At 39.5% G+C, this 65,897-nt stretch overlaps 1 protein-coding gene across 2 annotated transcripts; it reads right to left on the reverse strand.

Moving 5' to 3' along the window:
* Positions 1–7,923: 7,923 nt before the first annotated feature.
* plekhm3 (pleckstrin homology domain containing, family M, member 3) lies at positions 7,924–58,098 on the reverse strand. Of its 2 annotated transcripts, none has more exons than XM_054615886.1 (8): positions 58,033–58,098; positions 53,642–54,682; positions 44,311–45,420; positions 34,536–34,681; positions 33,157–33,350; positions 28,056–28,119; positions 15,811–15,968; positions 7,924–11,947 (listed from the first exon to the last, which is right to left on the reverse strand). In XM_054615886.1, exons 2-8 carry the CDS (start codon positions 54,162–54,164, stop codon positions 11,785–11,787), a joined length of 2,358 nt encoding a protein of 785 aa, XP_054471861.1. In that variant the 5' UTR covers positions 54,165–54,682; positions 58,033–58,098; the 3' UTR covers positions 7,924–11,784. The 2 variants fall into 2 exon arrangements, with proteins under 2 accessions (XP_054471861.1, XP_054471862.1); XM_054615887.1 differs by lacking the exon at positions 58,033–58,098 and adding an exon at positions 55,388–55,456.
* Between the last annotated feature and the right edge of the window lie 7,799 nt (positions 58,099–65,897).

The raw sequence follows: 65,897 nt of genomic DNA on the forward strand, positions 1-65,897 counted from the left end.
CTTTGTCATTTCCTGTTGGCTCTGATTACACTGAAGGCAACGATAGGACATGAAGGACTGACACATCTAATGCACACTCATAGCAGACTAGTAATAACTAATCATTAGCTATTTAATACCTACGTAACTTATTCCAACCCTCATGTTTGTTTTGCCGAGGTTAAAGAGGGACCCAGTTCTTCCTCCTCAAAAGATTTTACAATCTGGCAGTGTCTGATTTAATAAATTTGTCACAGCAATTGTAAAAATCTGTGGTGCTCAATAACTGAATGTATGGCTCTACTCTCTACGCTGCACACACACACACACACACACACACACACACACACACACACACACACACACACACACACACACACAGCCATATCCCACGTCGGACAAAGGTCACAAAGCTCTCTGGGGGACAAAGGTCTCAAAGGGTGTGTTTGTGTGTGTTGCTGTGTTTGTGTGTGTGTGTGTGTGTGTGTGTGTGTGTGTTTATGTGTGTGTGTGCTCAACACATTCAGCCAAGACAAGTATTTCTCAGTCTGATTTCCCTTCACTCAGGTTACTATGACAAATAAAAGCAAATAGCGAGGAGTTCATGTTTAAAGCCTGGACGGGATCAATCTCTCATGTGTACACACACAACACACACACACACACACACACACACACACACACACACACACACACACACACACACACACACACACACACACACACACACACACACACACACACACACACACACATACGTGATGACTTGTGGTGATTTTCCCAGCTTTAGGTTAGAACACAAGGAGAACTGCATCAATTGCTGACCAGGTAACTACAAGATACACACAAACACACATATTTGTGCTTATCTACCTGTTAGGAACCGTGCTGACATAACGTATTACCTTTCCTGTTAACCTACTCATTTGATCCTGAACAAACATTTGAAGAAGACTAAAACACCAGATATAAACCACATGAAAATGTCCTCACAATCAAAGTCTAAAACTGCAACTGGTCCTCACCAAGATAGAATTATAGGAGCACACACACACGGTACTTTGTTGATCGATCGATGATGAAGATACGGTTAAAATGATTTAGGACACTGACGACAGATCAGCTGATGCTGATTTTCTGAATTTTTACACTTGAAAATAAAGATGAAAACAGATTAAAGTGATCAAATTAATGCAAATTATGCCAGTACAAATGTTAGCTGTTAGTTGGATAGTAATATTCTTTTTTCTCACGTTATAATCAATCAGCTTTGGGGTTTTGCACTTTTTTAATTCTTTATTTACTCTCATGGTCTTGTCTTTTGGCCAAAGTAGCCCTTCCTTGAGCAAATTTCTGGTTATTTTCTTATGCTCTTTATTATAGTTGGCAGAGAGGACACATGGGCAGATAAATCTGTGTCCACGTGCAGCTTTCTATTGATTTGATTGTAGTCTCTCTGCCTCTAAAACTCTCTTTGTGTTTCTTCTGCACACACCTTGAGGCCATTCACTTACAAAAGAGACAAACTTTCCTACAGAACCTTTTTTTCCCAAAGCGTACTGTAGATTGAGTGGCAGCCAATTTCATGTCAGCTCTGCATGAAAATCAACATGCAGGGACTTGAATGAGTGAAGTGATCCGTCACAGTGAACACACGTGTTTTTGTGGTCGGTGACGTTACTGTTAGGTTTTTTACATGTATCTATATCTGGTTCAATTAAGTCTCTGCAAGTTGGTCTTAATGTGATGGTGAAATGATTGGAAACAGCTGCATGGAAGGAAAGAAACCCACATTAAAACATGTTAAAAAAAACATACAGTAAAGTGACATACATGTGATTTATAGTGAATTCGGGTAAATGAGGTGAGCTGTAAGTTTTCTGCCTGTAGAGGTATTGTGGCAGTCTACTGTTCATTATGTTATGTGATACTACTCGGCTTATATTGTTGTGGATCTAATTCAGAAAACAAAAATCTGACAGTATCTGGCTGTAGTTAATGTGCTGGTTCATATGTTTTACAAATCATACAGATGGATATATTAAAATGTGTTATTGCGTCCCTTATCTCAGCTGTAGGAAGAAGAGCTCTTTAACACCAGAGGCTGCAGTTCACGTCCCGTCTCAAACAACAGGTAAAAGTGAGACTACTTAGAAGAAGTAACACGTCTTTCTTCTTCAAAAGGAAAAGTTGAATTCATAAGCAGTGAACAGTAGCTTATTGTGGCTAATGCTAAAACGTAACATAGTTACCGGTGATCATGTACATTACAGATGCCACTTATGGCCACTGCTATATAGTCTCTGCACAAAACAATCTCACATCAATGTCTATTATGGAGCTTTCCATCGTATCACATGATCGTCATCATTTTCTTTTGCACTTTAAACCTGCAGTAACAGTTTTTTGGCCACTTTTGGAGGCAGCAGAATATCTACTCTCTTTTTGTTCCGTTTTTGGTCTCCACCAACTCCTGAGAGAAATATCTGGCACTTTAGCTGCTAAATGCACAACTATGTTCACTGGCTATTCGCTAACTTTGTATTTCTGCTGCTGGGCAGACAGGATGCAGTGAGATTTTAGAGCTTTTTCACTGAAAATATTGCTCTGTGAGCAGTAAGAGTAAGCTAAAACAGTTTAGTCATTGGCCGGACAGATAAACAATGAGCTGAAACTCACTGTAAAGCAGAGGGGAGCTGCAAATTTGATTGTTATTTCTTTTTTGGGTTGTTATGTGATACATTGTTATTGATTATATTCCTCCTAAGGACATCTTGTCCATGTTTTTGAAGCTCAACTCAAAATTGTATTGTCACTTTGTCAATGAATGTGCGACAAAGAGTTTTGGAGCTACAAGGAGGCAAAGAGGGACATGGAAGTAACTTTTTTACAGTAACTCTGTGCTTTTGTTTGAATCCATTGTAACTGCTGTTAATCCAGGTCGACAAAAGCTTAGGGAGCAAGGTCCAAATGTTCAGAGCAACCTTTCCAGTCTACATGGGGTCAGGGAGAATTTTGGCACCTGATTTTGATTTAGTTTTAGTCTTTTGACGAAAATAAATATTATATGTTTCAGTGTCTTTTTAGTAATTTCATTTTTGTCAGTTTTAGTCCAATGTGTCCATTTGTTTTAACATCAGCACAAAAAACTGCTGCCAGCTTCAGATATTAGAGTTGTTATCTGTCAAAGCCTTTTTGAAACAACATCTGTTCCTCTGTGGTTACATTTCTCCTCCCTGTCGGCTCATACAGGTGTCTATACAAAGCCTCAGTCCTGCTACACACACACACACACACACACACACACACACACACACACACACACACACACACACACACACACACACACACACACACACACACACACACACACACACATATACACTTTGTCTGTTGATAACACTGACAAATTTAATTCTAGTTGATTTAATTGCTCATTAATCATTCACAGTTATCAGTTCTATTTGGATTTTAGTTTATTGTTTTAAGTTTCATTTTTCTGCAGGTGGATTTACAGTATATTGACATCAGAGATAAATTAAATCAGTTCTGTTTAAATACAGCCATGAAAAATGATCTGCAACATTCTGTCCATTGATGTGAAGGCCAATCAGTAATTTTGATATTCCTCTACACGCTACAGGTATATTTACATAACCAGTGACTTTTGATTTATTTGTTGGTTTGGGGCATCAGAAATCAAGATAAAACGTATATTTCACACCATGAAGCCCAATAGTAAAGTCACGTGTCCCTTTTAAGGAAAGTGAAAAAAACATAATTATTTGCTGCTTGTATTGACTTTGAACATCTTCATTTTCCGGTACAGACACAGAAATGAATCAATTATTCAATAAAACTTTATCAAAACCAGGTGACCTGTGGAGGCTAGTACTAAAGAATTTATTTAATACCAGGTAACATATCTTTTATTTTTCAGATCAAATAGTGTCAAAATAGTGAAAAAGTCTGTAGATGACCTCTTCAAATTGTATCATTTTGTACGTCATCAAAGTTTTTAAATCTCAAAACCCAAAGATATTCATAAAAATATATAAATATAACAACAAAACAGTGAGTGAAGCTGAAACCAGCAAATGTTTAGCAGTTTTCTGTTGATAGTTTAATGGAATAATTGACTGCTGACAGATTATCCTGTGTGCAGGGCCACAGAATTAGACACTATGTCATGGGTAATCATTTTTTGGATTTTGGGTTTTAATGAGATGATGGTTGGCTCACTTCATGCGATTACACATGTTTTTTTTAAGGTTGATTTTGATATGTTTTAGACTAAATATCTTACAATTTGAGTGTTTTTAGAGTGCCAGTGTAGAGAGAACCATGTAGGGAGATTTTTATGGAGAACATGGAACTGAACTGAACTGAATGTCACTACTTGCTGGAGCCCCGGCGTCGGCCATCAGACCTCTGGAGCTTGTCCAGAAAGCTGCAGCACGTCTGGTGTTCAATCGCCCCAAGTTCTCTCACACAACTTCCCTTCTCCGTTCTCTACACTGGCTCCCTGTAAGAGCTTGCATCCAGTTTAAGAACAAGTTTAAGGAACAGCTCCTTCCTATCTCCAGGCCTTGGTCAAGCCCTACACCCCCGCCCGACCACTCCTCTCTGCTGCCTCGGGGCGACTGGTTGCCCCGTCGCTCAGAGGTCCCTGCGGCCGATCCACCCGGTCACAGCTTTTTTCTGTCCTGGCCCCTCAGTGGTGGAATGAACTCCCCACCGACGTCAGGACAGCAGAGTCGCTGCCCATCTTTAGACGCAGGCTGAAAACTCACCTCTTCAGGAAGTACTACCCTGAGCCTTCCTCGTAGCACTTATTGCATTCGTATCAGTTCGCTGCACTTATTGAATTTGTATTTGTTTACTGCACTTATCCTATTCGTAGTAGTTTGTAGCACTTATTGTATTCGTATTAGTCTGTTGCAATTATTGTTTTCGTAGTAATCTGCCTCTGCACTGTACTTTTGCTCTGGTTTATGCTTTAAGATGCTTGTTTAAGAAAGGAGATGCACTTATGACTTCTGGTGACTAGTAGTTCTCTTGAATACCTATGTTGAATACACTTCCTGTAAGTCTCTTTGGATAAAAGCTTCTGCTAAATGACTGTAATGTAATGTAATGTAATGAACAGTTAAACGAAAAAATAAAACATGTAATTGTGTTATTATATACTACGAAAATTGTACAGAGTTTGGTTGACAGCTGCTCAAACCTTTTGAAGTTGTTGTGGTTCTCCTGGGGGGATTTGGATTCATGACCTCAGTATTTGTAAAAGTCATGGGTATGACCCTTCACTGCAAACTTAAAAACAAATATATCCTGTGTTTTTCTTCATTGATTCCCTATTTGGTCTGGGTCAAAACATGGTAAGGAAGTTGTTTTATGTTTAATTGCGAACACATTTTAATACGGATTTGAGTAGAGAAAAAAAACCAGTTGGTCTGCCCTTTAACAATGACAAAAGCACACGAACAATCTGCTCGGCTGAAACCTGCTGAAAGCTTGGACGTGGCCAAACGAGCCTCTGAACAACCGGGTCACTGGGAACACTGGGGCCCTGCCAGCTTTTGTGTAGCAGCTCGCTAAATGTCGGGGGGGGCACTGTGTGTGTGTGTGTCAAATCCATACACCCTCCTCTCATGTTGGGAGAGCAGAGGCCCAGTCCTTCACTCCCCTGTGACCGTTGTCCACCTCCCCCTCCCTCCCCTCCTCTCTTTTTCTCTCCTCCGTCCTCTTTTTCTCCTTAAACTGTCTTTTGTTTTCATTTTCGTTGGCATTTCTGCTCCGTCGTTGTTCGGGTCCTAAATGAGTCTTGACTGGCCCGCGGGCCATTGGAGAAGCACAAAGGACTTCGTTCTACTCGCTACAGTTGATCCATTGTGGGCGTCCCACAATGCACTAATTGGCGATGACAATTAAGCGTGGTCGACACTCAGCTTCAATTTGCCCGCTGCTGCGACATACATCACAGGCAAATGATTCAGCCTCCCAGCCCCCTGTTCTCTCACAGACAATATGCATATTCAGTCAGGCAGGTCTACATGCACCTTTTATTCACATGAGTCTGTTTTTTTTCTTCTTCTTCTCCCAGCTCAGTTTGAGGCTGAGCTCATAATCTGACAACCAGCCGCGATCTGACACGTTATCGTTTGTCATCTCAGCAAAGTTTGAGCCAGTTTGGAAGTTCATTCTTGACCCCTTCGAACCAGCAGTTGACAAAACAATGTCACCACAAGGTCCATTAAGTAGCTCTTCTTGAGCTTTCCATCGTATCATACAATCTTCAAATACACTTTATACTTCTTGTCATGAATTGTAATGGAATGGAATCTTCCATGTGAATATCTGTTAGCATGCTAGCAGCTCTGTGAGGCTAAACCTAGGGTAAGCAGTATTTGGAGCTGAATGCCAATTCTAAAATGCTGACAATTACAATCCTAACATACTGATGTTAAGCAGTTGTAATGTTTAGAATGTTCAGCATCTTAATTGAACATAACATTAGCTAACTACCACTAAACACAACTACAGCTGAGACTGATGTTTAGTAATTAACCAAAGTATTTTTGGTCTGCTGATGGCACTAGAAGAAAAGTCAGAGGATCACCAAAGTTATTACACATCATCCTGATGGCGACATTAATGTGTGTACCAAACTTCACAGCAATTCATTTAATAGCTGTTGAGACATTTTAATTAAAACCACAAATATCAGCTTCATGGTGGTACAAAAGTCATTACAGAATCAACACCAGTCCACATGTGTTAATCTACACCAGTAACCATATAAGAGACTCTTGAACTTCCTGGAAAAGTTGATCTTCAGTGATGGGTGTAACTATACTAAGTCCAGCCATTAAAAGTCATCCCAAATCTTTAAACCATACCACCTTTTTGCATTTCCTATCAGATTAAACTGCTTTTCTCTGTGTAACTAGTTGGCCATCATGTTTCTTAAGGCCGATCCTTTGTTGTTTAATGATCTGACCCAAATCATTTTTTTATCAGGAGATGCTTCAAATCAAGGAAGTAATGATACTGTTTCATGGGACCTTTCAAAGTACCTCTGCATTAGTGATCCTGTGATTCTAACAGACGGTTTTCCTTTTTTTACAGCTCTGCAAACTGAGAGCCAAAAGCGTTGCTGGTTGACTTGGATGCCAAAGTAAAGCAGGAAGTTTTTAGTGAATGTCGAGATATGCAATTTGTTTTCTTTCAGTAATGGTAGAGATTTATCTACCCAGATATGAAGCGTCTGGTCTGTTACAATGACCCACAAGGTCAACTGTTCTGGAACTTTTGATCGGAACAAAAGGTCTTGTTCAGTAGATGGAGTTTACTGTAGAATTGTAGATGTTCACATTTCTTTTTTTCTAAACCTTTTTTGAACTTCCTGTGCACGTTGAGGCTACAATTCAGATTAAAAGTTTATTTCCACATGCTGACGAAGATTGTCTTATTTGTTCTTTTGCAGAGGACTGCAGTGGTTTTCAACTTTAATTTGAATTCATAACAATTCCTTTATGGAGAAAAAATAAAAAGGCTCAGACATGATTTAAAATTGTTCAAGTCATTCCTGCTGCACAATCTTTTTGTCTGATGTCAGATCACATGCTCAGTATGTTTCTGAGATATTAAATACAGTACACAGCTTGTATTTGTAGCTAGTACTGTTCGCTCCCAAATAAAAGCCATTACTACTATCTTAATAAACCTGTAACGTGTAACCACGCCTAGCCCCTAAATCCACAAGTGTAGAAAATCTGAAACGACTGCATGAGAGTCTATGGACCTGGCCGATGCTACACTGGGATTGGCCAGTTTGGTCAATTGAAGGAAGTCAAACCCAAATGTCCTCTGGCAAACAATAGGAACATTTCTCGACAAAGCAGTCAAACACCATTTACTATTAAGAGTTTTGTCTTTATTGGCTAGCGGACAAATTTGAACAAAACCAGACAGGAGGATTAAATCAGAAAATCAACTCCCTGTATTTGCATAAGAAGTTTGGCTGCAATTAAAAGAATAAAAATAACTTAGAAAGTGCAAAAGAGAGAGGAATTTCACTCCAGGTATTCTACTTAGATACTTTACAATATATTCTTCTCCAAACACGTCAAGTAAAACATACTGCAATGATGGAAATGTGCCTGCAACATAAACATAAACATTTTCAGTCCAGTGACAACCTGTAAATACAGTTTAGTGTACTCATTGTTTTGTCAAAAAAATGACGAAAATGGGCAAAATTGTAGAAGGGACAGTAAAAAAAATTAAATAATTCCCTTCGTACTAATAAACAGACGGACATACTGCATAAAACAAGCAAATAAATAAATACAAGTTCAAAGTGATCAGATACACAACTCTACAAATCAGCTACTGTAACTACATAGAGGCAAACTACAGAGCCCAGCAGGTATTGGGGGTTATTTGTGTGGTTGGATTGGTAACTCATGCTCTTGTATAATCATCACTATTGTGTATTTGCACCCAGTTTGGTACAGTATGGTTCAGTATGATATTTTCTTCAGTTAAGTGAATATTTACTGACAAATTAGTCTAACAATGTCTAATTATGTCTATGTATTAACATGCGCATAACATAAACTTTAAATGGCAAATTCCACCCAGAAAACTTAAGCAGAACTCTTATCTGGGTACACAAATAAATAAATAAAAAACAATTTAACAATCCCTGAAACATGTTGGGCTCCATAGTACAAGTCAACCAGCAACGCTTTAAAAAAAAAGCATTAAAAACAAAAAATCATACAACATATAAATACATTTTTTTTCACTCAGAGGCTTTGCAACCCTTTCATCAGTTTTTATGAAGTAGGCTAAATCAGTCAACAATAACTTAAATTACTTTTAATATCGCCTATAAGACCTTCAAAGTAAAAATGAAATCTAATAAACTGACAAATCAGTGCACTTTTCCTGCCATATTTTAGACTACAATCGGTTAAGTGTTTTCTACAGTAACCTACATGCTTCACAAACAGTTTGATCTCAAAAATACATATTCACTAATAAACCTACTGCTGATTACGGAAGATTATTCACACACAAACATCCGTCAAAGGTAAAATGTTTTTTGGCTCAAACAAGGTTAGAAAAACAAGAAAAAGACAGATGAGCAAAAAGAAATAACACTGAAAAAAGATAAAATCAGTCCGACGCCACTGAGAATGCAGTTTCTCAGAAAAGAAAACAAGTGGCAGGAAGAAATAGCAGCTACGGTTCCATCCAAAATAATACAAATTCAACTTGCTGTAACAGAAAAAACAAGCAGTGCAGCTTTAAAAGATCAATGGAGGCAGCATTTACTAAAGGTTTCCAGTTTCTGATTGGAGCAACACTGTGTTTTGATTTGTAGAAAAATAAGAACTTAATGTTATCCACTTTATAAATGTACTTTGTTGGATTAAGTTTTGGCTTTTATTTTTGGGCATCAGTTCGCTGATTTATCAGCATCAAACCTGACTAATGTTCATTTTTCTATCATTTCAATAACATTTGCCTAAAAGAGGATGGAAACACAGCTTCTTTGTGTAAAGAAAACATAAATGTAAAGTGTTTCAAGACCTTTACACATGAAAGCAGAGAGTTCTAAAGGCCATCTAGTTTGCATAGAGATACTAAAAGCTAAAGCTGCTATCATATCTGATAGATTCTGCACGAATAAAGCACAACAGGAAGTAGAATAAGAGGAAGAGGGGAGATAAAAGGCAACAACGAAATAATAAGTTACAGTAGATTATTGCCCCTGTTGATTTACAGTAAGACTATAATGTGCTCAGACAGACTGACAGAGTCCCTTTTTTAAATTCAAGCCTGTTTTCAGTTTTACATTAAAATAACACTGATTTAAAATGAGTCAGTTCAAAATCATTTTCCATTCCACATGTATTAAATCAATTCGAGCTATCATTTAAAACTTCTGTTATTATAATATTAATATTAATGGTTTAAACATCCCAATTTATTGGCCAGTTACTTCCCAAATGAACCCAAAAATGGAATCCAATATGTTTGGATTTGTACAGTTACAATAGTTTTCATTGGCGTCAAGTTGTTACGGTTGGAGAGAGAAATATCAGAACGTCAAATTAAACTTATGAAGTCGTTCCTGCAGCATAACCCATTTCCTGCTGTTGATCCATATAAACAAAGTAAATAATAACTACTAGGGGATTTACTATCATTTTCATCATAGATACTTTTCCTTGATAAATCTCTTGGTCTTTAAAACTTCAGAAAAACTTAAATGCCTGTCACAAGTGTAAGACAACCGTTTAAAAAAAATGTCTTAATCTCACAAAATCTTAATCAACTGCTGGAGCATTACATGAAAACAGGAAATGCTTTATTGTATTTGGTACTTGCACAGGCTTTCAAAGACGTGTTTTAAACGATATTATAGCAAATATAAATGTATGTTTGGGACATAGTGAGCTTATAGACGGACAGTGAAATAATGGATTTTGCTGCAGTGGTTGTTTGAGAAGCCTCTATTGATGTTCTGAAAACTGATTAATCTTAAAATAATCCTCACATACCCTTACTAACATTGTGAAGCTTTTGCTTGCTGTAATCATTCCTCCTGTTCCTACCATCGTTTAAAATATCATCAAATCAAGTGTATATATTCCAAAGTTAGAGCCTTTTTTGTACAAAATTCCCTTTTTTGGTTCTTTGCTGAGACGAGGCGAAGGACAGTAACACAAAGAGAACATTATATTTTAAACAGACCGTAACTTTGGAAAATACCAACTTGATTTGACTAAGACTGCTGAAGCCTCATATTAACTTGCATTGAAATGAATTCAGACAGGGATCTTTTTTTATTGCCACTATGAACAGCAGGAATTAAAACCTGTCCCATTGCTCGTGTGAGCATACGACTGTTGTTTCAACACAGACATGGAACAAATGTGCACCTATACTTTTTTATTTTATTTCATAGCAACGGACATTAATCAACGTTGACAACTGTTATTCTCTCTAAAGAAGGAATCTTTTTGCAGCCAACTTTCAATACAACACTGTGACAGTTTCATACTGAAATACTTTTGGATCACTTAATCGTGAGTTGGGCTGCAACTAATGACATACATTTGTGTTTTTCTCAAGATTTAATCTGTAAACAAAGACAAAAAAATGAACTTATTTTGCTTGACCAACAGTCAGAAACCAAAAGGAAAACAGCAAATCTTCACATTTGACAGAATTATTAATCAATTGCTAAAATTGTTAATTCATTTTCTGTCCATTTTATAAAGGTTTCATCAGTGAACTTGTGCTGGAAGACGTTGGTTAGAATAAACCACAGAAATGTTCCAACTGTTAGTTTGAATGTCTCCAGTTTATCAGCTGTGATTTGGGATTAAGTGAAAGCCGTGATGTGGTAAAAGGATGAAGATGGTGGACCTTGATGACCTTGACGTGTGAGGTTTGACACAATACAAGTAGTTCAGTCTGTAAAGCCTGGTGCAGTAGATCTTCAGTTGGTGTTCTCCCTGTACTTCACTGTTGGACAAAGATGCCCTAGCTCAGGTGTGTGTTTCAGCAGCTACACACACATAAACACAAAAACCTGATGATGCATCAGGTGCTCTGAACTCTTGTCACAGAATTTGTCCTGTGGTCCCTGCATGATTCAGAAAAACAGGCACTTTGTCCAGCGTCATGGCCTGGCAGCACCCTAACTGTTACTGCTTTTGTTTGTGTGTGTGTGTGTGTGTGTGTGTGTGTGTGTGTGTGTGTGTGAGTGTGTGCGTCTCAGGTGTCTTGGTAGGGCAGGTGAAAGCACCCGGGGCTGTCGTCGTCAGGTGACCAGAAGGAGGACGGCCTCTTGTGGTGGAGCTCTCTGCGAACACAGCGGGGACACGGCTGTGCTTTCTGTCGACACTCTGTGTGGAACACGGCGCCGCAGCCGTCACACCTGCAACCACAAAGATCAACACACCGGTTATTGATCGAGCTATTTGTGTGAGAATACCATCGTCGTGTCACAATTTCACATTACACCTATTTCAATTTCCGTAGACTACCTTTTTTTTTTCCACAAGACAAAAAACACAAGGAAAAATGCGGAAATTGAAATATTCTGCTAAATCCCAAATACATTTTATGATACAACATTTTTGAACATAATGTGACAAAACTTGTGTAGAAAGGCCTGTAATCGTTTTAAAGTAATTAAAACTGCCCCTTTGCAATGGTAATTTTGTCGATGAAAACTATAACACAATGCATTACATTTTCAATGTGAAACAATTCCATATTACACCAGTTTTAACTTTGTAAACTTTTATGAAACTATTTGTTAATCCCATTTTTCTCACAACAAAAACTACAGCAGGGGTTGTATGATAGTTTCTAAACCGAGTTGGTATAGTTTTGCTGTTAAATGCGGCTCCCAATTACTTGAAATCATCAAGACTTTTGTAAGTTTAAGAACAATATTCGTCCGTGACCTTTTTTGAAAATTTGAATTTAATCCATAACATTTTTGCTAAAACACAATTTCAGATTATTATCAATGTTTATTTTGTAAACTACAAAGAAAAACTTTGTCGTCAAACTTTTTGTTCACATCAAAAACAAGACTAAATATAGAGTAACCTTTGAAAACTTTGACGCAATGTATAACTTTTCGTATTGGAATGTTCAGTTCGTTAACAAAGTAACATATTCAATGACACACTTTTTTTCCACAATCAAAAACACTAAAAGCAAGACAACTAAATGACAATTCATTACATATCTTGTCACCAAATAAAAATAAACCATAATGTGAAAGACGGATAGATGTACTTATTACTGTTTTAATGCAAAGTCTTATTCAACTACCTGCATGCATCCAACTAACTGAAAATGATCCATTAAGTACTGCATGCTGTTTACATCCAGTTATTGCTCATTTCCTGCACCGCCGGTGTCTGAGTAACTAAGTCAACAGCTCCACTGAACAGTAGATAGAGCTGTTATCAGTTAAGACTTCACACAGCCTTCACAAGTCATAAAACACAACTCAACAAGTAAGGTGTGTTTATATGTGACAGATAGTACAGACTGGGTGCTAGTGTGTTTCTTCTAGGAGTCAGTCCTGATCTGCTCTTATCTTTCTGCTGTCTGTCACTATGAGTTTCAGCGACAAGGACGAGGCTCTAGACTGTGTTAACTGTCCATGTTTGGAATGAGCGTCCACACACAGATCTCCCATGCCAACCAGTGTGACGAACAAGCTGCAGATACCAAGAGCGAGCACTTGCTCACGTACACCTTGCATCTCTTTGTGATTGGATTGGTGATGGAGTTTAGTTTATGCTGCTCACAGCACTGAAAGAAGACGAAAAATAATTACACCAACGTCTCTTTACAGAAACATTTGTCATTTGTTGAAAGTAGCTAAATACTTAGGTACAATTTTGAGGTACCTCTACTAGAGTTCTTTGATTCTACTACTACTGCTACTTCAACTGTAGTGACATTACCAAATCAGATTAGAAATGCAAAATATAATCAACAAATACATTATGATATACAGTTCTTATATCAATTAGACTTAATTGATCCCCAAAAGGAAACTACTAAAAAAACTACAAAAAAATGTATGTTGTTATTTTTAAAGTAAGTCATAAAAAAATGTCACCAAAAGTGTCATAGTATGGTATGCCACAAAACTTGTCAATCATAGTATGTATTTGAAAATGTCATAAAACGTTACAGTATAGTAGGTCATAAAAAATTGTCAAAGTATTGTAAGTCCAAAAAATTAATGTTAAGCAATAGTATATTATGCCATAAAAATATCACATCAAAATTCATAGTATTGTATGTTATTCAAGGTTTCATAAAAATCATAGTATAGTTTCCAGTACAAATGTCATTAAGCCATAGTAGAGTATATCAAAAATAGTATCATTAAAAATGTCGTATAAAAAGTCAAAGTATAGTACGCCCTAAAAAATGTCCCAGTCAGTGTCTTAGTATAGTGTGCCAAAAAACGTACCATAGTATAGCATGTAATTAAAAATGTCATAAAGATTCACAGTATAGAATATCATAGAAATATCATATAAAAGGTTTTCGTAAAGTATGTAAAAAAAAGTCCTGTGAAAAGTAATAGTATAGTATGTCACAAAAATGTCGTAAAAAGTCATAGTATAGTATTTAATAAAAATGTCAAACAATAAGTCATAGAAGAGTATATCAAAAATAGTGTCATAGTATATTATGTCATTAAAAATACCATATATAAAGTCATAGTATGTTATGTCAGAAAAATGTCATATAAAAGTAATAGTAATGTCATAAAAAATGTCACAAAACTTATCATAGTATAGTATGTAAAAAAAAAAAGGAATGATATTATGCCATAAAATTATAATTAATAAAAAATCATAGTATAGTTTGTAACGAAAATGTCATTAAAAATGCCATAAAATAGATTTTTGAACTCCCTCTGTCTTTGTTGCATCAATTTATGGCCCCCCTGTTTTACTTAAGTACGATTTCAAATGCAAGACTTTTACTAGTAAGTATTTCTGCACTGTGGCATGTTCCTTTGACTGTAGTCAAAGATTTGAGTACTTCTTGACACAACTAACACTACTAGAGACAGTGTTTTGTCTGTTTTCAGTGGGACCGTGCCTTTGATAGAAAGTTCTTTGGAATATCTAGAGAAACAAGAACATTGTTTCTGCAAGGAGACGTTGCTGTGGATTTTTTTTAAATGTTATGTTTATCTGCAGCGCTATATACCACTGAATGGAAGTTGAAAAATAACGTATTGTTTCTAACATTTGGACGAACTGATCCATTGGCCCTGAAACAACTCTTTGATAAAGTCAGTTCTCAAACTGGCTCTGCACTGCTTGCTTATTATAAAGGAGTTCACTAAGCATGTCAGTCTCAAGAGATTTTTCTTGAGATACAGGTGCTTTGCTCTTAAGTGCACTCTCAGAAAAAAGAGGAGTTCTTCATTCAACTCATTACCTTCCGAAGAACCTCTCCAGAAGCTTCTGCAGAGCAGGATTTCTCAATGTAGACCAAACATGAGGCAAATTTCAGAGGCGGCAAAGGCAATGGAGAGACACGAGCTGACACCAACTCAATATAGGAGTAGTCCACTCCAGTTAAAAATGGTTAACTTGAGTAAAAGAAAATAGCTTATCCTCAAGGTGTTTGAGGCCTCTTTATGAATGTACAGAAACAAAGAAATATATATAATACCATAATAAAATACTATACTTACTGGTACTGCATATGCATGTTCTAGTGCACTGGTTTACCCTTCTTCTATACTGTTTACATCTTAGCACATATATATTATTACTACATCACAGTATATAAATGGATGTGCATTCCTGTCCACACCTGCTGCACTTTTTATATCTTAGGTTCTCATTAGATTTTACCTACATGGCTTTATTTAAACACATTTCTTAGGGGAATCCTGAAATGTAATAATTTTCAATTCAAACAACCGCGTTGCTGCGATTTTTTTGATTTGAAAATAAAGAACTTGAACTTGATCCGCACCTATTGGGATAATTTTTTTCTGTTGTGTCAATATACTATAGTGCTTGTTCTGCTTTGTAATATTTATTTGACAACTTGACAAAGATCTCTGAATGATCAAAACATTGTTCTGTTAAATTAAATTCACTGGACTCTTAATCAAATATTTTCTGATCAAATAAAATATAGATCAATAGTTTCTATAATCAATGACCAGCCCCGATCTATTTGGCTAAGTAAATGTTCCAGTGTATAGAAACAATTTGTGATGATCTGTACCTCCTGGTGGCGTTCTCCTGGAAGGGGTAGATGACCTGTCCGTTTTGGCAGAGCTCACAGATGAAGCCTTTCTCTCGACACAAACTGCAGCTGAAAACGTGGGCGCTCGCAAACTTGATCACCTTGGACAGGAAGGGAGCCAGTTTTCCATCGATCACCTGGAGGGGGAGGAGAGAGGGATAAACGGGGGGAAGCGGAAGAACAGAAGAAAGGACATGGTCAACAACAACAAAGACTTCAAAAATGTACCAGCACTGGCTCACTGCTAAAACTCTATGTGGGACTGCGTTAGTGAGGATAAAACAGAAGTGCTATTCAAGGAATTTAGTTTGGAGTTCAAAAAGCCTGTCCAAAAAGAGGTACAAACTGCTGTTAAAGGAAAAGGCCTTACCTTTAAGTATTCTCAGTCTTTAGGTTAACCAGTAAAATTAGATTTAATGCATGTTGTACTTCAAAGTATCTTTGACCAAATTATGTGACCACCATCATGATGTTGCTTTCTCCAACTTTGAACTGATATTTTCTAATCTATTGTAATTTGCAATGATAATAGGCTGTTTTTAATCAAATCTCTTTTTTTCTTTATACTGTGAACATTTACATATTCTTTAGTCAGCATTTTACATATTTCTCCCTTTTAATTTCAGAATATATACTGTATATATATACATATACATAGAACATATTTTAATTGTAAATTTCGGTTGTACTATTCAGATTTTTTTGCAATGTAAAGTAAAAAATCGGAACTTATTCTGATATTGTCCGGCTCATGAAAGTGCTGACATGGGGGAAAATAGGAGAGAAACACGATTTCATTGCAGGTTTTGAAATCAGTTAACAATGCTTTTTTAAAGGAACTCATTTCAAATAACTACAAGAGAGAAGGAATCCTCTCTGGGTTAGAGGAAAGACTGGAGACAGGAGGAATGGAAACTGAAGGAAGGAAGGAAGGAGGAAGACAGTAAATGAGGTGAACGCCTTTTAATGGCAATGCTTGGCAAGTTCTTTTAAGAACTGAGGCGGGGGCTTTGGCGGCGGGGGGCTGCAGTTGTATTGTGGTGAATAGACAGTGGATGACTTAAGAGGAAAAAACTGTTAGTGAAAAGAAAAGCTGTGCAGAATCTCACAGAAATATAAAACTGAATATGGTTGCTTTGTCGTAACATGTTAATAATTCAGTGTATGTGAGACACAGAGTATAAGGTAAGAGAAAGAGTGGCAGAGATACAATATACAAGAGAGATCTTGAGAGAGAGCGAGAGCCTGTATTCAGATACAAGTGGTTCCACCTGGCAGAGCTCTGGACCTCCCAATTATAATCTCCTTCATGCTGTTTGTTCCACGACGAGGAGAAGAGGACGAGATGGAGAGAGGAGGAAGAAACCACACACACACACACAAAAACACACACACACACACACACACACACACACACACACACACACACACACACACACACACACACACACACACACACACACACACACACACACACACACACACACACACACACACACGAATAGGGTTCCTTTACAGTAAATCATAGACTGAGATTAATGGCCTACACTGAACTTACTATAACAGCCCATACTGTGCCCTAAAGTACAATCTTGATATCAAATCATGAGTCTCAGACCAACATGAGGGTCATGTGTTAGAACAAAATCTCACTAAAAACAAGATATATTCCAGTCAGCCTTTGACTCGACATTTACAGTAAAACAGATTAGCGCTGCTATCAGTGATTATTCATTTGATGTTGTTTTCAAGAGTCCAAACACTATGCACTAGGCAAGATAGAATGTCCCAATATTACAAATTAAATTGTAGAGAGAAAAAAGAAAAAGTCCATATATACACTGTTTGTTACATTACATTACATTACATTACATTACAGTCATTTAGCAGACGCTTTTATCCAAAGCGACTTACAGGAAGTGTATTCAACATAGGTATTCAAGAGAACTACTAGTCACCAGAAGTCATAAGTGCATCTCCTTTCTTAAACAAGCATCTAAAAGCATAAACCAGAGCAAAAGTATAGTGCAGAAGCAAATTACTACGAAAACAATAATTGCAACAGACTAATACGAATACAATAAGTGCAACAAACTAATACGAATGCAATAAGTGCTACGAGGAAGGCTCAGGGTAGTACTTCTTGAAGAGGTGAGTTTAAAGATGGGCAGTGACTCTGCTGTCCTGACGTCAGTGGGGAGTTCATTCCTCCACTGAGGGGCCAGGACAGAAAAAAGCTGTGACCGGGTGGATCGGCCGCAGGGACCTCTGAGCGACGGGGCAACCAGTCGCCCCGAGGCAGCAGAGAGGAGTGGTGGGGGGGTGTAGGGCTTGACCGTGGCCTGGAGATAGGAAGGAGCTGTTCCTTTCACTGCCCTGTAGGCACCAGAGTCTTAAACTGGATGCGAGCTCTTACAGGGAGCCAGTGTAGAGAACGGAGAAGGGAAGTTGTGTGGGAGAACTTGGGGCGATTGAACACCAGACGTGCTGCAGCTTTCTGGACAAGCTCCAGAGGTCTGATGGCCGACGCCGGGGCTCCAGCAAGTAGTGAGTTGCAGTAGTCCAGGCGGGAGATGACCAGAGCCTGGATGAGCACCTGCGCCGTCTCCTCAGTGAGGAAGGGGCGAATCCTCCTGATGTTGTAGAGGAGGAATCTGCAGGAGCGTGTGACCGATGCAATGTTTGCTGAGAACGACAGTTGGTCGTCCAGGGTCACACCCAGATTCCTCACAGTCCGAGTTGGCGTCACCACGGCATCATCAATGGTGATGGACAGGTCTCGGTGCGGGCAACCCTTCCCCGGGAGGAACAGTAGCTCGGTTTTGTTAATCACATTGAACGAGTGGTAATGTAAAGCGTGATGTAAAAACAAAACTGCTATCTTTATATCAAATTTTCTGAGCACTGACAACGTCGGGCCGCGAAGGCCCTATTGAAACTGTAGTGTTTATTATTATTCCGCATATTATTATTCAGGAAAGTGAATTGCCTTTTTGAGGGCTTTATCATGCTCAAAGTGTCAGAAAATTTGACATGCATATCAGGACTGGTGAAAAATTTTATATTTTCAAGGTCTCCCATTTGGATATGACAAAATGGCTCGCTAGCACCCCCTACAAAAACGACTTTTCAAAAGTAATCCATTTGGACACGGTGAGTCGAATTGACTTGAAATTTCACACACATATGCACCTTCGCGAGCTCTACAAATAATCCTCTTGGGACCCTAAGCTCCGCCTACCGAAATTGTCCGCCATTTTGAATTTTCAGAAAAACACATTTTTGCAAACTCCTCCTGAATGCTCAGTCCGATTTCCACCAAATTTCCCATGGATCATTATTGAATCAATGTCATCAAAAGTTATCAAAAGCTTGTTGATATCTCATTTTGTCTGGAATATATGGACCAATGAACTTGATAGGGGGCGTGGCTTTCTACATCAATACACATAATATGAATACCATTTGACCTATAACCACGGAATTTGCAGCGTATGTTCACAACGTATCCTGTTACATACCCTTAAATTATCGTTCCATTCTACCACTAGGGGGCAATACAGTCACTTTTTCAATGTGCTGCATTTTGAGGCATTTTTCGTCATTTTCAGACTTTGACGAACTCCTCCTACAGAATTTATGCAATCGACTTCAAATTTGGTCAGGATGACCTTGAGACCTTTATGATCAAAAGTTATCAAAATGGTGAGGTTTGATCCAAGCACCTTGATGTGGTGTGGCGACCATTTTGTGGCAACTTCGTGCCGGTCGCCATGAAAAAGGACGTTTTTGTAACTCCAAGGTACATAGTCCAATCTGGCCAAAATCTCTTGTGCATGATGCTGGTTCAAGGCTGAACAGATTCCAATGCAGAAACAAATCCCAAAAGCATAGCGCCACCTACTGGCAAAAGGAAATGACAAGCTTTATACTTTGATGTACTGCTCCTAGCCAGTGAACCAGATCGACTTCAAATTTGGTAAGGAAAGCCTTAAGACCTTGTTGTTGCATCACCCTGAATATTGTTGGGTTTCGTTGAACCCCGTTGCCGTGGCAACGCTTTGTTCACCATGAAAATGGAAGTTGATTTTTCTGTGGCTTGGGATGCTCATGAACTCATGGATCTTCTCAGACGTGTAATGGGTGATGTAAATAAATATATCGTATCAGATTCGTGCTTTGCATGAAAACGAAGGTGTTTTTAAAGGTCTAAAAATGCTTGAAACACAACCACACTTGGCACACACATTAAAAGTAAAAAATGTAGTTGCCTGATATGATTTTAATGCGTCAGAGTTGCAAGACGACTCGATAGCGCCCCTTACAAAATTTCGATTTTGAAAGGCCACGGCCCTCATCCTGTAAGTCCGATTGACTTGAAATTTTACACACATATCCAGTTCCATCTGCTCTACAAACCATGCCCTCTAACTTTTAGGCTCCGCCTCATAGATTTTCCGCCATTTCGAATTTTGTTAAAAACATATTTTTGCATACTCATCCTAAATGCAGAGTCCTATTGCTTTCAAACTTTCTCCGTGTTATCACACAATAGCATCAATAGTTATAAAAAGCTTGTTGATATCTCATTGCGTTTACAAGATATGGAGCAGTGAACATAATAGGGGCGTGGCTTTGTACAACAACACAATTAAATTGAAAACCGTTTGGCCTATCGTCACGAAACTTGCAGAATATGTCGGCATCGCATCCTGTGACAAACCCTGAAATTTTCATTCCATTCATCCAATAGGGGCCGCTACAGTAATTTGTTCAATTTCTGTATTTTTAGGCATCTAACTATTGGACGCGGTGTCTGATTGTCGCAGGCGTTTGCCGCCTCTTGAGCACGCGTCCCGCCGGTACCCCGCCACGCATGCAGTGCGAGGGCCCGATCATCGCTGCTTGCAGCTTTAATTATGTGATTGTTTTAATCAATTCAGGGACGTAACTGTTTATCACGATATCTCAATATGTGATTTCATCACAATATGATTCCGTTAAAAAAAGATAAATTATCAAACTGAAATCTTGCTCAGCCCTATTTCTAAATCACTGCCCCGATCCGATTTGTTCAGCGATACAAATGGTGTAATGGCGTCATTTTGGCCTTTTCCCATGTCGAAGAAACAATTGTCCAATCACAGGTTCTTCCTCATCATCTTCCTTCATAGCTAGCTACGTCCACGGCTACATCTATGAAAATAAGTAGCAAAAAAAAAATGGCTACAACAATAGATGAAAAGCATAACTTCATTCTTTGTGAAAAGCAGTAGTACCGCAACCACAGCTTCCCTGTAGAGTGAACCAAACATTGGTTGGACAGAAATTTTACTCACTACACTCAGTAGTGTAAAAGTGATAATTTGTTTTAGGGGGAGGAAGAAGACTCTGTGTTCCAAATTGCAAATCAAAACCCTTGAAGCTATAGTTTGTTACAGACTCCATTAAGCTGCTGAACTCTTACGCTAAGTCTTAGTGCAATATATACACAAGCATTTTAGCACCCTAAAGGTTCTATGGCTGCCATTATGTCAATGTCAAAGGTTTAGTCAACTGCTTCTCATGTCAAATCATCGAAGAAAGCTTGTGTCTATAGCTCTGGTTGTACGGAAACTTCACTGTGTGACGACAACCACAAATTGTTATTTTAATATTTCTGTTTGTGAACAAATTAAACAAACAAAAATATAATTGGTAATAAGTGAGCTTTAGGGATGCAGGTATGGCATATTTTCAGTCGTTACGTTACGTTACCTTAGGTTTCTTTACATTAAGCTAAGGTAAGCTAAGGTAGGCTAGCTAGCTTTGCAAGACTGAATGAGTTACCAAGTCGTTCTATGCACTTTTGATGCAGGCTGCTGGTGTGCGATAAGATCTGAACTTTCATTCAAACATGATCTCTACAGATGTTTTATTACATAGGAAATGCTTCCAACATGTTTGTTAGGCCTAAAGGAAAATACCACCGTTTACCTCTAAGTGTCCCTAATTACATTTTTCATCTGTATGCGTGAACAAGTCCAGTACAAATGATAAATGTTATACGCGTCTTCACACTAAACCTAAGCAAGCCCTGCTCAGTCCGGTCCAGCCCGGTCCACATGACGAATGGCTCTCCTGATGGAGGCTGACAGGCTTGGTAATTAAGGCCCTCTATAATTGGACTGGGCAGAATCAAACGACTGGCAGCAAAGCTTTGGTGGCTGCTGGGTACTCAAGAGGGACGGTGGGAAAGATGGAGGGCAACACAGAAAGATGGATGGATGGAGAGTGACGGAAGTAAACGGACAGGCGAAAACAGGGGTAAAGCAATATAAAGAAAACAACGTACAGTACATATGAGGCCTGGACTCAATCATTCATCATAAATTAATCAAAAAATAAACTTACCTGTGATATTATCACATTTATTTCTCTAAATTCTAAAATACTTTCCCTCATTTTTTTTTTAATTCCCCATTTATCTGCCATTACTGCTTGCTATAAAAATCCGGTGACCATTTTATTTGCTTCACCAAAGTACCCAAGGCCAGCTGGGTCACACTGGGACAATCATTCATACAGGAACCTAAATTTCAACCCTATTAATTTGTACACTTGCTCGCGTCCAACAAGGACAACAATGAAGTCAAATATTGATGGCTGTCCTGACTGTCTGGGCCAACCAGCAGCCAGCCCACTGGCAGACCTCTTAGTGCTCCGATGGGAGTTCAGGGTCGGCTGGCTCAGTCTAACTTCTGTCTCCACAACAGACAGGTTTTGTTGACGTGTGGATTCTGCAAAACGGTTAGAGTCCTTTTGAGGGGGTCGGCAGTCAACACAGGTAAGATAAATTCAGGAGTTCTGAGATGATTAACAGGATGAAAGGAAAAAGGAAATGTGAAAGATTACAGATAGACTACAGTTTTTGTAACTTGTATTGTATTATTTTCTGGATGGTTTAATGTCTTCAGGTAACTAAAACGAATGAAATGAAACAATCTTAGAATAGAAAATAACTCTTTGATGAGGGGTTGCAAGAAGACATTACTCAAAAATGTTAGGAACAGTTGACTTATGTCTACACTGAATGCTTAGCACAAAACAGTGCGACTGCAGATTTCATGAAAATACATTTAAGACGGCAATATTCCTTTTTAGAAATCCCCGCCACATGCTTTATCCTAAATAAACATAAGCTATTTAGATTTAGTTTCACGTTAAATGACCATCAATCCCCCCAACAACATGAGGAAGTAAGGGAGTGGCAATGAGAGGAAAAACAGCAAGTGAACAAAATAAATAAAACTTAACTGCAAAAAGCAGAAATAAATAACCATCAAGCACTCAGCGGATTGTCTACTTTGCAGACAGGTGATCTGGAGTCCCTTTTCAACTTAGCATGTCTCCTTTTCATTCATTACATCCAACGCAACCATCAGAGTCCCCAAACTAAATACAAAGAACATATTGGTTGTTCATTGGTCTAAATAAACCTAATCTTCGCAGTTCTCCGGATGCGATTGAAACGCAAATATTACATTACATTACAGTCATTTAGCAAACAAGTAGTTTCTGTTTTTCATTTAGTTCATAGAACTTATTGATAGAGATGACATTTCTGATTTGAGTCAGTGAAACAAGTAAACTTATTAAATCATTGCACAATGTAGAGGACAAAAACCTTATTAACATGCTTTTCACTTTAGAAAAGACAACAGTAGTATCAGTACCAGGATTACCAAAATCAATGTGGAAACTGCAAACAGTGCAATGTTCACAATATGATTCTCAATCTGCCTACGGGACAACTCCACCCCCTTAACCCTGCTTCCCTCCAAACACCCCCAACACACACTTCACCTCCTCTCCCTCATCCATCCTCTTAAACTCCTCCCCCTCCAGCTCAACCTCCTTTTCTGCTCCATGCAGAGTCTTTGTGCTCCAAAACCTCCTAATCCCCTAAAACTGCTGTTTAACAGCCGTCGCCTGCCCTCCTCTCTCTCTCTCTCTCTCTCTCTGTGTCTGTCTCACACACACAGACTACCACAGCTCCATTGAGGAACTAGAAAGCCAGCTGGGATTACATGACTGGAAAGACCAGCTCTGTTTGGATAACACCCTCTCCTCTCCTCTAACACACGCACACACATGCACGCACAACTTTATATATAGAAGACTTGATGTATGTTGATTGTCAGTGTCTGCATGCTGGAGTCTGTCTTATCAGGGGGTTTCACACATTTTGAGTAACCTACCAGTTGAGATATTGAGATATAAAGAAACCCTAAATAAGTGTCTATGACAAGTAGTAAATGAAAAGCAACATTCTCTGTTAAAAGTTCAATTAAAAACAAACAGAAATTATTCAAAATCTGGATGTTGTGTACAAAAATAAATGGGTTGAAAAAAAGCTAAATTGAAGCAAATTTCAAATTTCAATTGCAAAGATACATAAGATACATCAGTATCAGTATTGCGTGTGAGCCTGTGTTTTCCGTGCTTGAATCATGGGAAATCAAGTCCAGGGAAAAAAACTGCTTTTCAGTTATGAGATGCTCTTTGCGCTTCGTGCAAAAATTGTGTTGCAGGAATTGCTCTACAATTTTGCTATATAGAGATTATTACAAAGACTACATTCAACATTCCGTTGATGGACAGGTAGATCTGATGACTCACTAGTGCACCGCTTTGGTGTAAGATAAGCCCTCAAGCTGTGCCATAGTTAAATATATACAACTCAGGTGATGTTGCCCAAAACATGTTTGGAACACAAAATGCTTCTAAACTCAATTTGACACTTAAGTTGGTCGCTGGACATGTCAAAGGTTAGCTGGGAACTTAAAGGTTGTCAAAACTGAATTCAGAGCACATCTGAATTCAGATATTGCCTCCACATGGCTCTCAACATGGCAACGGCTAAGCCGGTGGCAAGTAGCTAACGGTGCTTACAGCGCTAACAGTGCAAACAACAGCAACAGTGCTTAAAAAGCTAACAGTTTTTACCTGAAGGGGAGGTGGGGGGGGGGCTTACGCCTCTGCAACGACACTGTGGGTCGGGAAGGTGTTTTTAGCGTTAACCGCCATACCAGGGCAGAGCGGGGCTGTTAGCTAGCCAGTGGGGCTCAACAGAGACTCACATGCACTAAAAGCCATATGCGGCGGGCCTGGCTATGTAAACAAAGTGGGACTTCTCTGGTGAGGTAAACATTACTCCGCTATATCTTTCCATTGCTAATAGTTGCTTTTTGCTTTATCAAGTCTCTGGAATTAGAATTTAGCAGCTTCATTTCTTGTCATTTAATTTTCAGAGCTCTCTGAATGACAAAAAGTGTCAATTTTACATTGCTGACACTGTATAAATCACCTCAAGCATATAGACCAAGAGAAGTCCATGAGCTTACTTCAGGCACACTCGCATTGAGCCAAGGATGTAGATAAAATACAAAAAAGAGAACGTCGACCAGTCACCTCAGACCTAGTTTGGTATTTCTGTACTGCAGCTTCTTGCTACTTATTGGACACTGAATATATCAATACCGATTCATAATTCTAGCTGGAATTGAAACGTTTTATAGAGTGAACTTAAGCCACAGTTATAGTCAATGCAATGGGTACAAATAGATATAGACAATAAGGATGATTTTCTTGTTGCCCTATTTGATCTGCCCATATAACTCTAACATCGTGCTTTGAGGTTAAAAGCTCCACCAAAACTCAAATCCATGACCTGAACCTGCAAATCTTTGAGAACTTTTAACAGTTCCTTAAGAGGCCTCTGTGTGTCTGGACAAGTGTGAGTGGAGAGGCATGCCTGGCATAGAGGGAATGCCAAAGTACCACTGTGGGAAGCCTGCTGCAAGCGCACACACACACGGACACGCGCGCACACACACGCACACGCACACGCACACACACACACACACACAAACACAAACCTACTTCGCTACTACTTTAGTCCTCACACAAAACCCTAGAAACAATCCTTAAAACCAGCAGAGGAAAAGGGCAGAGCGTCCTTAGACAAACACATATGTTTTCTCCGAATGAGCTGGCTCCTAATGGGGGATATGGGTGGAGGGTGGTGAATAGACTTAGTGTGGTCCAGGGTTTAGCCAGGGGAGTTTAGCCTTCACTGACCTCTGAGCTGGAACAAAAAAAGCCACGTTGATTAAGAGCGTCATTTTATTCAGGAGCTGAATCAAAAGAAACAAGCTTGTTAATATGGAAAACCAATTAAGGGGCAGAGTGCTTGAGAATCTCCAAGAGAGGGGAGAGATGGGGGAGGTCAGAGGGGGGGGAAGGAGGAGAGGGAGCGCTGAAGTCTCTACCTATTGGTGGAATTAGTACTAAATCACCAGTTTGGTGTTTATGAGTAAATCCCAGAGTTTAGCAGCGAAATAGAGAGTGAAGCACACACACACACACACACACACACACACACACACACACACACACACACACACACACACACACACACACACACACACACACACACACACACACACACACACACACACACACACACACACACACACACACACACACACACACACACACACACACACCACATGTGTGCTGAGCGTGTGTGAGGCCAAGGGGATGTTGGGAAGAATGGAGGGATGTCACGCTTTGTTTTTCTGCCTGTTGATTCTGAATGTAACCAATTAGTGAAGCAGAGAGACACAGAGTGTGGGAGTGGAGGAGGTGGAGGAGGAGGAGGGTCAATCCTTTTCACCGTGAGAGTCTGTGGCCGAGCTCTGAGTCGGAGAAGGGGGGTTGAAAGAAAAAAAAAATGGGGCTGGGTACAACATAATGAACATAATGACAAACAAAAGAACTTTTCAGTCATTTGTGGTCGCTTTCCTCTGACCCCCAAACTCAGTTTGAGGACTAGATACTGAACCGCTGAAAGGCCAGGATGTGTTTCCTTTTTTAATGATCACTGCTTAAAAAAATGAATTTATCTTCTTTCATATTAAACTGAAGACATTTTAATTGTTGGGCGGCGTAACTGGTAATAACGGCAGGCATGCCGGTAGAGATATGCCATTTAATAAGAAAATCTGCTGATATGATAAGCGGCAGAGTTAAAGGTTTTCAAAATGCCAGATATTAATTATTTCCACCGACACCATTGTTTTCTTGGATCAGGACACTGATCAGAGCGAACCCTGTTTTAAATAGGGCTATTAGAGGGCATTACCCTCTCTTGTCACTGTTATCACATGGACTCTTGCCAGAGAAAACAAGGGAGACGTAGACTACATAAGGCCAGCAACATTCTATATGTTTTTCAGATTTTCAAAAAATCTAATGAAAAGATCAACAATGTGTTAGTTTGTCTCTCAGTATTTTCTTACTGAAGAACGTATTAAACCAAGTCACAAATATAATGTTTCATAAAAAATGAACTTAAGAAATGACTAGAGCAATCGGGCATTCAGCACATTGCATTTGTTGGGTACTACTTTGAGCAGCGGATGAATACATATTTGGTGCTCTAGTGAGTATTTGGGGCAGCAGGACAGTGTATGACTGAATAAGTCACGATAACCTAAAGTATGTTTGTTCACAGTAATGAAGTAATGTGTTACCTAGTGCAACAGTGTGACTCTGATGGGTTTCAAATAGTTTTGTGGTTCCTCATGGCTGGCAAACATTTTCAAGCTAGATGGCTAAATTAGCTAACTTATTAGCCTAGCTTCTGATTACCACAATACACTAGTGGTTTTTTGTTTTGTTTTACTCTTTTACGTGGAATAAGAATTTAACCAATGATTTATTTTAACAACATGAAGCACAACAGATGGAAAGGGCCAGGAGTCTGTTTGCTAATGTAGTTAGCTAGCAAATAGCAAGATAAAATCCCCCACGAGATAAAACCATGTTTATGCGATTAGACATTAGTTTTAAAGGACTCCAACCAGCAAAACAACCTTCAAATCCCCAATTTTTTTTTACAGTTAACAAAATTTGAGATGTGGCCAGCAATTTGGAGATCTGTAACAAAACTAAACTCAGTTAAGCCAAACATTATCCTTACTTTAAATCTTTATCTTAACTTATACTTATCAGAAAAAAAGGCTCTGAAGTGAGAATCAGTCCGGACTGAGATATAGGACAAAACTGGTTAATGCAATGTCAGTCTAGTTTTCATACCAGTTTCAGTTCATGTTAGACATGTGAATGGCATCACTATCACTGTATACATAAAAGCATGTAATCATGTGTGTGTGTACCTGCTGCAGGTCAGCCATGGAGTACAGGTGGATGTGCTGTAGCAGATATTCCCTGGGGAAGATCCTGTAAAAAGACACAAGAGAGGAAAGTCTTGATAAATAATTCTCTGTGAAGCAGGTCATGTGTCAGAGTATTCAGCATATTCTCTTAAATGCCACAAACACTAATCAACACATCATTCAGCGACTCCTGTCGAAATAAACACCACAATTCCCAGCCTCCTTTACTAACAAAACAGGTCAAGTTAAAATGCATTACCCTTTATTGTTACCGTTTTAATATGTTATACAGACAAACCACATTATGTGCTACGGCGTACACCATAAAGAATAGACTTTATCAAGGCAGGACAATTTTGTCTAGAAATGTATGAATACATCAACAAAAAATATATATATTGTAAGATTCTGGTTGTGCTTGTTAGATTAAATGCAATAAATAGTAATACATTACAATTTCAAGTAAAAGGAAGTTTATTTTGTTAATTCTATCCAGCAAAATTGATTTTGAATTTAAATTGAATTTATGAAATATGTTAGAGATAATTTAGGCAGTGCCTGTCAATTGTAAACATAAACTGTATGATCTTTAGTGCTGCTGAAAATATGAGTTCGATCAGCTTCATGCTTTTAACATTGTGTCTAAATTGGTGTTAAGTTAAACCTAAACTTAGGTCATTATATACGCGAGCTATTTAAATATGGAAGACAATGGTCCAATATACAGTTAAATATAAGCATTACATTGATTTAACATTGAACCACCAGCCTTTCAGTCCATGGAGCTGAATAAAGTGATAATATCAATATAGAAGTCAGACGCCCTCTGTCTTCCAACATTATGTGACAAAACACAGACAGGACTGTGTGTGTGTGTGTGTGTGTGTGTGTGTGTGTGTGTGTGTGTGTGTGTGTGTGTGTGTGTGTGTGTGTGTGTGTGTGTGTGTGTGTGTGTGTGTGTGACCTCCTCTAAGACCATTAAGATAGATGGCACCAAGTTAAATCCTGTCTAAGCTGTGTTGAGTGTCACCAAAACACAAGTATGTGTATGTATTCATATGTGTGTGTGTGTGTGTGTGTGTGTGATTCAGACACCTCATGGTGATAGGCACCTCTGATAAACTGCTCTGTTAGGTACGTTACCAACGGTTACCACATCAGCATTCACAAGACTACAAACACACACACACACACACACACACAAACACACACACACACACACACACACACACACACACACACACACACACACACACACACACACACACACACACACACACACACACACACACACACACACACACACACACACACACACACACACACAGGTCCAATAATCAAACACAGTCTGGCTCCTTGTTGTGTGTGTAGTCGGTGCCCAGATGAACACACCTCTAAAGTGTATGCCGATCTTGATAAAGGTACTTGAGAACTAACACATTTTAGGATAAGAGTACAAGTAGAAGATACACAGATTCATGCATATATGCAAACACACACACATGACAACAAATGAAAATATTTGCATAAGACCTGATAGTATTTAATTCCATATTTCATTTTTACTATCCTCTGTGTATTTCCAGTGTAGCAGACACACCTTTGATTCAGATTTTGGTACCAATCTGTGATTATGATCGTGTACTGAAGGAGGGTCTGACCTGAGTAAGTGTGTGTGAACCAGCAGTTGTAGGAGGTCCTATAAAATAAACACATTACAATCTAATGCAAACCAAAAACCAAATCTTATCTTTCTTAAGCATATAACGTTCAACTTGTGTTGACACAGTGTCATGGTTGAAGAAACTTTCCGGAAGCTGTAAGTTTGTGGTGTTAAGGTTTTGAATGATCCGATAAGGATGAAGTACTAACCCTAAACACACTAAGAACCACCTTGTTTAACCCAGTAAAGACTTTAGAGACCTATTAACACCACCGAGACCAATTATTACACCACAACATACAACCAGATCTATCCCAACAACCACTATTATTTACCTAGAAGCCATCTAACAGTCATAGCCAAGTCCTTTTTAAAAAAAAATCACTTCTTTATACCATTTTTGGTATTATATGACCAAACCAAAAAATCTTGTATACATGATATACCATACATATTCATTCTGCAAAAAAGCCCAAATAAGTTATATCCAACAGGCACTGGAAACGCGTTTGACTTTATGCGGATATGGACACAGCTCTCAATTTGGGCATAAAGGACTGGATGGCTCGTAGCAACGACACCGGTACGCTGCACCGATGACCTTCCGACCACAACTCCTAGCAGCCGCTTCCACAATGGAGGCTTTGAAGCCAAGAGCAGCAACCTTGAAATAACACCCTAATATCCACATGAAATCATCTAGCAACGAGTTAATTTTGCCGAAAACAAGTCAGCATTATAGCTAACATTAGCTTTCTTAGCTTGCTAACTTGAGCTGATAAAATCTGCTAAAGACAGTTATCATTTAAACCAACAAAATGAACAGCTGCTGGCAAGAAATGAGAAGCCTGCTCTTATTTACTTCTGTCTGAAATCAGGGACCCATTGTTCCATTGCTAAATCTGCTACCATTGTAAACATTATGTATCATGCTACGTAGGAACATATAGCACACTATATGCTACACGCACCAATATAGCATGTACCATGTTACATTACAAAAGGCCTTCCGTCAGAAATAGACATCAGACCTGCCTCATTTGCCAAAACAATTATCTTATTTAATGAGATTAATTCATATCTTTAACCAAACTCTGATAATGAAACAACAAAGACAGCTTTTACCCTGCATATAATGCAGATCAAGGTTTACTTTGCAAAGCTATCAAAGATGTAATCCCCTGTTAGTGTTTGATAAATCCGTCACAGGGCCAAAGATATAGTGCTCTTGGATTTACAGACTTTAGTGCCTCATGTAATTGTGTGTGGGATTGTATTTCCATGGCTTTCTGCATGTATGCAACAGACATCTCCCTTCAGATCCCCCCATGAAGTAGACTGATGACTAGGGGAAGGTTTTAGCGCCACGGCCCTCATCAATCCTGCAGTGTTTGGAAGTGGCGGGGCACCAGCCGGCACTAGCTAATGGGACAGGAGTAAACACAGAAGGAAATGATGCTGCTCGTCTCTGTGCTGTAACAGGGTACGACTAATATGGGTTTTTGGCTTGAAGCTACTTGGCAAGTTCGAAAGAAAAACATTCCAATAGTGGGACATTAAAACTCTCATTGAAGACCAAAAATAATGAGTTATAATCATCAGATTTAATCTCATGTTTGTATACATTGACAATCAGTGTGTTATTCTGAACCATTAGCAAGCATTTGACATATTTTTGACCGCTTTGTAAAATAAAAATATCTTTATTTGCGGTTACTGTGAGGAGTATTAAAAACACAAATAAAGCACAAATGCCAGGAATAGTATAAAGTAATATAAGATCTAGATATACAGTAGGCCCAAGTAGCAAAATGGTCATTATAGTATAGGGCTTTTTTTCTTTTTACTAAAATTTTTAATTTGATTTACCCGTGACTTGCATTTACTGTAGTTAAAGAGTAAACCAAATTACAGCAAATGATCTCCTTCACTGATATTTCTCCTGCCATTTTAATCCTATGGAGATGTTTGTGGTGATCGCATTCAAATATTTTATAATAAAAAAATTCAACAGACTTTGTTTCTTTTCAGAAAGGTACTTTGGAAAGGTACTTTGGATAATCCACAGACCTGGCTGTGATCAGTTGTCTTAGGGAAAAACTTATACCAAAGAATAAGTCTTAAAAAACCAAAATAATTTGCATGGTTATATACTGTTAAACTATGGGTTTTGACAATGATCATGAGAGAGTATTAATTAGTCCAGACTGTCTGCTGAGGTGGATGTTTCTCCTTTAGAAATAGTTGGATCAGAGTGTATTAGTGACCTGGAGCAGGGCAAGGATCATCCATCAGCTCACAGACAAGGCTTTCAGTGTGGGACCCCGCTCAGATAAACAGTCATCCCCCCCACTGATCATCACACGCATGAACATGTGCACACACAGGCGCACATCTTTTATGTGTATGCAGCATATATATATAGACAGGAATGCATGCAGATAAAAGTTATGGCAATATACTACATGCATGCACTCAGACACACACATGTAAACACGGATCATACAGGGAGATGTTAACAGTCTGTGAAGTCAATCAATCACCAGAGGAATAATAACAGGGCATCAGTCAGTGTGACTCTGATGACACCGCCTGCTAATGTTATAAGATAGTAGTAGCTGCACAGAAAATAACTTAAGAAATGAAATTTACAAATTTAAAAATAGTTTTGTTGCGTGTGTTTTAGTGGGATTTGGGTGAACTCACCCTTTAAAATCTGACCCAACTCTTGTCGACTGGTCACAAATAAATTCCTGATCACATCCAACCTCTTCCCTTCAAGTTTAAAGGCCATTTTGGTTGTTTTTATTATTCTTATTCTAGTCCATCTTTTCCTCTTAAGGGGCACTACATAGATGAAATTGACACTGCTACACATGCAGCCATTTTTACTTTTTGATAATAATCTACATTCAACAAACTGAGGCTGAACATCACTGGAGTTCAGAAGCTGCAGAATAGCTTCTGAGTAGGACAAGATGCAGCATGTCTCACCCAAATTTATTAGCTTCTTGAAGGCTACCTGCTTGTTTAGGAATTCTTATTTTAAACCGCTTTGCAGGTGAATTATTATCATCTTTTAAATCTCTGTACAAAGCACATTTTTTATGTGTGATTTATGTTAGTAAAGTGGCTCAATATTTTCCCCTTTTTTACCTTTTAAACTGGGTTATATTGGACTTATTTATTCATACAGCACAAACTTTCTCACTTTCCTTTGTTTAGTTTTCTGATTGTATTGTTTTCAGTTGCACTGTTCTGTGTTTCAGCCCTCTAAATCAGTGGTACCCAGCTGGGGGTCACAATCCCCTGAGGGGTTGCAAAATAAATCTCTGCAATTGCTCGATTGGCAATACAAAAAAAATGAAAATGACCTATGATGGTGGTTTGCAAGTAGACATTGCCTCACCACCACAATAGGCTTCACCGCCAACCTACCTTCGTCTGAGGTCCTCGGCGACGGTTGCTCGGCAGCTGAACAGGTAGGCCCGCAGCGACTGGAGCTGCTGACGGAGACGCAGCACAGTGCTGAGAGGCTCACAGTGCTCATACAGGCAAGGGTTGAGCTGCTGGACGTCCAACAGAGGCTCCTCATACACAAACTCCAGGAACTCCTTGGCCTGTTTAGACACCTGGAGGAGCACATTAGAGTTTCCATCAGGGTCACTGCACTAAGGATGGGAGACGAGAGGGATAATACCCAACAAGCTGTATGTCCCATGATTGTTATTTGGATGATGCAGGGCTAAGAGTCCCTACAAAAGCCTCTGAGACGACAAACAAGTTATAACCTGTTTATAGGTGAGCTTGAGTGGTGCTGGTAGGTTGATTTTCTTCATCTTTGGACACAGCCAGGCTAGGTGTTTCCCCCTGTTTCCAGTCTTTAAGCTAAGCTGTACTAACATCTCCTGGGTGTAACTTCATATTTGGTGGACAAACATGTTAGTGGTATATTTAAAAAACTATTGTCTCTCATCTGCAGCAATCTGCACAAGAATAAAAAAAATTACCCTGGCTTGTTTTCCAACTTGAAGCGACCTTGCTCTAAAACAATGTAGAAGGCCATGTTGTTGGGGATGTGTTGTATTAGGTCCTGCTTAGAAATGAAACATAATCCATGAAGTCCAGTTGGAGTAATAGATGTGTAATTTTGAAGGTTTATCAGACACTAAAACACTGCACAGCTGTTTCTAGAATCATCAGAGTCAGGAGCCTTCCTGGTAGCACTTATTGCATTCGTATTAGTTTGTTGCACTTATTGTATTCGTATTAGTCTGTTGCAATTATTGTTTTCGTAGTAATTTGCCTCTGCACTATACTTTTGCTCTGGTTTATGCTTTTAGATGCTTGTTTAAGAAAGGAGATGCACTTATGACTTCTGGTGACTAGTAGTTCTCTTGAATACCTATGTTGAATACACTTCCTGTAAGTCGCTTTGGATAAAAGCGTCTGCTAAATGACTGTAATGTAATGTAATGTAATGTAATACAACGTTTATACTGGGGGCCTCTCCATTGGCACCAAACTGGCTTCATTGAAATGAATGAAAGCGTTGTTTTTGTTATAATTTTTATTTCACACAGGGCTGAAGTGAACGTGAATTTAGAAATTATTTTGTTAATTTGAAATTTTTTAGCTGAAAAAAACAAAACTTTATAAACTGTGATCATTATTGTCTACAATTTGTCTAAAAGGGCACAACTTGATACCACATGACAGACCCAAAGATACCCTGCTGACAATCAAGTCATATTTTGAGAAAGCCAGTGGTTATTTTTCATTTATTTGTGTGTTTGTGTTTGTGTGTATTTTCACACCTTGTGCTTGCTGGTGTCCCAGTTGTGCAGCAGACGTGCTGGGATGAGGAAAGAATTGTCCTGATGGCAGCTCTGGCAGTAGTACCAGCCGCTGTAGTAGCAGACCTTCGCCTTTCCTCTGGAGAGACCGACTGGACGCTGACAACCTGAGGAGAAAGTCGTTGGGTTAGTTTGTATGTGTGTTTATATCTCATTAATAAACAAATATACAGTACCAGTCAAAAGTTTGGACACACCTTCTCATTCAATGGTTTTTCTTTATTTTTATTTTTTCTACATTGTAGATTAATATTGAAGACATCCAAACTATGAAGGAACACATATGGAATTATGTGGTAAACAAACAAATGCTCAACAAACCAGAATATGTTTTATATTTTAGATTCTTCAAAGTAGTTGACAAACTTTTGACTGGTATTGTATGATGTGATATGATATTTTAGATTGTCTGAATCAGGGCTTGGCAATAACAGTTGCCAGGTTGCCCTTTGCAACAAATTCTTGGCCTGCTTTTTAATTATTGTTGCATTATTAAAAATATATTATTAAAAAGCTGTCGGAACCAGAACCACTTGTGTGGGTGCGTCACAAACAAATGTGCAAATCAATTAAACTGACAAAGAACCAGATGAACCTAGTCGAAAAAACCATAGGGAGATAAGATTAAGTTTAACGACTTTTAAAATGTAGTGTTGAGCCTTGCTGAATGTCTCTGTAACCATGAGGATACCAGTTAAACCACTTTTTAATAAAGTGTCAAAAATGGAAATCAAACCAACACAATAATCTTCTATCTTAATGTGGAACAAATACGTTTGTGTCCTAAGGTGTTGCACAAGTCTTTCCTTGGTGTTAACAGCCTCCTGGAGCCAAGATTAGGAGAACGCAAAGGTTGTAGGGCAAAGGACTTGGCGTTAATATTTGTCAGTTTATTGCCCCTCACTAAATACCCCACTAATCCAGCCGAGTCAACCTGTAGATAATAAACAAGATAGTCCAAGTTTAAAAAGGCACTCTGAAGATAATATGTTGTATCATGACTGATATAATCTGGAGAAAATAACTGACAGCTGATTTTATTGCACTACAGAATAGTAGAGAAATTGTAAAATTGAGGTGTTTCTTGAGATCAAGTTTATGATCTCCAATCTGTTTTTTTAGGTTTTACAGTTGATAGAAAACATGTACATCACACAAAAAAGTAAACCGATTCTAGAAAAAAATCTAAACATTCATCACGAGCGACGGAGCGACACTGAAGGGTCAAAATGGGTTTCTTCAAGAAACAGCAGTCAATAACTCGGGTCTACAAAAAAGTGTTTGGGTGTTTGGAGCTTTTCAATATAGGCACTTTACTGTTCTACAATAAACCAATAGGATTTATTAACAGTGTGCTCTTGCTGCTCATCTTTAAAAATCCAGATACACTTGTCTGAGTGGCTTTGAGACATATGCTCACATCAACGAAACATCATCAAAACAGCAAACTATTAGGTACTTCTCTGCCCAGACTTTCACATCTTTGTGTACAAAAAAGTACAACACTATGAATGTCTCCGTATATTCAAACAACTATTGCATCACTCCCCTCTTTATGACTGCTGGCTTCTTGACCGACCTTTGAGTGTGGCCTTTGGGAACAGCTATAAACACTTCTGTTACTTGGTCACCAATTTTAGACTAAAACTATATTTAAGTCTGCTGTATTATTGTGGTATAAATCTATCTTTATATCTAAGTCTCTATCCAGAAAACTAAATGTAGTGCTCTGTTTTGAGGAGTGTCTAAATTATGTTGTGTTTGACTGCTGATGATGAGTCATCGTGGTTTTTATATGTTTGAGATGCAGGGAATATCAATACCATAACATTTGCTTTTTGGTTAAGTCCACCTAATTCTAATGTGTCCATTCCCATCCTCAATCTCCAGAAACCACATGTATATCCTTAAGTATGTCCAAGCTGGGAACAATCATTGAATACTGATTATTTTCATCTTCTTGTTTAGTGCATCTTCTACTATTAATATCCATGTTTGCCTAAATCTACCTGCCTTTCCTAGAAGTTATCCCTTAAATAACAGAGTTCTGGTTCATCCAGTAGTCACAACACAGCAGACTTCAATACAAAAGTGTTTAAGACCTAAAAGGCCAACAGATCCTCAGCTTCATTCAGCCTGATAGATGCCCCACTGCCTGCTTTGTCTTCTCGACTCTTTAAAGTTCACTCCTCACCCAAACACCCGGACCTGGTCTATGATCACACACACAAACAGCTGAGCGCCACAGCACTGCGACAGGTGGCCCCTATCCAGCAGCATCTCGGAGGACGCGGGGCCTGGAGGAAAACAGCGAGCGAACAGAGGAAGAGAAGAAAAACAAACGGGAGATTGTTATCTAGGTTTTGGACAACGGAGGCATGGAGAGCTGCAGAGAAGACAAGCGACGGAGGAAGAGAGACGTGTGTCAGCCTGTTTGTCAGTGGTGCTTCAGAACAAGCACAACGCAGACCGACAGAGGGGAAACGGAAAACAGGCTGAATGAGTAAAAGGCTATTGAGAGATGAGAGGAACGACGGAATTGCATGAAAGAAAAGAGTGAGATCAAACAAGGAAAGATGAAGGCAGACAATAAAAGAAGAAAAAGAAGTCAGGTCAAGTACTTTCATATCATAGACGAGAATCTGATGTCTGAAAGAGACAGACAATGGTCTTATCAGCGCTGAGAGCTGGATTTATCCGTTTTAAAGTTGGAGCATCAGTCAGCCACTAATTAACCTTGATAAACAGATACTGCATTCATATTTAGAATATGCAGGCAGTGGGACAAGGTTTGGTATCAAAATAGTTTGTCTTTCCGTTTGTAGTCGGACAAGAATTGAGCAATCACGTTTGAGCAGGCTTTGGTTTATGCAGGTAAACAGTCCATGTGGCGAGCAAAAGAGGCAGAACGTATTGACTAAAATGCAATCTGAAAACCAACCGGCTTTTGCCTGACGATGATTTTGATTTTTATAGGTTTAAAATTAGCTTGAAAACTGGCTACTTGTGAAACAATCCAGTCGTACACGTTGTCTCTCAACTCTCAATCTTGCATCTCAAGTTGCTAATCGGACTGTAAACAACGAGCAGTGCATGGAAAAAGAAGTCTTGGCCCGGATATCCACTGGCTACAACAGATCCCCAGAAATATATGGGTTAAGAGATTGAGCCAAATAAAGACTGAATGATAGACTGGACTAGAGTTGTAACTATCGATTCCTTAAATTGTGTAATTTGTACAACCGGTAGTCAGAAACCTAGTTCCAGATTATTGCAATTTTGGTTTTATTTTTGTAGTTATGGCAATCCATTTTATTGATGATAGTAATCTGCTTATCGATTCAGACAGACCGATAAATTGACTTGGTCGATGTATCGGCCAAGTCAATTTATGTTTCTAATGCCGGTCAGTCAGTAAAAAGACATCGTAGTAAAGAAATGACAAATGAGTTTAAAAGCACACGCCGTGTTATTGTTTTATAAGTTTGTTTTCAACTGTAAAATGTTCAGCTTGTGTTGACACCGGATCACTAGTCTTTACACCTGATTACACCTGGTATTAATAAGCATCATTTTGTTTTTGCCCACACTGTAATCCAATCTCATTGTGCAAAATAGGTGGGTGGGGTTGCAGACTTGTCAGTAAACATGACGTGTCCCAGGTTGAAGGGAAGCTACTGTATGCATGACATGAGTTTCTACTTATTTTCCCTTTGCCAAGGATCAGGGTTGTGTGGAGATTTTTGAAGTGCAGCTTGAGTTGAGGTTTCACTTAAATATTTTTCTTGTGAGAAAGAATATGACTAAACTGTGCAAACTGCATTTATAACCATCAGACATTTGATCACAGTGTGAGTCAGACCACCTCGAGATGTGGTCCGGCTATTCCGATCTAATTCTGATTGACAGTTTTACTTCATCCCTAAAACCCTTAATTGAAGAACCATGTCAAATCATCCATTTTCATCGCTTTCAACAATGGATATTTTTTATTTTATTTTGGTTAAAATTACTGCTTGTGGATAAGACGGAAAACAACAGAGCCTTATCTTATTGAAGGACCCGTGATCGAATACACATGTGCAGGCTAATTACAGCAGTGAGCTCATGCTGTTGTTGGGGTGGATGCCCTTTCAAAGGAACCACAGTCCACTGGTTGGGAGCCAGCAGGCAGAGGGGACGGTCAGCAGTCAGAGAAACACTGTGTCACTTCGAGGAAAGGGCTGACCACGAGGCCGGCTTTCTGGCCAACTGTGGCCTCGACTCTGGTCTGCCACCGTTGGGGCCAGAGGAACAAAGACACATACGTATGGAGCCTGAAAAAAATTGCAAACTAAATAACAATCTTTAACCTTAACCTCAAATTCTATATCATGGGACGAGAAGAGAACACGCCCACACATACACACACGGATGTAAATGTACTGAGGCAGTCTATAAAGAGCTCTGTACTGTAAAAAAAAAGAAAGTAAAGCTTAACAGATAATGCATTTGGGACTATGGATACAAAGGATAAAATAACAGCAAGCATAAAAATCTGATGCCGACCAAAACCTTAAACAGGTCCTATTATGTTATTTTCCGGGTGCATATTTTTATCTCAAGTTAGTTACAACATGTTTACATGCGTTAATGCTCATAATCCTCCTTGTTTTTCTCATCCTGGCTGTCCTGCAGCACCTCTTCTCACCCTCTCTCTGAAACGCTCCGTTGTAGCGCTGGCTCCTCCCTCCAGAAAACAAAGTCTGCCCTGACTGGTCAGTTAGCCCGCTCTGTTGTGATTGGTCACCGTTTCACATTTCAAAAAACTCTCTCTCTCTCTTTTGTTGTTTGAGGGCCAAACTAGCCGGAGAGTTTTACGTCACTTCCGTAACATTATGACCTCATAAAGTTATGGAAGTGATGGAGAGAATTCAATCGAGCCATTTTAGGCAGCTCAGGAGCTTCTGAGGGGGAGGGTAACTCCTTTAGGCGTGGACTTCAGGTTTTACACTCTACTGACCTTTTACATGTACAAAAATAAATACAACACACTAAAGGAGAGAGAATAAGTGGAAAAGCATAATAGGGCCACTTTAAGAAGCAGCAAAACAACCCTAAGAGCCCTCTGCAGAGGGAACATCTAAGAAGACTGAACAGATTGTTTTATTGTATAAAGAAAATATAAATACAGTATGCATTTGTACTGCTTTGTTAAGCCATAAAGTTATTTAGTATCTAAGGTATGTAGCATAAGAATGTAAGTAAACGTAAATATAAGAATATAGGTAAATAAAGTATACATATATACACTCAGTGTCCCCTTTTTTGGTAACACTTGTTGAGTCCAATGCGATCCGATACTTTTATGCTGTAGTCTTACTTATGTAATAACTCGAGAAATTGTAAGAAAAAAGCTCACTTCATTACACCCACGTTTTGTGATATTCTGCTGCATTTTGTGAAGCTTGAACGCGATATGTAATAAATGTCTCTGCATTTTGTAATAAAATATAACATTTTGCAGCGGTAATTACAAAAAATTATTAAATAATTTTTTTTTAATGAAAATATTATAATACAGTCATTATGTAATAACCAACCAAAACGGATCTCTTCTCCACTGCTTTCTCTCATCGTCTCTGATCTTTCATGGGTCTTTTCTGGGATGAAGAAGTAGCGGGACACAGGGAATACATGAATGGGAATTCAAACGTAGCTCAAAGGTCTACCGATTGTAGCGCGGCTCTCTGTAGTGAGAGAGGGTCACTTTGACCGGCCGGGGGTGAGTGTATGGTGGGGAGAGAGAGACAGAGAGGGAGAAAGAGGGAGACAGAGAGACGGGGGAAAGACAGAGAGACAGAGGGAGAGAGATGACATCAGGGCAACAAAAAAAAAGGGGGCTCACACTTTCATCTGTCCGCCACTGGTTTTAAACCACCACACCTCTGAGAGAGAAACTGGTGTGTGGGTTGTGTGTGTGTGTGTGTGTGTGTGTGTGTTATGTACACGTGTGCGAATTAAAACTGAAAAGACGAGAGAAGCTTGAGCTTTGATGTGTCCCATTCACACCGACCAAACACTCGAATGAAAATGCACACAAATGGAGAGTACTATGAGTAAGACTGTGTGTGTGTGTGTGTGTGTGTGTGTGTGTGTGTGTGTGTGTGTGTGTGTGTGTGTGTGTGTGTGTGTGTGTGTGTGTGTGTGTGTGTGTGTGTGTGTGAGACAGAGAGAGACTGTCTATCTTTTGATGTGAGCCCACCTCCTACTTCCTCAATTCCCTCATATCTACTGATTTCCACTTCACCCAAAGGCCCCCTCCCCTCACCCCTGTCCAACAGATTCACATGGTCCATCGGGGGCCTGAGAATGTGCTCCAGTGCTACGACAGGGGTCAGCTAACCTGAGGACACACACTGCACAATATGTGTGCGTGCGTGTGCGTGTGCGTGTGTGATGGGGAGGGACGGTCTTCAAACGAACACTAACCGTTTCCTTCAAAAGGAATCAAAAACGCAGCAATTCCCATGTGTAATTAGCTGAATACATTTATACATTTTGATGTTAAATAACCAATCACCCAATATGTATGGATGGACGTAGCATGCATATGCAGGTGGGCAGACTTGAAACGAGTTCAAAGAGAGACCAGTGGATACTAAAGTAGCGTACTGATCATCAAGAGATCTTGTTTAGATTAGAGGCTTCATATATGAATAATCAGATATGCATTCAGGTAAACAACAGAAAATGAATATTTCTGATGAATTAGTTTTACGGGGGTAAACTGTAATTCTGAATCAATTATAGACTACAACAGTCAAAGCACCAAGTCTAGATCAATTTACTACTAACACAAATATTATGCTTAATTAAATAATAAGGCTGACATTAGATATTTTTCTTATTCTCAACAAATCCCATGAAAAAAAATCAAAACTAACAATCAACTAATGGATTCATCAACTCTAAGATGTACAGAAATTTCTGTTCTTTAATTCAGTCCACGATCAGTTCAACACAGCCTGGCAGAAATAGAACCCTTAGTCTGTTTTTAAAATAATTCCCTACCCCGTCTGTGGCACTCAGCCCAAAGCCTGTTGGCTCCTACTGAAGATCTCTAAGAACAGCTCATCAATGCATAGTTTAATTTTTTAGAACCATTATGAATGATCTGGCTCCCTGTACAATATATATCCAATGAAACAAACTGCATCATAACACATACTAACCAGATGAGCGGCAATCTATCATTATTTTTTCATCATTGAACAATATGCTATATTTTTCATAAAATATTTAGTCAATAGAATGTCATAAATTATGAAAATGGCCTTCTTAACTTCCCAGTGCTCAAGTTGAGAATCGATCAACGATTTGAAACCTAAAAAGATATTTAATTTACAGCTAAATCAAAATGAGCAGCAATTCTACTCATTAGAGAACTGTTTGGTACTTTTGAAAAACTAATTATTTCTGCAAAGATCAGCAGGTATATTACATTTCACTGCAAATGTATCACTGAGCCAATACATCATTCACTCCTTTCAATCCTCTCACTCTCCACCTCACTGTGTGCTTGAGGTCATAGAGATGTATTTCTGTTTAGCACAAAATAAAAGTGTAATAAAAAAAAAGAAATAGGCCACATTTCAATAAAAAAAAAAGGAGCTGTCGTGCTACCAAGGAGAGGTGAGAGGGGAGCAAAATTTAAAATTATTATTTGAAAGTTGATGACGATTGCTAAAAGCACTTAAAACTATAAACCTATAAAAACACAAGAACTCAAACAATAACTAGTGGTCTTAAATGCAATTCAAGGCCTTGAAATGGAATGGTGTAAAAGCTTCTTTTTTTTCCAGGCCCTGCTGTCACACTGCAGGGGACTAAGAAGGGATACAGTCAAATAAATGAAAGGGGGGTAGGGGGGAGAAAGGGAGACAAAAAGAGGGAAAAAGCTGTGAGTCTGAATGAACTGTTGAAAGGAAAGAGAAAGAAAGGGAGGAAAAGGAGGGAAATAAACGGATTGAGCGAGCAGAGGTGTGCTCTGTATAGAAAAAGCACGTATCCAGCTGTCCCTCCCATCCAGCTCTACCCAGAAACCCTTCAATCAAACAGCCGCGATCAAGCCTGACCACTGTAGCATCCCCAGGCCGCTTTCATTCGCTCTCATTCATTCATTCATTCGTCCATTTTTCCTCTCCTCCGGTGCTTTAAGCCTACCAATTATCATCAGTGGCCCCCAGACGGCCTCTGCGCTTGTTCCTGTTTCAGCTGGCCTTTCAAACAGCCCCTGCATTAATAAGCCAGTTGTTACAAATAAAAAAAAAAAGGGAGGTGAGCGGTGATTATTCAAAGCCCTCCTAAAAGAGAGGGAGGAAGCCCACGTTTCACACCCAGGGAGAGTAAAAGCACCGCCTGCCATTTACGGGGCTGTCCAAGGGCCTGCTATGGGGACTAACAAGGGTGACAATAAAGAAAGGAAGAGCGGCTGTAATGGCTCCAGACATGAAAAAGGTTTAGATACTGAAAAACTGGGGGAAAAATAGCTGACTGACACAAATAAGTAGATGCATTTAAAGAGGCAGCAGCCTTCATATATTAAAAGCGCCAAAAAACTACATTTGAAAAATACAGGAGCAATAATTCTTTCCAGAAATCATGATCCAGTTACTCAAGATTATCCACAGACCTTGTTGTGAGCAATTAAGAAAAATCAGTTAGTTATACGTTATTTGTATGTTCCCTGACTGTTGACTGCAGAGTTTGACAGTAGAAGATTGTTTTCACATTAATTTGCTCAAGAGGGAAGTTTCTCTGAGTTAAACACATGCACACCTGCACGTATCAGCAGGATATTGTGACATCACAGCTACTTTGGAAGCCAATCATGGTTCAATATACAACTTGTGCTAGTGTGTTGTGGAAACGTGAAACCTCCTGTTCACCTGCACCAAGAATGGACTTTGCAGTGAACATAAAAGGAAAATCTTGTTTCCAGAAGTTAAATATTTTAAATGAAAAATATCATCATATTCACCGAATTCATAGATTCTGGATTTTTTATTTATTTACGGGGAATGAGAAGATGTATGTTAAAGAAATTATTTTGGTCAGTAGAGTATTTTGATGTCTCTACACACGGAGATGTTTGTCAAGCGCGGTCAGATAATTTAAGTAAGCTTTCAATGTGAAGAAGTGAAATCTTATATTAAAGCCATTGGTGGAAGAAGAAGAAGAAGAATTGAAATCCAACACAAAGTAAAAGCTGCAAATAACACATGAAAATAGTCTATTACAATGAGTAAAACAACATTTGATTTTGCCGGAAATAATTGTTGGTGGTGGCGAGATTGCACGTTGTGTCTCATTTCTATATCGTACAAAATGTTCCTTGTAAGTTGGATTTGGAACATAGCTTTGTAATTTACCCATAATACTTCTCTGCATTGATACCTTTTGTTATATTTTGGTATACAAACAAATAAAAACCCTCTGCAAGACAGTCATAATGATTTAAATGGATAAGACTTTCAACACAGACTACAAAAAAGGGAAGAAGTAAAAAAACAAACATTATACCTCCATTTTTACATGTTTCTTCTCCTCTGTTTTGCACTCAAACAAACAAACCCAGTGTGCAAACGTATCTGTATACCTTTAATGTATTCCAATTTTTAATCCAATCCTTGTGGATAAATTTGTGTTGGAGTGATGTTGACGTTGTGTGTATGTATGTGTGAAGGTCATTTACCTGCACACCTGAAGCTCTGAGCCGTCAGTCCCTTCTCCACAGCCAGACAGGTGAGAATACTGAGGAAACTAGTGGTGACTGACTGCCGCTTGGCTCTCTGGGCCTCCCGCTGTCTCCTCTCCCTGGACGGTTTAGATCTCAACAGCACTCCCTGGAGGGCTGGAGCTCCTTCTCCCGACTTTCCCGCCTCTTCTTGGGCCGGCCTCTGCGCTCCGACCGCCTCGCGCAGGGCCTCCACCCAATCCTGGGCCTTGAGCTGATCGTCCGCCCGAAGTCTGAGAACCTCTTTGGGGAAAACTATCTGGAAGCAGTCCCCTCTGGCTGGCCACGGTTCCCCGTTTTCAGGCTCTTGATTGTGCTTCACGGCCAAGCAGGAGGCCAGGGAGAACTGGAGGACGGGCTGGGACACGCACCCCCGGCCCTCGGTGGGAAAAGCCCGGAGAGTGGTTCTGGTCAGGACAAAGGTGAAAGCCCGTGAGGTGTTCTGATCCATCAGCTGGTAGAGCAGACCAGCTTTGAGGACGTCCTGGCAGCGTTGCGTGAACAGAGGCAGGGTGGTGGGTCTGCTCAGGATGGAAGAGTTAGACTGGAGGGAGAGCGACGCCTCCGCTGACGTGGGGGTGTTGCTGTCACCATCGGGCCTGGTGTCGAGGCCTGACGGAGAGGGCGACGAGGACGGTGACATGGGCGCAGGGAAATGGACGGCATGTTGCTTTTCAACACCGGTCTTCCGCTGGTGGTTCTCCTTCCTTGCGGGTCTGGCTGCCTGCACCTTCTCCAACAACAGCCGTCTCCACTCCAAGGCCTCCCATTGGTTGGCCGCCCGCAGCTGCAGGCGCATGCTGTTGAAGAACAAAGCCTGGAGTGTACGTTGGTCGGCGGGCTGGGCGCTCTGGCCGGGCTGGCTGCAGGGTGCTGGTGAGATGACGCTCTGGCAGTGCGACAGAGAGTAGGCGTTACCCAGCTGGCGGTTGGCGCTGCTGTCCAGGGTGTACAGCCGGAGCTCACAGGGCGTCAGCTCCACGTGGCAGAGTGTCCAGCGACCCCGGGGCCCCTCACGCTGCTCCATCGCACCCTGCTTCACCACACTGCTACTGCTGCTTTTATCAGCTGAGATGCAGAGGCAGAAGGGAAAAAGGGAGAAATAAGACACAGATGAGTAATGTTTGGGTGTTTGGTAACCACATTAGAGTAATCAAGCGGTTTTATTCTTCAAATGTTTCTAATAATTCTGATACACATTACCACCGATTAAAAGTTTTAAGAGTACTGCACTCCAAAAATAATGAAACTTTCAAGTATCAAACATTCACCTACTGTAAGCTTGACATTTGGCTCAGAGAGGTCTGTATCTAATCTAGGTTTTCTTGATTTACCCATTAATAGGATAATGGTTATTTTTTAATCCATGTGGAAATGGATTGGGTTACATAACACACACTTTTTGACAGCGTAGGAGTTACTCCTCAGATACTGGCCAAGTATTATTTGGTAGAGCTTCGGGGCTACAATTACAAAATACCCCTCGACAGAAGTAGAATATTTAGGTGTGTTGTGAGGAAGAAACTGAGAGTGGGACTGCGGTTTTGAAGCCTCAAATTCCACATTTTGGACATCGCCATCATGGATTTTCGATTTCGCCATCTTGTTTTTTACAACCAGTGAACAGAAAGGACCATATTTGGATTGTGAAGGAGTTGCCCTAGAGACGCCATAAAGATTGACCTGTCAACCACAAGAAAACCCCGCCCTTAGGAATACCCTGCTTTATGGGTTATTTGACTCTTAATGGGACGATAATTAACTAAATGAACATCATGCTGTATTGAAAAAGACTTGGAACTAGTGATTGAGACCATAAACTCATGTTTACAATGTTTACTGAGGGAATAAATCAAGTGAGAAGTAGGGTTATTTTCTCAAAGACTTCTATACAATCAGACTTCTTTTTGGAAACAATAGGATATAGTTCAGCATTGGCTCCACTTCTCACAACTGGAGGTTGCTGCCTGATAGATAGCTTAAACTAAAGAGCACACTTGGGTCAGTGTAAACTCCCTACACTTCTAATTGATATAAGAAAGCTGAATCTAGATGGGCCAGCTAGCTTATCGGAGGCATGCGGCTCCAACATGAGCGTTGGTATTTTGGTAAGAGATAGCTGTGTCCTGATTCTCCCCTGAGAAAAGTTTGACGCCAAGGCAGGAAGAAACAGTGTTCGTAAGGAGGCCACTGTTAATCTGAAGTCTGGAGGCACACCCTCTCCCTATTTTGTCCTTTCCTCTCCATTCTTTCACTGTCTGCTGTTCAGGAGGTTTGTTTTAGCTTCATTTGTCTTTTCTCTCTCAGTCTCCTTTTGTGATTATGGTGTGTTTTGTCCTTGATTAAGGAGGCTTAAGACTCGTAGAAACTTGACCCCTGCTTGGATATAAAAACTGGGCTAGCCTTTATTATGAGCTATGCTGCGTTCACTGCCCTGCCTGAAAAACACTTAGAAAAGACTGGCCAGATTCCAGCAGAGAGAAAATATATTCTATTTAACAAAATGGTTCATATAAAATGTATAACAGGGATCACAACAAGGTTCTTTAAGGACCTGTGTGTAGCATTTAGGTGGATCCTTTGGAAGAAATTAATTATAATATTATTAATAAGTGTGTTTTCCATAGTGCATAATCACCTGAGGATAAGAATCATTGTGTTTTTGTTAACTTGACTGATGCGTTTATATCTATATGGAATGGGTCCTGTTCACAGAGTTGGCATTCAACAGTATCTCAGAACGTACAAACCAAACACTGTTTTTAGATAGGGTCATTTACGCTTTCGTGTCGGCTACCGCAGTTCTGCTAAAAGCTTGGCACACAGGAGAAGTTTCAGTTAGTTGCAATCTGCAGCCTCACCACTAGAAGCCGCCAATTCCTACACACTAGGAACTAATAAAAAGGGAGTGATATCTCTCTTTGTTATTCATGACAGTTTCTTTGCATAACACTATCCTAGATCATTGTTCTAGTTTTAGGAATAGACTTTTAAGTATGTTTGTTCTCTAAAAGAAACAGAAAATGTCCAAAGCAAATACACCACTGTGATACCAGACGGGCAAAATAGTTGGGTGACTTGTGAAGGTAAAATGAATGATAACAATAAGAACCTGATTGATACTGGATTTTGTGGACAATATATAAACATATTTTGTGATAGATGTGCTGATGTAAAGATGTTTTACATTCATGCCATCAACTTTAAATCATATTATGCAACTATCAATATAAGATAATAGTACACTTTGAACAGTAACTTTGCAGAATTTAAAGGACTAAAAATATGCTATATAATGAACTTGAATTAGGAAAAATCTAAGTGAATTCTACATAAGAATGCAGCCTTTAAAACATGTATGATATTTTCCTATACCTATCTATCCGACATAAACCACATGCTGATGTATTGTTGAGGCTCTATTGAAAACAATACTTAGTAAAGCAGCACTTTTCTAATATAAAATAAATTACCCAGAGCCAATCAAGAGTGAAAAGAAAAGTGCATGATTAAATAATAAGCGACAAATTACTTTTTGAAGTCCATACACCTGGATCTGTACTTACTTTTTGAGGTTCATTAAAAGGTCAAACAAGATCAGCTTGTCAGGTATCCAAATCATTTTGAAAAACAAACTTTACGACAAGCCACTGGCCTGTGGATGAATATTAGGGAAGATGAACCACACTTCAGTGGTTTTACACCCAGCGCTTCATGAAACCACATGCTGGACAAATGTTTCATCACACTTGTAGGTCTCATTTTGTTTTAATCTCAGCCTGCTAAGAAAAGAGGAAGAGTGAAGAGCACCTGCTACACAGAGCAGGGCCGCAAAAACGACAAGCTATGTTATGAGACTTGTGACTAGCAAAGATCAAAGACTGATAAACTGTGACTTACTCTTTGAGCTGTGTGCAAGCAACCAATTTGGTAATTTGCAGGACAAAAGATATGTACACATCTAAAATTGGATACATTTGTAAAAGTTTTTAAGTTTAGGTTATATACAATCATTACTTAGACAATATTTCATCTACTATATTTCAACAGAGTAAGAACCTGCTTCACATTGAAATGGATACTGAAATGCTGTTAAAACAATGGTTGTATGTAACCTTGACATGCAAAAAAACGTAAAGAAAAAAAACGGTCACCCTAATTCAGACCAGTGTAAACCTTAATATCCAGACGTCCTTTAGAGGGTTGACAGGTTTACTTAAAAATCTAAACAACCACACTCAAGCCGTCGTGTGCTAAACCAATGCCACGATCTGATTTAATTGTAAACCCCCACCAGGAGTCGTCTAATTGGCAGATATTGCATTTTGTTTCTTTAACGTGCTAAATCCCTCCAGGAGGGCAAAGGAAAAGCGAAATCTCTCACAGCTCCGGTGGCGAGTGGAGTGCCTCATCAATCTTATCAAAACAGCAGTAGACACGGTGTCACTCCAGGTCGCGGACTTTGCATGTTAACAAACCTTTTTTGCTAAGGGGACAAATGAATATGCAAATAAGTTTGTAGCTGAAATCAGGACTGGCTGATTGGCAGTCTTCACGCTCGGCAGGGCCGAGATGAGAATGGGGCATTGTGGCGAGGAAAACTGTTCTGTTCAATTAGCCTTCATCTCCACCTGGTAGGTTTTGACAGCAAACTCTGGTAATAGTCTAAGGCGTCAACCAGAATTAACACTTTTTTTCTCGGGACTGCAAACCAACTATCAAGCACTGCTCCCTTTAACTTAATCAAGTCCTTAAACAAGCAACCTCACTGATTAGGTAGCATATGATAATATTACATGACGTTTTCAGTCAAACAGTCTCCCACGGTTTCCTGGATACAAACGTACACATAGACTGCAAATGAAAAAGCATAAGGCGGCACCTGCAGCCACACACAGAGGTACACCATCCACTCTAAAGCACAGTATCTATCCTTTTTAGGGTCATAGTTTGGTGAAGCTAACCCAGCATGAACTGGGTGAGAGGTACAGTAGGGCTATGTAGGTAATAGATTATATATCAGTCAACGTCAGCATCTAAAAGCTGCATTCAACGTGTGTGTGTGTGTGTGTGTGTGTGTGTGTGTGTGTGTGTGTGTGTGTGTGTGTGTGTGTGTGTGTGTGTGTGTGTGTGTGTGTGTGTGTGTGTGTCATCTAGGACTGAATAAAGTTGTACATCCCAATGTTGAGTAAGGCCAAAATTTTGGGGAAAGAAAGATGTGTATCATCGAAGATGTGTTAGGGTGTGTTCAGAAAAAAACAGGAATTGAAACACAGAGCAATCATGAATGTTTTTAACGTCAGCAATAAGACATGCATGAACATTATGAGAAACAGATTGAATCCAGACAGCTAAAACTGTGATGAAGATGCAATCTTGAATTCCAAAAGCAGAAACAAATAATCCACACTGTTTTTGTAGAGAAGCTTGAGCAAAAACACAGAGACATGCCGGTGGTTAAAATAAGTGAAACAACTGAAACTGTATTCGATGACTAAGATGAGACTTTACTTTATTGTCAGCACTTGAAGTGTATTTGCACAGCCGCTCCACACAGTCAGTGTGTGTTGTTCAGCATACTGTTAGTCTGGGAACAGTTCCATTGGCTTCTTGCGAATGATAAAAAAGAAACTTCAGCGGTCAAACTTGCATAAATACATCCATCCATCCATCCATCCATTATCTGTAACCGCTTATCCTATTCAGGGTTGCGGGGGGCTGGAGCTGATCCCAGCTGCTGCTGAGCATTCTGACATGACCGAGATACTCAAGGTTGTTGTGTGTTACGCAAAATCAGTACCTCTTTTGTAGACATTTTTTTCTGTGTGGTTGTTTATTCTTATGTCTCCTTCATGTCATAGTTAAAACCTGTATTTTGCTGGTGACGGACATAATGATTGTTTTCAATTAATGTATTAATTGACCCTTTGCTAAGCCCCGCCTCTCGCTGCTACTCCGTCAAGCTGTCAGAGCTTCCATTGAGCCCACACTGTCAGTTACTGCACTCCCTGCATAAACATGATCAAAGTTTTGGAAAACCCACAGCGATCGTAATGAGAATCAAAGAGAATGGTCTATAATATGTGGATATATCTGGATGTGAAACAGATTCAGCAGTGAAATCAAAGCCTACAGATCACAGTTTTAAAGTGAACCACCAGATTAGCTGGCGATCAAGACAGAAGACAATTAAATTAAGGAACAACACTGTTCCTGTAAAGCCGGGTAGGTCTTTATTCACTGTTACAATCATTAAAATCAAAAGAAGCATGTGTATACATTCAGTATACCTTCAGCAGCTAGCCTAGCATAGAACTGCTTAAACTAGTTCATATTGTGCTAACTTATTCTGCTAATGTTAGCTCCACAAATCTTTACGTCGAAACGAAACGTTTCGGAAACGCAGATTTCCTTCAAACCTCTCTGGGTAACGAGTATCATTGTTACAAAATGTTTAACTATTGACCAAATCCACAAAACCAGCCTGAAAATGAAGAGTTTCTAAAAACATGGCATGAGATCCTACGGAGCAGAGCCGGATAGCTGTTGGACCCTGGTCAGAGCCGGACGATGCAATGCTATGACTGGCCAGTCTGCGTTGCAGGGGCGGGACTAAGTGAAGGGTCAAAGAAAAATGCCTCAATCACCAGGGCACAATGTGACACCTTCAATTTGCAATAAAACAGAAGAGCAGCAAATTCATACATTTTAGAGGCCTGAACCAGCAAATATTTGGCATTTTGGTCAAAGTTTTTGGTGATTCACGTATTGTTGATTGAATAATTGCTTCATCTTAATAAATCTTCCTCAGCACAAATGGCATCAGAGAATGTAAAATTACACTTTTCTTAATTCTTCTGCGTACTCAAATGTGGTGTTTTAAACCCTGCTGATTTGACCGCTTGATTAACAGGTGCATATTTTTTTACAAAAAAAGCTGCAAGCAAAAAGATAGTTTCCTTGCATGGACCCTGAACTTGTATGAATACAAAATTATTGAGGAATGCTCGCAATAAAGTGTGCAAAAAATTATAATTAACAAGACTAATAACAAACAAACAGATGAATGCGGCCTTTAGAGTCCAGTTGGCAATGTTATAAAACACAAGAGCTACATGCAGCTTGTTTGGTCCTATATATACACATGTTTATTGTGTATATAATCATTTCCTTTTACCACCTAAACATCCCCAGCTGTCACTAATGGAAAGGCTAACAGGCCACTCTTTTTTTTTTTTTCTCAATGTGAATGAAGAGACATAGCGAGGCCGAGCTAAATCACTCTGCCTTCTGCTTATTACCGTCTTTTTCCTACTTCTCTCCTTTCAATGCACATCGAGCCAAACTAAATAGCCTGATGCCTTTTCACACATATGCTAATACTAAATAATCCTGCCAGTATCAGGGGCCGGGTAATTGGGTTGCCTCTTCTTTCGCCTCATTTGAGTCCATTTGCTGACAGGATTACAGGCTATTATCCCTCAGGATCCCTTAGGATCTCCTTAGGCCTTCAGATGGCCAAAACACACACAAACAAATGCTGTGTGTGTGTGTGTGTGTGTGTGTGTGTGTGTGTGTGTGTGTGTGTGTGTGTGTGTGTGTGTGTGTGTGTGTGTGTGTGTGTGTGTGTGTGTGTGTGTGTGTGTGTGTGTGTGTGTGTGTTGGGCTCTCTGCCTGAATACTGACTGTCATAGCACAGCTGTGTCATTTCAAGTTATCATCATCTTCTGTCATTATTGCTTTCTCTGAGGATACTTCAACATAAGTACAGCATACGCCCCGATCTGCAGCACAAATAGTCAGAGACTTCTTTCCCCCAGAAAAGCCTCTCAAAGGCTGAGAAAGCTTTCCGGTGAATGGACGGTCGATCAGAGCAAAGGAGGAGGGAGGAGGTGTGCATGTCTCCGTCAGGTAGGGGCCGGACTGATGGTCAACGGAGGACATGACACCGTCTTTACGGAGTCAGAGCACAATACAGCTCTCCATGTCACAAATGCCTAATTAGGGAAATCCAATGCAATCAAAAGGGTCACTTCACCCAAATTAAGATGCATATAATTTCCCAATATGCTTTGCAGATACAGGTTACATTTCTCAAGGTTCAGATAGAATGGATGTTAATATGGAAGCAGCCTCTTTGTCTGAACAGCGAAGCCAATGCAGAAGTGCCTTAAACTTGCATTATTTCTAATTGCCATCAGGGGGCGACTCCTCTGGTTGCAAAAATAAGTCTGATTGTATAGAAGTCTATGAGAAAATGACTCTACTTCTCTCTTGTTTATTACCTCAGTAAACATTGTGAACATGAGTTTATGGTCTCAATCTCTAGTTTCAAGTCTTCTTCAATACAGCATGATGTTCATTTAGTAAATGATGCTCCATTTAGAGTCAAATAGACCTTAAAGCAGAGTATGCTTTAGGGCGGTGCTACCTTGTGATTGACAGGTATTTTCCACGGTGCAGTTCAGTCTGGAAGTTGTCCGTGTTTTTGTCTTACAACTTTAACCCTTTCACAGTTTGTTTTCAGTTCATGAAAGTTAATTGTATCTTTTTGGTTGCCTAAAGATGTCTTAACCCAGTTATCTTATCTTATCTTATCTTATCTTATTCAGCGTTCAGTTATACTCAGCACCAACCTCTAGTGTTACTCGTCATTGCAAAAGCCCAAATGGCAACGCCAAAAACGCCAAAATCTAGGCTTAAAAAAACATAGTCCACAAACTGATGCGTGACGTCACAGTGACTACGCCCACTTCTTATATACAGCAACATTCAGAAACAGTGTCCCATTTACTGGAATAATCCAGGTAAGGTCTTGTTTTACTGCCATGGGTCTCTGGTTGGTTTGTGAAATATCTGAGTGGATCTTCATGTACTTAGTGTCAGCTCTGACTACATGGTACATCATAATCACCACCAGAGAAAATATTCAAGGTAAATCAGAAGCCTGTGTAAAAATGTGATGCCAAAAAACTTTGGACATTGGAAATTAATCAATACAGGGACCTAACTGTGATAAGATCACACTTTCTTTCATCTTTAATAGAAAATATTTTTTCCCACTGGGACAGACAAATGTGGATGGTAGTCTGGTTGTGTCAATTTTATTCACAGTATATCACCTAATATCATAAATCCCAAATGCTTTTTTTGTCTGATCAACTGTCTAAAACCCAAAGATTATCAAAATCTTTTCAACTCCATCATAGACCTGAAAGATTTGGACTGCCAAATTCATAACACCTTCTACATAATATCACACTGAGACTCACACTGTTAGTGAACTCACCATCTGGCTGGTGGTTGAGGATCATGTTCTTCAGAGTGTTGCAGTCCACCGTCGGCAGTCCGTTGTCTGTGTACGCCGATGGCCGGTAGTTGAAGTCTGACCTGGACCGGTTGTGTCCCTTCTTGAAGGCAGAGTTGGACGAGGTGTTGGCGGTGTTGTTGGTGCACTCCTTGGTATGGGCCGCCAGGTCATTGGTGGAGCGAGCTCGGCTTCTCTTGCCGTGCCTCAGGCCCATCCCCAGCCCCAACACGCTGAAGTTGTCGGACCAGGCCAGGCCTAGAGGCCCCACCTCCGGCTGCTCTCCGGCCAGCAAGCCCCACACGCCGCTGGAGCTCAGCTTCCCCAGTGCGGCGCTGGACACTTCCTGCAGCTGCTTCGGCTGCCTGGAAGGCTGGAGGGTCCCCGTTTGGGCTTGGCTTGGACCTTGGCCTTGTATCCCGTCCATGCAGTGGATAAAGTCCTCTGTGGCCTCGAGGGCCGGGCTGATATCGCCCACCATGTCAAGCTGCTCAAGTCCTTCCATGGCTGGGCCCCTTTCCCCTTGAGCAAAAAGTCTCAGAAATAGATGGTTTTCCTAAATGGGCACAACAACCCAGTTAGCATCATTCACATGTCCAACAAACCAAACTGGCCGTCAGCCCGTCATATGCAAGCTAAGAACGGGCTGAGGGAGATCCAAGCAGCCTGCGGGCTTCACAAACTGCTGTCTGAAGCCAAGTCCTGCTCTCCTCCTCAATACAGGGCCTTCTTCCAAGGTTACAGTCTTCTTTTTCAGTGGTGTGCCTCTAGCACTGGAGGGAAAGTCGACTAGGGGGAAAGCTGCTGCAGCTTTATGCCAGGGCTAAACAGGACTGGCAGTAGCCTGGGACTCCCGAAATCAAGCCAATTTGGGTGGCAAAATACAGTACTTGGCCAGATACACACACTTTGGGAAAGGAAAACAGTCAAATCCCTTTGCACAGACTGATATTCTCAGGGGCTGCTTATTTTAGTCTGTCAGGTGGCTGTGAAGTCATCAGATGGAGACTGTCTGTGGCCTTACTGTAAAAAACAGAAGACAGAAAGGGGAAACGGTTTAGAGGAAGCATGCCGTACAAAAACAAAGAATGGAACACAGTAAGTATAGAGTGATTAAATTACACCTAAACCGTCTTATGTTCCAGGCGCTTTCTTAAACTCTAAATAGAGGCTTTGCCAAGAGAAAAGTGAGATGAGACGATAATGAACCACTACTTTTAAGGTGCTAAATTTAAAATTCAGAGCATATTGACTGCCGCAACACGACTTTCAACATGGTGACATCTTAGCCGGCGGCTCCCAGCTAAAGGAGCTAACAGTGCACACAACGGCAACAGTGCTGACATAGCTAACGGTGTTTACCAGAGGGTGGGCACTACACTTCCATGACGGTGCTATTGGTCGGGACGGCGTTATCAGCTATAACCACCATATGAGCGCAGTGCAGAGCAGCGGCCGTGAGCTAACCAGTGGGGCACGCTCACATGCACTAACATGCACTAAAAGGCACTACGGCTATGTAAACAAAGCAAGGAAAGGCTCAGATTACAACACAGAGAGAGAGAGAGAGAGAGAGAGAGAGAGAGAGAGAGATGATTTCATTCTCTGCTCAGGTACACATTACTCTACTACATCTTTACATAGAAAATAGTTGTTTTCTGCTATATTAATGCTCGTAATATCATAGAGAACCGTCAACAACTTTAAGCAGCAAAACTACAGACCCACCTAAAGTATCTTCATCACACTGAAGCAGTGCTTCATAGATTCCTCCTCAGCAAACAGAAACGATCATCCTCCCTCACATGTCCTGATGAAATGATACTTGACTTCCTCCTTAGCTGCTTATCACTGGATTGAGCCGGCAAAGAGGAAGCAGGCCTGGGTGGGGTTCCCATCCATCTGCCTGACCGCCTGTCTCTTCTGATTCCCTCCACTTCTTTGTCTCTCTCTCTCTAAACCTCTTTCTTTTATCATTTGTCCTCCCTCGTCCTCATTGATTTTCTTCTCCTCCACGGCTCAGCCTCTTTTACTTTTCTCTACATATGAATAATTTAAAGGCCATTACATCACTGCAATTCAATTTCTAGTCAGGCCCGGGCGATACACTGAATATTCACAACTCATCCATGATGATTTGTTGGGGGTACAAAGGAAGATGTCATCGTAGGTATCACTGAGAGTTTAATGCTCTTTATGGATTCTATTTGGGCGTTTATTAACTTATACGCATTATGCTGCAGACCTTTACTGCATAGCACCAGGACATTACAATGAAACTGCAAAGCTGCTCAACTGTATGCCTTTTTCACAATTAATTTATTTGAAAAAATAACTTTTAATTTAAATGCATTTCCCATCTAATTTTATTAAAGAATAAACAAAAGAAGAAAACCTGATTTAAAAAAGTTTCAAAAGAATATTTAAAATGCACAAATCCTAAGGAGACTGTTAGCAATGCAGTATATTTATGCGTCTGTCATGCCACGACATTAAAAGTAAAAATAAACATATAGTCTATACATTCTCTTCTGATTTATTTTTCGATAAATTATCAAGCATTACAATAGTTGCAAAAGTACAACTGCATCAGCTTTGCCTGGACATCCACTGAAGTAATGATCATTAACAACGACTAGTTTATATTCCATTTTTAATTTAGCAGCATGTCCCAACATATTAGTCATGATATCGTCTGCCTGCAGATACAGCTCTGACCTAACTTGAGAATCGTCATCATGTTCCCACTGAGATCCTGTTGACTCACACACAAGCCAAATCGTCCGACATCAGCAGGGAAAGCCCAGATGAGAATATACGTTTCATCGGTTATAGCGTCAACTGAAGAATTTTATACCACTTACAATTGGAGATTTTTTTATTTTCAACCAACCAACATGGCACAAAGCATGTACACATTTTAGCAAAAACCATGAGCTACAGCTGCACATGCATTTTCTCTTCAATGCAGTGTGTTATGGTTTACCGCATAATTAAACTTAATTCATTATTAATTCTTACTCTCAGGCTGCTGAACACTATATAGCCATTATACTCAACCACACCTTTGTTAACATTTTTTTACTCACACTTGTACTGCTACTTCATACACACGTGTATAAGTATGTATATCTTACTTCATATTTTTTACTTAACTGCTATGCACGTGATCTGAATACACAGTCAGATTAAAAGCACCCATTCAATTTAGATATTTTTTATGTTTTGTCAGGTGATGTTTTTATATCCTGGACCTGGGAGACATTATTTTTCATTCAGGGAAAAGCAAACTTGAACTTCAACACAGCTCAAATGTAACTACAACTTTTTTTTGGAAATACAAGTATATGTAAATGGGTGGTTTTATGAAAAAATTAAAATGAAAATCAGCTTTTCAATTCATCATATATACATTGTTACATACATACACGAAATGTTCAAGAAGTACTACCCTGAGCCTCCCTCGTAGCATTTATTGCACTCGTATTAGTTGTTGCACTTATTGAATTTGTATTCGTTTACTGCACTTATCCTATTCGTAGTAGTTTGTAGCACTTATTATATTCGTATTAGTTGTTGCAATTATTGTTTTCGTAGTAATCTGCCTCTGCACTATACTTTTGCTCTGGTTTATGCTCTTAGATGCTTGTTTAAGAAAGGAGATGCACTTATGACTTCTGGTGACTAGTAGTTCTCTTGAATACCTATGTTGAATACACTTCCTGTAAGTCGCTTTGGATAAAAGCGTCTGCTAAATGACTGTAATGTAATGTAATGTAATGTAGTGCAATAATGTAATGTAATAATGTAATGTAATGTAATGTAATGTAATGTAAAATGTGCCCTCTGCATTTAACCCATCCCTCATCTTTAACTCCTAAAGTAACGTTACACAGTTTAATAAGGATAGCAGCAACCAGAAACGATCAGAAACAACCGGGTTCACCCTCAGCTCTGTTGTTTCTGTTGTTTCTGTATCTGCATCAGTGAACACACATCAGCATCTCAGCAGTGAGCACTGACAGAGGTGAAGCCACGGTCAGCCTGTAGCTACGGAAGCTAGCATGCTAACATCTTGTTTATCACGACACTGTCACTGTATACAGCGACATGAATAACATCATGAACTACCATGGAAGCTGACTGAATAAGGCCTGTTTTATCCCCAGCTATGTGACGTCAGCCGGGGCTAGTTGGCTAGCAGCTAACGCTAGCTCTCTCTCTCTCTCTCTCTCTCTCTCTCCATCCTCCATCAATGTCACTTTATTTAACAGAAGATAAAACTGGTCGCTAACTCGTGCCTTAAACATCAGTGTCTTTTACTGGCATTGTCTTGTGTGTTCACAAGCAGTAAAACAGAAATCGAGACTCACCTTACTGTGTTTACCACTATGTCATTTTGACAGTCCGTCAGCGATGAAGTCCCCTGAAGGCAACTGGGACACAAGACAAAGGTTCCGTGTAACGACTGAACACATAACATGCCGTTTATTCAACGTTATCAATTTATTACATGGAATTAATACATTATAGAAGTACTGATGAGACAATAAACAAATTAATAATATTTAAATGATTGTAAATATAGATAATAAATAAATACCGCTATGAACAAATACATAAGAGACAAGGTAACAGTGAAACAATTCAGTAAATTATTAAAATTCAACTCATGGCAATCTTTTAAATGTTTTATGTATTTAGGAATCAGGTCACATTTATATGTCACTTGTTTCTTTCATTTTTTAACATTTTCTCCTGAAAATGCCTTCCTCTGTATAACAAAAGAGAAAGAAACAAAATGAAATCACTATTAAGGTAATTATTGAGGCACAGATGACCAACAAAATAAAACATACCCCCAATGGAGAAACAACTAAATCATCACCAAGGTCAAATTTAAATTATGACTCACTTCATTATCCTTATTGTCATACTGGGGTTTGGTTTCATTACTTTATGGCTATTTTGTAATTCAAAATAGTTTGTCTACATGTTGTTTAAAAGATCATGGTGGCATTTTCCGAAAGAAGTTTACTTTCAATCATTGATTTTATATCTGCATTTATGTATACAGAATCTCGTGAGCTTTTCAGATTTACCCAAAACCTGTTCTCTGTCTCTGACTAATGTGTTTTCTATTAAGGCAATCCTGTTATACACAGGGCATTTCCCTCATTTCTATTATAATGAAATGGAACAAATTCCCTAAAAGCCATGATCAATACCACGGGTTGATAGCAGGAGGTGGTGCATTTATTTAGTCTCACAAAGAAAGGTCATGACACATGTCTTCACACACAAATCTGACCAAGATGGGAAGAGTGCCAGAGAGTGGAGGACAAAGCAGAGGTGGAGAATAGTTTCCCCCTAATGGGCTGCTTGAAGCTGCCCCAAAACCCAAAGTGTCAGTCCAGCAGAGAGAAACATCATTCAAGAGGGAAGCAGTAAATCTCCTCCAGCTTGCTATCCAACAAAGGAGTGAATCAATATATGGGGCCAATAAAGGACATTTTTATTAAAAAAAAATTCATGTAAATCAATTTTGTTCACCTCCAATATCATAGAGATACGGTTTCATTGATTATATCTGAATAAATATGTTTTAAATCTGTTTGATGGTGCACTACTCTGACTGGCTTTGAGAAAACCTTAAGTTAAATTGGATGAACTTTTTCTTTGGTCACATGCACTGATAAAGCAATATAAAAAATGAAATGGAGTAAGCTCAGATCTGCTTTAAAAAACCTAATTCTAGTGTACACATGTTTATTTTGTTGTATATGTTATCATGTATAAGTAAGGGTCATTTTTATTGGTGAAAATGTAATTGATTGATAAGTGATTTCTCAATAATCTTAATGTTCTCATCTCAAACCATGAATGCATGATTGTATTTGAAAATTAGTGTATGCATGTCGTTGCTACAACTTACATGTGTGTTGTTACTTTACATGTTTTTAGTTATTGGTTTATAAGGGATACACTCCCAATGTTGGATGATATAGCTCTTGCGCTTACATGGTTTGATCTGCTTATGGTTTGATCTGCTTATTGTTTGACGTTTTTTCCGTGATTCCGCTAACTGACAATAAGCCTGCACACTTGCAGGTTTGGTCCTGAGGACTTTTTGCAGATGAATCTTAATCCGACTTCGTAAAATTAAAAGAATCAAGATTTATGCCAAACCATCAACACTGTAATCTGGATAACTCGGTTATTCCCGAAGAACGGGGCCTTCGTCTTAGAAAATTAAAAGAAAATAATTAAATGTAAAGGGTGTAATTATCTTATTATTATATCACCACCAACAATTTTGATAATGACCTCCCCTCAAATAGATACCTGTCCCATGATAAATCCTGTTTCATAATAAATTTGTTCAGAATAATATTCTTCTTTTTCTGATTAGTTTTTATTTATTTATTTATCTTTTATTTTTTTTATTGGTGTGACCAAAAAAATATATAGTGACATGAACATGGAAGACAGAAGTAAAGACAGACATACAGATGATAACATTAAGCAGTAATAAATACGTAGATAATGAAATGATAAGAGTCCAGGAGTATAAATTACAATTAGATCGGGTGTAAGCATGTTTGTATACGTCTGAGTAGTCTATGAGATGTTAGGCGAACAGAATAGATTCAGACTGATATTCTCAGGGAAACACAAAACATTTTCTGGATGTTTCGTTAAGTGAAGGGTAAATTTGATTATTCCAATTATCAGAACAAATTACTGATTATCAGTAGCTCAAATCCAAGAAATATCATTACCAGCTTCCATAAACCCATTTGAGAAAAAACCCAGCCGGGCCTCCTCCTCCTCATAATCATCATCCTTTCTCTGAATGCTCTTTGTGTGAATTTGCTTCAAAAGTTCTCTCCAGTGAAGGAGAGGCGGGACAGGCCACCCTAATGGGCTCTACTGAGTTACTCTCCCTGCAGCATTGTTGTAGGATAACAGTAACCGCATGTCTCAGATAAGAAATATTTATGTCCAGTAAAAGCAATAAATGCAGATGGGAACATCTTATTCCAGAATTTCACTTTCATTCTATTCAACACATTTCTACATGTGCAAAGAAGTTTCAGTTTCCTGTGAGCACAGAAAACATTTTTGTTAATTGGAGAAAGATGTATTACATTTAGTCTTTTTCACTCTCCATGTCCATTCGCTGTTTGTAATTTCATTGGTCATAATTTTACATAAGAAAAGGCATGAATGGACGTCCAGGTATTGGTGGTTATGACTGAGTCCACTGTCTTTGCAGCATTGTGTAGCTGCTTGTGAGCTACAGAAATCCTTTTAGGCTAAGTGCCTGGGTACAGATGGATGCAACAAATAAGCTTCAGCTTTAGGAATAAGACCATCTCTGTCCACGAGGCTCCATCATTTTCCATCCAACATCAATCTCACACCCCCCTTCCCTTGACTCATGCACTTAGTTCCCTCTCTGTCCCGTCTTGCCTATTTCCTTCTTTATTTTGATCATCTTCTAGTGATGGCTAAATTATGATTAGATTTAAGGATGTGCAGGGCTTTCATCTGTCTAGTGCGTTGTTTAATACTGCCCCCTCTAACCCCTCTCGAACCACAACCCCGACCCCCCAAACACACACGACACAATAGCCATCTACCTCGACTCACTCGCTCGCTATTGAAGAGCAGAGTGGCTGCTTGGTTCCCATGGAAACACTGCGCGTGTATGTGTGTGTGTTTCAGTAAATGTTTCTCCCTCTCTGAGATTAAGTTGGACATGTACGCACACAAAAACACAGGTTAATTTATTTTAAATATGCAAATAATATCCAACCCTGCTGCATTTTAAATCTGCATATGAACTGAGACGTAATAATAAGAAGCAATAACTGTTTAAAGGATGGGTTCACAATTTAAATAAGTCTGTCTTAAAACAATAGTCAGGAGCCCATTTCAACACTGAACCACGTTTTGCTTGCTGTAATCATTCGTGCTGTTCACACTGGCCAATAAAAGATTACTTCTTGTGTTTTCAATTTAGGTGATGGGAGAGAAAATCTACAATTCTTCACAAAAATATATTCAAAAGTTTATCTGAAGCTAATATGAGGTTACAGCAGTGCGAATTGGACACAACAAGTGGATATCTTCTAGAGTTAAAGTATTTTTTAGTAGACATTATTTCTGCAGGTTCCTGTTGAGCTGCAGTGGAAGAATAATAACATCAAGAGAACATTTTGTAAAGAGACTTTATATTTGGAAAATACCCACTTTATTTGTCTAACTTGAACAACTGAAGCCCTATGTAAGCTTCACTTACATTTTTTGAATAGATATTTGCTTACAATGCAACTAGACAGCCTACAGTTGGGTTGGAGATCGGTGTTAGTAGCAGCTAATGTAGCCTAGAACCACCAGCCTCAAGCAGAGATGACAGGAGGCAACAGAGGTCCTGTAAGCTCACTACTTTCTAAAGCCACCCTAGGCAACAAATTCTGTGACTGAAAAGTGAAGCCAATAAGTAAGTGCCTTAAAATTGCATTCTTTCTAAAAGCCATCAGGGGGCGACTCCTCTGGTTGTAAAAAGAAGTTTGATTGTCTAGAAGTCTATGAGAAAATGACCCTACTGCTCACTTGATTTATTACCTCATTAAACATTGTTTATAATCTCAATCGCTAGTTCCAAGTCTTCTTCAAATAAAAACAACATGTTAAGTTAAAAAATGATGGTCCCATTTGGATTGGATTTGTGATTGACATGCGGCTACCACGGTGCTGTCCGGTCTGGGAGTTGTCTCATATTCAGCGTACGGTTGTACTTAGCTTCACCCTCTTGTGTTACTTCTGTTTACAAAAAAAACAAGACGGCAACAGCCAAAAATGCAGAACTCAAGGCTTTAAAAGCGAAGTCCACAAAAATGGGTGACGTCACAATGAACCAAACTTTGCCCATTATGGCAATCTGTCAATGGACAAACCACTGCCATTAACTAAGACAACTTTCAGATTGATAGATCATTATTCCTGTAAACTACACTGAACGGGACCGGGCTACTTTAGAGGGACAACTTTTCATGGTAACTTAGCTCAGACTTGTTTCAACATGCTTTAAAGAACAGTCACAACGGTCAGTGGTTGAAAAATTCTGTTATGAAACTGGAAAACGCTTTGAGACCCTGACACTTCATCAGTAGCCGTCGCTGGCATTTAGGTAAACAGAGGTGACCCCTTCATGACAGAATAACCGTGCTCTGTCAGCTAGCAACCCGTGCTCCTCACCTACAGAGATGCGGTGACAAGTGCAGCAACTTCGCTGCTGGAGTCAAATGCCATCAACGCAACGAACAAGCCAGGGAAAGGTGTGGAACGTGGGACTGTCATGCGCAAATCAGCCTTAAAACAATGTTGTAATGTTAGCCAGCTAGCTAGCTTGGAAGAGACTAGCAATTGTTTTGCTATTTCTCTGTTACACTACATTGAAAGAACATCAAACTAAGATTATCATAGTTTTTTAAACCTCGTATACTGGACTAATGCTCTTGTCCTAGTTTATCGCCCTTCTAGTCTTCCAACCACTCAAAGCGCTTTTACACTACATGTCATTCACTTATTCACATCCATTCATACATTGATGACAGGAGGCTGCCGTGCAAGGTGCCACCTGCCCATCAGGATCTATCTAGGTATTCATACCCATTCACACACCTGTGGCACAGCCTTTGACCCGCTCTACCCTCTGAGCCACAGTCGCCCCACGCAGGCTACTTACTTTCACAACATTGGAGTTAGAGTGGTCCTCTGGAAAACCTCCTTTTGGAGGTTTATGTAGCCGTACCACTTGGCCCTAGCCCTCCATCACAACAAAAATGTACTACCACTTTGCTTAACGGACATAACGGAGGGGAAGGGCTAAGTGGTAGGTGCAAGGGGTGTACTGGGATTGGGCATCAGTCAGTTTTAAGTGAATCATGCTTCATGAAACATCCCTCACTGTGTGTTTGGCTCTAGTAAGGGTAAGTAGAAGAAGAAACGTAGCTGTTGTCCTGTTTGTTCTAATGTTTCAGTGGAGGTGAGCTTTTAGAAAATCATCTGACAACACACATTGTGGAGAATAGTGTTTGACATGAAAACAGCAATTTCAGATTGATCTGGAATAGGGAGGACACGTGTGTGTGTGTGTGTGTGTGTGTGTGTGTGTGTGTGTGTGTGTGTGTGTGTGTGTGTGTGTGTGTGTGTGTGTGTGTGTGTGTTTGTGTGTGTGTTCAGCCCCTGCTCCACACGTCTCATTCACACCTAATGATCACAGCCTCTCACTGGCAGCCATCTCTCCTCCCAGACCAAATCCAATTACCCAGGACAATAGAAACCAGCTCCAGGCTCAGGACTCCATCAGCTCCACTGTGCTGCTGCTCCCTGCTCCGAGACTCCTGCTGGACCCCTAATCATGTCGAGGGTCCAGGAGGGCCACAAAGTACACCTGTAGACGGATACAAGCACAAAGAGCAACACAAATACAAACACACAAACAAGTACAAGTGCAACAGTCAACAAAAGATTCATGCAAATATGAATATAACCAAACACAGATGTTACTGGTGCAACATGAAACACATATAAAGCATAATAAAGTAACACAAGCAAATCAAAAACCATGCAAGTTCATATTAGCCAAAAAGCAAACACAGAATATACACATGTAAACATCACAGTGACAATTGCTAACCTCCAGTACAATGCACTAAATTTAGTATCAATCTATATATATTCAATCCCATCCTCTGCAACACACACGCATACGTTTTACAGCACCACAGGGTTAATTTGTCAACGTCTCCATCTAGTGGCGCAAACATGGAACAACAATGTTTTTTCCGAGATCAACCAGAATAAACTCAGGGATCTTCCAAACAAAAAATCACAATGTAAAAGTCACAATGATTAGCATTCACTCAAAGGACACACACAGTTGAGGCTTGTTTTTGACCTTGAAAACAACAGCTGAAAAACATCTAACCTTGTTAACCATTTAGTAGCTAATCTGGACCTCAAATTCAACTTTGAACAATTGCATTATTGGATAGAGTTAGTGATGCATTCAGGTGTAAGGATCACAATTGTTGTAGCTGGTAATGGCTGGTGGGTGTAATTTCAACTACATTATATGTTTAAGATTTGACCTCTAACGCTGCAATAGGGCAATTTCTGAATGCCTCTGCAAATGCCCTTATAACAAACTTCCTATTGATCTGATGTGCCTATGGATGCGTCCACCATAAAAGCTTTAAAATGATATATAACATGAACAACAACAACAATAAGGACATTTCTTATCGGGCATAAACTTAACTTTGTGTAGTTTACTCCTGATAAAGCAGAAACACAAAATAATAAACTCAAAGAACACCCTAAGAAATGATTTCTCTACCAGGTCCAGCCATCATTTTGAATTACCCCCTCTTACCTCTTTGTCTATATAAACGTGTTACAACTGAGGAGGCCCCTATTCAATAACAATGGGTCCACGCTATGGACTTATAAAACTGATCCACTGTAGATGTACAATTCAATGTGAACCACACTGAATCCCCACAAGATCTGCCCTTTGTTTGAGGAAGCACTTACTGAATAAAAGATATTGCTCCATGCATGAAACACTGGATTGTGACCTGAATTATTCCTCATTAAAGCCATGTATGAATTCATAGGAGAAATACCCCAATGTTGGGTTAAACAATTGGGAGCTGCTGCTGTGTCATTAGACTATAGCTGAGGTTTTAGGTGCGTTTCCTAAAGCAAAAAAAAAAGCGTTCAGAGGAGATTCAGACCTTTCTTCTAAATCTTTAAATCTTTAACGCCCCCAATGACAGACTTGACCAACTAATGTAATATCATATCATTACACTTAAAATAAAATGACATATGCTTCTATTCATGTTTGATGCCAAGATGAGGGTGACTGATGGAGGGTGGAGCTGTCAACTCTGTCCCAGGTCACTGATAACAAAACCAAACTGAAATCAAAAAAATAATCTACTGTGTGACTGAATCCCACTGATGTTTTCATATAAGCTAGCTGACATATTATTGATAGTGCAATTGATTAAGTGTTATTATTATTATTATTATTATTATTATTATTATTATTATTATTATTATCATTATTATTAGGTCATTTTTAAGAATAAAAATATAAACCTGATGTTTGTGATCATCAAAAGTGCACATATATATATATATATATGAGAGGACC

This window comes from Anoplopoma fimbria, chromosome 16 (genome assembly GCF_027596085.1).
Source record: "Anoplopoma fimbria isolate UVic2021 breed Golden Eagle Sablefish chromosome 16, Afim_UVic_2022, whole genome shotgun sequence".
Classification (NCBI taxonomy): Eukaryota; Metazoa; Chordata; class Actinopteri; order Perciformes; family Anoplopomatidae; genus Anoplopoma; species Anoplopoma fimbria.

Excerpts from the sequence above, each read along its gene's own strand:
- plekhm3 (XM_054615886.1), bottom strand. The coding sequence starts at position 54,164 with ATGGAAGGACTTGAGCAGCTTGACATGGTGGGCGATATCAGCCCGGCC. Across the intron at positions 28,120-33,156 it reads GCCGAGGACCTCAGACGAAG|GATCTTCCCCAGGGAATATC; the intron begins GTAGGTTGGCGG and ends GTCTTTTTACAG. Across the intron at positions 11,948-15,810 it reads CAGGAGAACGCCACCAGGAG|GTGTGACGGCTGCGGCGCCG; the intron begins GTACAGATCATC and ends TTGTGGTTGCAG.